This window comes from Entelurus aequoreus, linkage group LG01 (assembly GCF_033978785.1).
Source record: "Entelurus aequoreus isolate RoL-2023_Sb linkage group LG01, RoL_Eaeq_v1.1, whole genome shotgun sequence".
NCBI lineage: Eukaryota > Metazoa > Chordata > Actinopteri > Syngnathiformes > Syngnathidae > Entelurus > Entelurus aequoreus.
In genome coordinates, this window is record NC_084731.1 from 93,394,874 (window position 1) to 93,466,962 (window position 72,089).

The following is a 72,089-nucleotide window of genomic DNA, read 5'->3' on the forward strand; positions in this document are numbered from 1 at the left end:
TTTTGTGAAGTTCAAGTTGAACAGACGTGTAATTAAAATACTTCAATTACATCCGCACATGTTTGAATTTCCGCAAAGTAGGAATCCTTAATTATAAATCAAATATTTCCATAGCGAGAACATATATAAAACTGATAATTCACTACCTTCTAAATGTGTTTTTCAATATTGTGAGAGCCCTCTAGACATTATTTATCACCCTTTTACACTGTCTGAGGCTGTAAAATAATCAAATGTAAACAATCAAATGCAGATACTTTTTCTTATGCCTTCTGATCTCTCTCTCTCTCTCTCTCTCTCTCTGTCTCTCTCTCTCTCTCTCTCTCTCTCTCTCTTTATGTCCACTACTTGCTGTCCATATCCTACCCCCCCCCCTCCCTCCACACCCCTGATTGTAAATAATGTAAATAATTCAATGTGATTATCTTGTGTGATGACTGTATTATGATGATAGTATATATCTGTATCATGAATCAATTTAAGGGGACAAGTTGAATTTAAGTTAAACAAGTTGAAAAACTTATTCGGGTGTTACCATTTAGTGGTCAATTGTACGGAATATGTACTTCACTGTGCAACCTACTAATAAAAGTCTCAATCAATCAATCAATCAATGAGCCAATCAGTGGCCACGATACTGAACAGCGCGCTCTGATTGGTTTGGTCTCTTCCAGTGGCCAAAACTATTGTAGTAATGATAGTTTTAGTTTATTTAGTCATTTATACGCTTGGAACTTTAGGACCAAAACATTTTTGAATATGCTGTAAAAAAAATCTGCGACGTGGTAAGGCTGCAATATTTGAACCGTGGTGTGGCAAGGGATGATTGTTTATAAAGTGAATGTTAGTTAAGTAATACACCCCAAAACAAGAAATACAATTGTCATCAATTTTGCAGCAATAGAGAACATAGAAAACGTGCAAAAGGCGACTTTTGTAATATTCATCCTCATAATTACTGTGATTCTTGAATGCAACCTCGCTCACCATCATTAGCCACGTGTACATGGGCAACATTTATTTAATCTGATCATAATTTGGATTAGAATGTTCCTGAATATATATACTCTGAAAAAAAATTATCTGATTATGACGTGCATTTTTATGCATCACACCTTAAATCGGAATACTTTACCTTCACATGCACAGCGCCATACCATAAACGTAAAGATGCGTTATTGCTTGTGCTATGGCGCCATCTCTAGGACGAGTTTGCTCACTACAGGTGCTAAAAAAGCGGTGACTCGCTGTAAACAAACATGGCTTTGTTGCATTTCTGCTTGTCCGAAGCTGTCGCTGTAATTTTTCCTTGTGTTCACTGTTTTTGTTTTTGCTAGTCCCGTTTTTAGGGCAACGAACTCAACAGTATATAACGCCTCCTGTGTACGTGTTGAATGGCGGGAGCATACTTGCCAACCTTGAGACCTCCTAATTCGGGAGATGGGGGGGCGGGATAGAGGGGGGCGGGGTTTGGTGGTAGCGGGGGTGTATATTGTAGCGTCTTAGAAGAGTTAGTGCTGCGAGGGGTTCTGGGTATTTGTTCTGTTGTGTTTATGTTGTGTTACGGTGCGGATGTTCTCCCGAAATGTTTGTCATTCTTGTTCGGTGTGGGTTCACAGTGTGGCGCAAATTTGTAACAGTGTTAAAGTTGTTTATACGTCCACCCTAAGTGTGACCTGTATGGCTGTTGATCAAGTATGCTTTGCATTCACTTATGTGTGTGTAAAAGCCGCATATATTATGTGACTGGGCTGGAACGCTGTTTGTATGGAGCAAAAGCGGACATGACGACAGGTTGTAGAGGACGCTAAAGGCAGTGCCTTTAAGGCACGCCCCCAATATTGTTGTCCGGGTGGAAATCGGGAGAAATTTGGGAGAATGGTTGCCCCGGGAAATTTTCGGGATGGGCACTGAAATTTGGGAGTTTCCCGGGAAAATCGGGAGGGTTGGCAAGTATGGGCTGGAGGCAGCAGCAAGACAATTGCTTCATTCCGATACTATTTAATTTAGTTCCCCATCCACCACCAAAGTATAGCGGACCTCAAAAACATGCGGAGTAAGGATAGTTTTAACACGAATTTCGGAAGATGTGTTTTCATGCGCTACAATCTGAATGACTATTGGCATAAACCACCCGTCTCGATCGGAATTAAATTTTGATGGGAATGTGTGTGTGATGGGGTCAGAATATTCTGAATGGCATGTTTACATGAAGCATTTTTATTCCGGTTAGGCTTTTAATCGGATTATATGTTTCCATGTGCACAAAGCTACCGTATTTTCCGCACTATAAGGCGCACCGGATTATAAGGCGCACCTTCAATGAATGGCCTATTTTAAAACTTTGTTCATATATAAGGCGCACCGCATTATAAGGCGCATAGAATAGACGCTACAGTAGAGGCTGGTGTTACGTTATGCATCCCGTAGTTGCGAGACCTGTTGTGGCTCAATATTGGTCCATATATAAGGCGCACCGGATTATAAGGCGCACTGTCAGCTTTTGAGAAAATTGGAGGTTTTTAGGTGCGCCTTATAGTGCGGAAAATACGGTACTGATTTCAATGCAAAGTGAGGAAGTGGTGTTGTGGTGGCTACTGGCTAGCTTTGCACTGCTATAAGGCGTTATGAGGGCTGCTGTTGGTGTGTTAAGGTTGGCAATAAAGTTTAAAAAGAGCTGTGTGCTTCTTTCGGTACGTTAAATTACTTAAAAGACGTTACGTTACATTGTATGTAACGTAACCATGTAACCAGACCACTCGTAAACGTTTTTGTGTGTCTGTATGCGGAGTAAAACTATGGAACAAACTGGACTTGCAACACAAGCAATGCCAAACTATTAATCGATTTAAACTATTATACAAACATGGGGTCTGGTTCAAATATAGAGATGAGGGTCTTTAATTTGACCTGCTGTTGTACTCTGTCTCAAAGTGTTAACATGTGCTCAATGTTTCCTTACCATTATTGCTATGTTGTCTATTACCATTATTGCTATGTTGTCTATTACCATTGTTGGTATATTCATTATTCCTACATTGTTATCGTTACCTGTGGTAATGCCACTATGATACAACATCTGTATTATAATCCTTGAACAAAGTAAGAGTGAAACTCATGTGAATAATCACTGAATGGAGAACTGGGGGTGGGATTAAATAAATTATCTTCTTCCCACTCCCTTTCAGGCAAAACTGGACAATCATGCATTACATACTATACACTACCTTTTGCACTATATTAATTTATATTATGTGTTGTCAACTTTGTACTTCTTTATGTCATTGCCTGAAATAAATAAATGAAAAAAAAGAAAAATGAATGTCATCGCCAAGCACTTGTTTTAGTTTGCTGCAATTGCATTCATTTTGCACCGAAATTAAGCACCCACAGCTTCTTTTTTCAGTCTGGGTACTACCGCTTACGCTGGCACCAGTGCTATTATGTAACTGGGTTTCAGTGCCCAGCCCTACATTCAAATAAACTAAACTTCTTGTGTGCGTCAGACTGTGGGTTGAATGTCCACAAGCAGTGCTCCAAAGTGGTGCCCAACGACTGCCAGCCGGACCTGCGGCACGTTAAGAAAGTGTACAGCTGCGATCTGACCACGCTAGTCAAAGCGCACAATACCAAGAGGCCCATGGTGGTCGACATGTGCATCCAGGAAATTGAAGCCAGAGGTGAGCGGCGCCGAGAGCTGACTGAAGCAGAGCCTGTTTGTGATCACTTTTTGTGGTTTTAACGGTGGCCTCCTCCTGCTCTCCAGGTCTCCATTCGGAGGGTTTGTACAGAATATCGGGTTTCAGTGAGCTGGTTGAAGATGTCAAGCTGGCGTTTGATAGAGGTGAGAGAAGCGGGAAGTAAACTGGCAAGCCCCTCCCTGTCACTGTATTGTGTCGACAGATGGCGAGAAGGCGGATATCTCATCAAACGCCTACGAGGACATCAACATCATCACAGGAGCGCTCAAGCTCTACTTTCGAGAGCTACCCATTCCCCTTATCACATACGACGCCTACCCGCACGTCATAGAGTCCGCAAGTAGGCCCTCACCACTTCACAGGACACGTTTTAAGGACTTTATTTATGTTCTTCCTTTTCTCTCTGCAGAGAACACGGATGCAGAAAAGCGCCTGGAATCTCTTCATGAGGCCTTGAAGCTGCTGCCGCCAGCTCACTGCGAGTCACTGCGGTACCTCATGGCGCACCTCAAAAGGTTACCTTAATTCAGTTGAAATCATCATAGCACTGTTCCCAACAGTAAACCCAGATTATATGTAAGTTTGTACCGCAGGATGATTAAGTGGGACGGTAAACAGGTTTTGATTTACTGTAAAAAGGAAAAAAAAGTGAATTGCAGTGAATTAAAACAATACTGACCAGTGTTTCCCACACATTCATTTATTTGTGGCGGCCCGCCACGAAAGAATTACGTCCGCCACAAATAAAAAATAAAAATAATTTTTTTAAATTTTTTTTAATTTTTTATTTTTTTGTCCTGTCCAGCTTCTCAGGCAAATCATATAGTTGATGTAGATGCCCATATAGGCTGTTCCGATTTACTTTACAAAAGAGAAGTGTAGGATACTTCTCTTGTTGCCTTATTTGTATTTGACCACTACTGTTTTCTGTTTATTTGTTACTGACTGTGGCAGGACACCTCTGCCTCTGTTTCACTTTATGTTGCTGGTAAATAATATGGTTGTAGTAGTAGGCTAAAGTTAAATTATTTAGTATGCACTAATTAAAGGGGCAGAGCTTTAAGAGACATTTTAGCTTTTATATTTTATAAGATATATTTTTTGTAAGAACCACAATTAATAAATATATTTCAGTGAATAACTTATTGTTCAAATCTGTATATAAATATGTACATAAAGTGTTGTAATTATATTGTAAAATGGATGGATATATGGATGGATGGACGTTTAAAACAAAACTGTTATTATTAATTAGTAAGTATACATTTTTTGAGCCTTTTTAGAGAAAATCATATTGTACTAAATTATGCAAATTACTTGATGATGTCATGGTGACCACGCCCATAGCCACGCCCCCACCGCCACAGGTATCTTGGCAGTTTATGGGAAACACTGCTGACAATGCTAAGACTTGCATTTATTGTATTTTTCGGAGTATAAGTCGCTCCGGAGTATAAGTCGCACCAGCCGAAAATGCATAATAAAGAAGGAAAAAACATATATAAGTCGCACTGGAGTATAAGTCGCATTTTTGGGGGAAATTTATTTGATAAAACCCAACACCAAGAATAGACATTTGAAAGGCAATTTAAAATAAATACAGAATAGTGAACAACAGGCTGAATAAGTGTACGTTATATGAGGCCTAAATAACCAACTGAGAACGTGCCTGGTATGTTAATCTAACATATTATGGTAAGAGTCATTCAAATAACTATAACATATAGAACATGCTATACGTTTACCAAACAATCTGTCACTCCTAATCGCTAAATCCCATGAAATCTTATACGTCTAGTCTCTTACGTGAATGAGATAAATAATATTATTTGATATTTTACGGTAATGTGTTAATCATTTCACACATAAGTCGCTCCTGAGTATAAGTCGCACCCCCAGGCCAAACTATGAAAAGAACTGCGACTTATAGTCCGAAAAATACGGTATTACTGCAAGCATTACCCCCAATAAAAGGCTGCTAAATGTAACTGAACTATGTCATCAAAACTTTTTTCCTTGCGTCAAAAAATAACTCTCCGTGCGCGGACTCATTTTACACTTTCGCAGCCTTTCTGTGAGTGCGCACGGCATCTTTTTTTCTCGAGTGCGGACTCTGTTTGCCCTTTTTTGCCCATTGGACCTCCCCTCCTTTCTGATTGGTCACTTTAACCGCATACTGTCTCCTGGTCCGAGACAATCTAAGGGAGCCTGTTGTGTGGCCCTTCTAAAGATGATTACCGTATTTTTTGGACTATAAGTCGCAGTTTTTTTCATAGTTTGGAATTTTCGGGGGTGCGACTTGTACTCAGGAGCGACTTATGTGTGAAATTATTAACACATTACCATAAAATATCAAATAATATTATTTAGCTCATTCACGTAAGAGACTAGACGTATAAGATTTCATGGGATTTAGCGATTAGGAGTGACAGATTGTTTGGTAAACGTATAGCATGTTCTATATGTTATAGTTATTTGAATGACTCTTACCATAATATGTTAGATTAACATACCAGGCACGTTCTCAGTTGGTTATTTATGCCTCATATAACGTACACTTATTCAGCCTGTTGTTCACTATTCTTTATTTATTTTAAATTGCCTTTTAAATGCCTATTCTTGGTGTTAGGTTTTATCAAATACATTTCCCCCAAAAATGTGACTTGTACTCCAGTGCGACTTGTGTTTTTTTCCTTCTTTATTATGCATTTTCGGCCGGTGCGACTTATACTCCGGAGCGATTTATAGTCAGAAAAATACGGTAATCTTTAGACAAAACTGGCTAATATTAGTGTATTTTGTCTTTTTGTTACACATGTTTTACGCTACAACCCATTAAAACCACAGATGTCCCAGGGGCCAGATCTGGCCCCTTTCACTTAATTTTATATGCTCACGAAAGCCTGGAAATAATGTCAATAAAGTACTCCTTCTATTTATCTCTATTTTGACATAAAATTACATATACTGCATGCAACTGCATATATTTTAAGGCAATAAATATTATAATAGCACAGATTCCAAACATTTTGTTGTTAAAACTAAAAGAAATACTTCAAATATCTGGCTGATTTATGATTACAAAGCAAGTCATTCATCAAATTGTACACTGTAAAAAGTACAAAAGATTTAACAATATAAAAAAACAAAAAACAGCATTTGCCAGAATTTTACTGAGGAAAAAACAGTGGTACCTTTTTTTAAAAACAACCGTAGATTTTTAAGCCAGCAGCTCAGTCGCCAGAATTTTACCGTAAAAAACAGTGGCACCATTTTTCTATTTAGAAATAGTATTAGTAACGTGCTGTAAAAATTACCGTACATTTTACGGTATCATTCTGGTGACTCAGCTGCCAGTTATTTATTTTTTTTACCACAAAATCTGCATTTATTTATTTGATATTTTTAGTGTCCGTAAACAATAATAATCAAATGCATAGGCAATTGTGTAACAATATCGTGAGGCGATCCTAATACATTTATATTCATTTACGAGAAGGACAAGCGATAGAAGATAGATGGATGGATATTGTATTGTGTTCTGCAGGGATTCTCAAACTGTGGTTTTCTCGGCCGCATTGAGTGGTACACAAACGAATCACTTGATTGAAGTACAGTGTTTTATTTTTCTACAGTATATTCAAACACAATATAAACTTCGTTTAATGTTTCAGTAAATATTAAATATACTTGTTCATTAAAATCTCTGCCTTGTTTTTAATTAATACTTAGGCCCGCTACGCTACTGTATTTTAATGTTGGTCATTATGGTAATACTTGGAGAGGCAAGTATTACTTGGTTTGAGAACCACTGGTATACTGTATTAAACGATGACTTTAACAATAATAATGTCATGTGAACATGACATTATTATCATAACACAGTCAAACATTTCACAGAGTCATGCACAGCCAGTTATCTGGAGATCAATGCCAATAAAACTAAATAAATATGGTTCAACCCCCCCTTACCTCAGCACCCCATCATCATAAACACACAAACAGTTAAAACAGCTGACACTTTTAAATACCTGGGTGTAACCTTGCACAATAAACTCACCTTTGATCAGCACACCACGGACATTCAAAAAAGAAGTCAACAAAGACTGTCAGCCATCTGTAAACTTAAAGGACTATATGTTGCACCTCACCTCCTGTTATTACTTTACCAAAGCATTGTTCAATCATACTTACAGGTATGTACTGTTCCTCATGTTTTTTCACTATGCTTTCTGTAACCAACCGGACCAAACTCACACGCATTACAAACATAGCAGCTAAAATCATCGGCCTACCCACACCCAACATTTCAGATTTAAACCAGAGGTCCATCATTCGACTGGCAAACACGATAGTCCAGGATATCACTCACCTACTACACCAATACATCACCCCACTACCATCAGGGCGCCGGTACAGAACCATCAAATTCCGGAGGGCCTGCTTCAGGAAAAGCCTTATCTTCCTGCAGCTATAGCCGCCCTTAACAGCAGGCCCGGCCGACCTGTCTGACAAGCCTGTAAATGTGTTGGTCATGTATGATGTCTTTTTGTTATTTTTGTTTCGTGATGTGTAATGTCTATTGTTTAAATGTATGGCAGTAAAAATGAATTTCCCCAACAGGGACCAATAAATCTAAATCTAATCTAATGTCAAAAATTGCTATATTTAACAACTTATTTGAAATAACATCTTCAAAGACATTAACAAAATATTTTCATAAATGTGGCATTATTTGCATTTTGATGTATTCATATGATAAAAGTTAGCTCAATTATTGATGTTCTGATGTCATAGGGCCAGAATTGCGAGTGTGACAATATGATCAAACTTGTGTGTTGTATTATTAATTTAAAATGAGTCTGTGCTAACGTTCGTATTTAAAAAAAAATATATATATATATATACACTACCGTTCAAAAGTTTGGGGTCACCCAAACAATTTTGTGGAATAGCCTTCATTTCTAAGAACAAGAATAGACTGTCGAGTTTCAGATGAAAGTTCTCTTTTTCTGGCCATTTTGAGCGTTTAATTGACCCCACAAATGTGATGCTCCAGAAACTCAATCTGCTCAAAGGAAGGTCAGTTTTGTAGCTTCTGTAACAAGCTAAACTGTTTTCAGATGTGTGAACATGATTGCACAAGGGTTTCCTAATCATCAATTAGCCTTCTGAGCCAATGAGCAAACACATTGTACCATTAGAACACTGGAGTGATAGTTGCTGGAAATGGGCCTCTATACACCTATGTAGATAATGCACCAAAAACCAGACATTTGCAGCTAGAATAGTCATTTACCACATTAGCAATGTATAGAGTGTATTTCTTTAAAGTTAAGACTAGTTTAAAGTTATCTTCATTGAAAAGTACAGTGCTTTTCCTTCAAAAATAAGGACATTTCAATGTGACCCCAAACTTTTGAACGGTAGTGTATGTATATATATATATATATATATATATATATATATATATATATATATATATATATATATATATATATATATATATATATATATATATATATATATATATATATATATATATATATATATATATATATATATATATATATTTATATATATATATATATATATATTTTTTTTTTATGGCTCTTCTTTTACCATTTTTGATCCCTCTTGTCTCTCCCCTCAGGGTGACCCAGTGCGAGAAGGAGAACCTCATGTCCAGCGAGAACCTGGGGATCGTGTTTGGTCCCACGCTGATGAGAGCGCCTGGGCTGGACGCCATGACGGCACTCAATGACATCCGCTACCAGAGGCTGGTGGTGGAAACGCTCATTACCAACGAGGACGTGTTGTTCTGAAGAGGCGTCAGAGCAAGCAGGGGAGGGACAAAGGCGAGTGACCAACGAAGTGCATCTCGTTCAACACGACAGCCTGTCTTGTCGGGAACACCTGCAGGAAGCTACATAGAAATTTTAGAAGGAAGATATTTCAAAAAGTGCAAACACTGAGCCACATTGTGTTCGAGCCGTCAAGAGGATGCTGTATCTGCCTTCTTGTTGGGTTCAACTTTCTTCCAATTCAACCTGGAGCTTGCTATCTTGAGCCACAATTAATCGATGTATTGCAGTAAGGTATCCATGGCAACCACAGTAGTAGCAACTCCCTCTTGTTTTTTGGAAATAAAAATGTGATTGTATCTCGCTAAAGCGTAACGTAATGCCACAGAGCAGTGTTAACTCTAACTTGAAGAATTGTGTTGCAATGTTCATTTTCTTCGATACAGTAGTGTCGTTTGACAAAAGGCCAAGTGCAGTCAAGATGCGTTTTGCTTGCCTGTGCACACAAAATATGTGATTTCCACCCCATTTTTGTCGGGGCAAGTGGACATTGATTTAACTGTTAGTTGCAAGGCTTTTCATGAAAAAATTTAAGGTGGTTAAAAAAACACCTTACTGCTGGACTGTTGTAACAAATGAAAGTGCATTTTTCTATTATATTTCGTGTCTGTCATGTGATTTTTAAAAACGATATATACTGTAAAAACTGTTTGATTTCCTCATGTGCTAACCACCACCAACATTGATGAGCTGAACCTGATGACCACTAATAACCCTTTTATGATCCGTGACACATCATAAGAATGTTACTTTGTCATTGCTGTACACTATTTTTTTCTATATTTTCTGCATGAGGGAATTAAATTATTAAACATGCTGTTAACTATGAAGTGTGTTTATTTTACAGCACTCATCTCACTATGTTGTCATTTCCATAATTTTGATATTTCTTAATTGAAGATTTTAAAAAGTCAGCTTTGATTTTTTTGTTTTACTTTAATTTCAGGTTAAGTATTACTAGTTCTGTTTTGATCATTTATTTGGGTGTGTTCAAGAATATGCAGTTTAAAAATGACAAGCTAAATAAATAATACAATTCAGTGACGCTGCGTGTCGTCCTCGTCTGTGATTGGTTACATGTTGAATTATGCCAACGAAGCCGGAAATAGCCGGCCCAATATAAATATCATTCATTTATTCATTCAGTTAATATAAGTTATTAATCCAATCATTTATACAGCGCATGTTCTCATATTGACTTTTAATTACAATAAATTGTTATATTATATTGCTAACGCTAGAAAGTCTGTACAGTCAAACAAAAAAATAAATTCACTTTTTGTAGTAATCCAATGCAATCCACTTTATTTATATAGCACATTTAAACAACAAAATGTTTCCAAAGTGCTGCACAACAATATTAAAAACAATATTCAAATATTAGCCTTAGCTCCACCAAAATAAATACATATAAAACCAATATATAAAAATAATAATAACAAAAAACAACAAAAAAAAACAATATAAAATGAATATGACTAAAAATGATTAGTGTAACTATACCTTACTATAGTAAACACACACCAGTGAAAACGTGGAAAGTTGAATAATACTCACCGCTATCCCTATTAGCGGCATAACAATTAAATAATATGTACGTTGCACTGTCAAAAAAGTACAAAATGTTGTTTTTGTTTAGATGGCGATGAGCCAAAAACAACCGCCTTTTCTTGTGAGGCAGCGGAATGTCTTCATCGTCCGTGATTGGTTCAATCTTGGACTATGCTAATAAAGCCTGAAGAAACTGGGTGCTATATATCATTGAATATTATATATTATTCATGCTGAATAATATATTGCAGAAAGTTGGACAGAGGCGGGTCCGATTGAGTTGAGTGAAGAAGGAGAATGTTGGTATAAGCGACGATGATTGGTCATATCACCCAAATGTTAAACATTTTGGAAGTTTAGTGTATATTGTAACTCGTAACTAAAGCAGTTTCAAACGTGAATTCAGAAATAAAATATCAACGTATTTAACATATACTCAATGACATAATGCAAAGTGTTACACAGATGCATCAGGCCTCGTTGGCGCAGTAGGCAGCGCGTCAGTCTCATAATCTGAAGGTCGTGAGTTCGAGCCTCACACGGGGCAGAATTTTTTTCTGTTTTTTGCAAACCCTGTCGTCAACATTCCATTTTTGCATTTACAAGTTTTATATAATTGCTAATATTAGAGTTTCACTTGTTATTTGCTCGGAATTGTTAAGAGGAAATACTGTAATTCATAGTGTTTTCCTTTGTGGTTTATTGAGTACAATTGCCGGTGTTTAGGCGTATCCAAAAACCCTCTCATGCTTTCATTCCTTTAATAAACTTTTACATAATTGCCTTTTTGATTTTGTTATACATCAGTCGTAATGAAGCCAATTTCAGTATCGGGTCATACTACTATCGTGATGAAAATTATATATTTTTCAGTTCTCTTTTGTGTGTTTTTTTTTTTTTACAAATACTGTAGCTCTGGTTTTTGTTGTGTTGTTCAGACTGTTATGTTGCATTTACACGTATATATATTTTGCAAGTATTACTTGGTGTATTGTTACTCTGTCTTGTGTTAATGTATTGTTTAAATTGTTCAAAAACGAGTTTATTCATTTTTCAGTTCTCTTTTATTTATTTTTTTACAAATACTGTAGCTCTGGTTTTGTTGTGTTGTTCAGACTGTTATATTATTGATAATGTTACATTTACATGTATATATATTTTGCAAGTATTACTTGGTGTATTGTTACTCTGTCTTGTTAAATTGTTCAAAAAACGAGTTTATTTAATTTATTTAAAAAGTCTAAAATATTTCTCCAGTGATTTGTTATGATTAGACTTAGACTTAGACAAACTTTAATGATCCATAAGGGAAATTGTTCCACACAGTAGCTCAGTTACAATGATGGAAAGGACAATGCAGGTATAAATAGACTAAATATAGCGATAAAAAATATAACATACACTACCGTTCAAAAGTTTGGGGTCACATTGAAATGTCCTTATTTTTGAAGGAAAAGCACTGTACTTTTCAATGAAGATAACTTTAAACTAGTCTTAACTTTAAAGAAATACACTCTATACATTGCTAATGTGGTAAATGACTATTCTAGCTGCAAATGTCTGGTTTTTGGTGCAATATCTACATAGGTGTATAGAGGCCCATTTCCAGCAACTATCACTCCAGTGTTCTAATGGTACAATGTGTTTGCTCATTGGCTCAGAAGGCTAATTGATGATTAGAAAACCCTTGTGCAATCATGTTCACACATCTGAAAACAGTTTAGCTCGTTACAGAAGCTACAAAACTGACCTTCCTTTGAGCAGATTGAGTTTCTGGAGCATCACATTTGTGGGGTCAATTAAACGCTCAAAATGGCCAGAAAAAGAGAACTTTCATCTGAAACTCGACAGTTTATTCTTGTTCTTAGAAATGAAGGCTATTCCACAAAATTGTTTGGGTGACTCCAAACTTTTGAACGGTAGTGTATATACGTAACATTTACATAATATATGTACAGTATATTATATATACTGATATATTATATTATGTCTATATATAACAATTACCATGTACAATATTACAGTACATGTGACAGCAGCAGCATAAAATAGAGAGTAAATCCAGCAGAAGATAGAAAATAGACATTAAAAACAAAGAGAAGTAGCTAACATAGAAGGTTTATTCATGATTCATCATTATTCATGATTATAAAATTCGAGGAAAATCACAAAATCGGTCAATAAACGTCAACATTTCCAAGTAAAAAATGTCTGTATTAGCATCGGTCCTGTATTTACTTGGTATCAGGTCGATACCGAAATTTACAGTATCCTCCGACCACGAGCAACAGTACCTTCGTAAACAGGGAAGCTATGCGCATGCGCAACTTGAGTGTTTGGATTCCTCCTCCCCTCGGAGTCTGACAGCCCCGTTAGCTGCCGCTGCTCACCGGCAATGATACAGCAAACACGGTCTCGTTAAGGGCACACGGCCGCCCGATTTTGACACGAAAAGACCGACATTAGTCCCGACGACACTGTCAGTTGATTGTAGATGACGTGCGATAGTCGCCAAGTTTGTTTCGGGGGGAAAGAAGAGGACGTCAGCCAGAGGAATGGACGCAGCGACTGGTTTCATGCGACATAGGTCGACGACCACCTGACCGCCGCAAAAGAAGTGTTTATACGGCGGAAAAAAGCCTTCGCTTTGCTTGGCTGTGACGCGACCATTTGAGCTGTACAACATTTGCAAGGTACGACAAGATCCGGAGGAGCGGAGCTAATCACTTTCTGTTGACCTAACAGGGCTTTTAAGCTAACTGTCTAGCCGAATTTTTTTGAATGAATTATTCCTTTTTATTCACCTCTGCTTTTATGTAAGGCACATTAGTGTGTTTAGTCGCTGAAGTCCGCGTATTAAGTCCAATTCCCGTCGTTAATGGAATGAAATAAGTCATTTGACATTTCACTGATGGGGCTTTAGCATCACAGGCGAGCTAGCCGCCAGGCCTTTTTCCAAGGAACGCAACCAACTTGAGCCTGTCTTGAGCGAGTATGCACCACCAGGACTTTTCTGGAGACCCGCCCGCTGCTGGTAGTAGCAGGAAGACTGTGTATCATTACCGCCGAGGCAGCAGCGGGGCCCCTGCCTCTTCCACTGGCTCTGGAGTCGTCATGATTGAAGACAGTCCGGCCCCGGCTGGAACGTCCTCCCCAGGACCTCACCAGCAGCCCGCGTCCCAGTTGGCCGGAGCCCAGATGAAGAAGAAAAGCGGTTTCCAGATAACGAGCGTCACTTCTGCCCAGGTCAACGTAAGCGGCAGTAACAGCCTGGCCGATGACACCGAGAGCTATGACGACCTGGATGAATCACACACCGAGGACCTCTCCTCCTCTGATATGCTGGATGCTTCGGTGTCCCGGGCCACGGACACGGGCGTGCCGGAGAGAAGTTCGTCGGATGAGACGTTAAACAGTCTCCACGGGGTCGACACGCCAGGCCTCGTGTCGCCGAACGAGCCTTCGTATCCACATTCCATCCAGGGATCCCAGAAGCAAACTTCCATGGTAAATGGAACCGTGCAGCATTATTACCCTCTGCCCAATCCGCATCACCCAGACAACTTGGGGGGAGGTGAACCATCGTTGCCAGTTCTTCCCAATGCTAGCACCAGCCCAGGTGTGGTTTTCAAAACAGGGGTTACCCAGTCCCAGAAGCCACCACTGTTGGATAGCACCAAACCCGCAGGTGGGGTAGCTCAACCATCAGCCCCTACTGCTGGTAGAGCCAGTGATGCACATTCACAAGGCAATGGGAATTTTCCAAATGTCTCTACTGTCAATCCAGTTCACCCATCTGGGCAACAAGGTTTTGACAACAGCGGTGTGAGTGCGCCAACATCTTCCACTGGTGGAGGAACAGGCCCGCCTGCTGCTGCCTCTAGCACTCAAACCCAGACGACGACCAGCTCTCGTTTCAGGGTGGTCAAACTGGACACTAACTCTGAGCCGTTCCGCAAAGGGAGATGGACGTGTACGGAATATTATGAGAAAGAGATTCCACCCGCAGCGATATCGGAGGCACCTAAAGGTGCAGAGGCTTCTGTAGAGACTGAGCCTGGTAATGCTGGAGTAAGTCCCGTACTTCCAGCTGTCCAGCCACCTCACAATTTGCAACCTTATCAGCTGCCCAGCCAGGACTTCACCAGTCCACATTCAATTCAAAGCCCACCACAAGCACCGGTGCAAACTACCCCACTCAACTATGTGTCACCCCAGGAAATAGTTGGTGCCGCTCACATGCAGAAGCCAGGCACTCCCGGTGCTCTCCCGGCAACTATGCAGCAGGTGAGCGGGCAGGCTGCTATAAACCAATCCCCTCAGCAGTTACCCTACGCTGTGGACTGGCACCAGGCACAAGCCCAGGGGGGATATGTTTCACCTCTTCTTAATACCGGAATCCTAGCCGGAGGAAGCGGTCGGCAGCCAGACTTCATTCAACCCACTGCTCCATTTCAAACCCAGGTTCAGCCTCCACTGACACACATTGTAGCATCCATATCAGCAGGATCAGGGGTCGCCGCACATCCACCAGGCAACATCGCTCAACACTTACCCCATCTTGGTCATCTGTCTCCAGCTGTTGGGGAAACCAGACAGCAACCTTCTCATTCTCTACAGCCAGTCTCCACCCCCACTGTACCACCAGCGCATGGAACCCCATACACGCCTTTGACTGCACTTCAAGCTGACCTTCAACCCCTTCTGACTCCAGGCACGACTCTTTACCCCGGCCCAGTGTCAGGAGGAAGCTCCCTCAAATCCTCCCAGCTGGAAGATGCGCATAAGTTTTTATTTCAGCACCAAGGCCTTCTGGGACTGCCCAGGCTGGGCACTGCCACGGGTGGAGTTGCCCTGGACGCCGGCATCGCTGTCGGAAGCTTGGCCCACATGGGGATGTCAGCTGAGGCCAGCGCCTTCGTGGCTGCTGCTGCTGCTGGCCTGAGGACTCACCCTGCTGAAGGAGAGGAGGACAGGTGAGGCCATAGTTTGTTGTTTTAGTGTAAACTGGGTATTACACAAAGGCATCCTCAATGTACTCAAACAATGTTTTGACTGACTAGCAGCATATAATATAAAACAATAAAATAAGTAAATTGCAAAAGCAATGCAAATCTAGTATGACACAAATAATAGAACTAATGGTAAAAAAGTAAAAGTGTCTTCACTGGTTAGATTGTATCATCTAAATGCCGTAAGTGGTAGTAATAGTAGTCAGAGAAAATAATTATGTGCATGTTCCTGTGGTGTGATTATTACTCATCAACAGCAAACTGTAAAACTTGCATTGCGTTTGTACCCTTGAAGGAATCATACCCGTCTCTAAAACACCTGACTATACCTTCCTTCGTCCTTCATTCTCCTTCTCCTCTGACGTGAACACCTTTTATTATCTAGCTGCGCTGTTGATTCCCCCGGGGCGAACACGTGCATCTGATTTAAATGTGCACATGCATACTTGTCAAGGGGTCAAGGGTTGCACCTTGCCATGGTCTGAGTCATGTTTAGCTACATACAAACATGGTGGCTGTGGTCCAAAATAGCTTAGTATGCTTTTCTTTAAGTGGCCTTTTCCATGAAATAGTCTTTGTTGCAGGTTGCAGCAACAACAGACAGTCTTTGGCACAATTAAACATGACACTGTTCATTTTTTTCCTTTCCTAAAATATACCTCTCTTTCCTTCTTACATGAACTGTTACCTCTTGAGGCAGCAGTGTCGTGCTTTTCTTTGTTTAGTTTTTTTTTCCATGTTCACATTTAAGGGTGAGCAGGAGAGACAGACAACATAGTAATTGTTTGATATTTTAGACATGTTAAAGTTGCCCACTTAAGAGACATTTGTTATGATATAAATGTGTATTTCAAAGAAACATAATTGCTTTTGCTGGTAAAGTTTTAATTTTCTTTGAGTATAGGCTGTGTGCCTTGACCAGAATTTATCTCAGCTTTTTGCTTATAAATTGAAAGAGTGTTTGCTTCATTTTATTCTTGAGGAGTAGCCCAGCGTGTCTTGTGACCACGTTAAGTTCCGGGGCTTTTCACAAGCAGTAGATCAGGCATGTAAGGGCGTGTCAAGTAGCCACCTGTTGATAATAGGGTTTGGTGGGTCTCCTGTGGAGTCCTCAAACATTGTAAGTGGGGATTTGGGCCTGCGGGAGTTTGTGTAGTTTGACTTTTGTAAAGCTTCAGCATCCGTTCAATACAGAGAAAACATACTTAAGCAACACTCATAAAAACCAGTGGTTCTTAACCTTGTTGGAGGTACCGAACCCCACCAGTTTCATATGCGCATTCACCGAACCCTTCTTTAGTGAAAAATAAAATTGATTTTTTTTTTTCAAATTCAAGACAAAGTTATATGTTTTTGGTAACACTTTAGTATGGGGAAAATATTCTAAGTAACAAAGACTTAATTTAGAGTTATTTGGTTAGGGTTAGGGTTAGAGGGTTAGGGCCAGGGTTAGGGTTATAATAAGGCCATGCCGAATAAGGCATTAATAAGTACTTAATAATGACTAGTTAAGAGCCAATATGTTACTAATTTGCATGTTAATAAGCAACTAATTAATGGTGAATATGTTCCCCATACTAAAGTGTTACCATGTTTTTTTACTGGTGCACAAAATGAACCGTGCATGAACATCACCTTGTTCAAAGAACAAAACCGACACAGTGCATAAACTCACAACAAATTACACACCTGCAAATCAGTGTGACTTCTGCTGTTGCCGTATCCGTAATACACCGATAGGGAGAAGTTTTTATTTACACGATGAGTCGGGTGTGTTTTGACCTCCGCCGAACCCCTGAGCCCGACTCACCGATTCCCTAGGGTTCGATCGACCCCAGGTTAAGAACCACTGACCTACCACAATGTGCATTTCATTAACTGATCATCCTAATGTACACAATGTGTTTTACAAGATGTCATGGACCTGCATGAACAGTCAAACTGTGTAAGCACTTTTTAATAAAAGTCCTCACGGTAAAAATCAGTTTGCCCATAAACACAGGAAACCTCAATTTCTGTTCCTGCACTCATCATTATGGTCATGATTGGAAAACATGATCATGCCAATTCAGTTGGGTGGGACAATGATTGCCAATGTGCATTAGTCATAGTAAGATGCCTTTCAAAGACTAATCTTCCGAGCTTCAGTTTGTGAGTTATGCGTCTTGACATGGACACACCTGTTCAAACACCGTCATTAAAACAGAATGTTTATGCCGTCAGTGGGAACGAACAAGCTCAAAAGGCATTTTCTAATGCTATAATTTGAAAAAATGCTATACTGCAATGCTCACAGAAATATGTATCTGTTGTGAATTATGCAGAACATTCATCACCTGTTGGGTTGGTCCTCCTTTGCGTCTTCATGAGACTTTAGTTGTATCTATGTGTGTGTCTTTTTAGCAATCGTGTCTGGTAATGAGAAATGAAAAAATATAACCTTTGTGCTTTGCTTCCTTGTGATGTGGTACCGTAATTTGCCACATAGGGGCAGTGTATGCCCTTCAATTCCTTGGGTCTGGGCCCCAAGTGCTTTATATAATTTTAACGTGCTTTGAGAGTCACTGACCTAAATGTGCTTTTCTCACAAGTGAGGAAAAGACCTTTCTGCACGCAACGACCGAATGAATGAACTGACGATTAGGCAGTTTCGAAACTGCTCCCAGCTTACTGATTGATTTAACATCCAGCATGGGGTTGTTACAAACGGAATGATCACTTGTTCCGACAGAAAAAAACATCTTTAAATGTGTAAAATCATATTTGCATCCTTGTGATGACACTGGTTTGGTCATGCTGCCATCTTGCAGATTAAACCTTGACAGATTTAGCATTGGTCTTTTATGATGTGGGAAGGGAAGTGGTTGGCTTCTGCTACTCATTTTTTTTCTTAGCCGTTGTGGACCTTATGCACTAAAAAGCAACATACATATTTGTAGTGTTGATAAGAGTTAGACAGGATATAAATACATGTGATAAGAGGCAATGTTTACACTGGGAAGTCATGTTGTGCATTAAACGTCAGGTTGCAGCAGCTCTGGTCTTTCTAATCAATAGATTTTCCAAAAGTGTGTGTTATAGCAGCTCTTCAATGTGTTTTGGCTATCATCAACCATATTTTCAAAAACACAAGTATGTGCTTTACTTAAGTCTGTACAAACGAAAGCTTGTAGGTTCAATGATGTGCACAATTGAATAGCTTAGTTACTCAGACAGCAATGTGTTTATATAAGTTTAGATTGGGGTATATTATAATGGGAAAAGCCGTTAATGTCTCTTGTTTTAATTTTAGCATTTAAGCTGGCGAGCTGGCGCCAGTCAGTCTGTGAGTCCATCAAAGTGCAGTTATCAATCATGGTTTTTGAATGATTTTTATTTAAAACGGTAATCCTATCCGTCGGGAGTTTTACCACAGTTACTGACATTGTTACTTCCCTAAATTATTTATATATATACACGTGTACGTGTGTGTGTGTGTATACAGTCGTGGTCAAAAGTTTACATGCACTAGTGAAGGACATAATGTCATGGCTGTCTTGAGTTTCCAATAATTTCTACAACTCTTATTTTTTCGTGATAGAGTGATTGGAGCACATACTTGTTTGTCACAAAAAAAAGTGAAGTTTGGTTCTTTTAGGAATTTTTTTATGGGTCTACTGAAAATGTGGCCAAATCTGCTGGGTCAAAAGTATACATACAGCACTGTTAATATTTGGTTACATGTCCCTTGGCAGGTTTCCCTGCAATAAGGCGCTTTTGGTAGCCATCCACAAGCTTCTGGTTCAATTTTTGACCACTCCTTGACAAAATTGGTGAAGTTCAGCTAAATTTGTTGGTTTTCTGACATGGACTTGTTTCTTCAGCATTGTCCACATGTTCTCAATGGGGTTTAAGTCAGGACTTTGGGAAGGCCATTCTAAAACCTTAATTATTGCATGATTTAGCCATTCCTTTACCACTTTTGACGTGTGTCTGGGGTCATTGTCCTGTTGGAACACCCAACTGTGCCCAAGACACAACCTCCGGGTTGATGATTTTAGGTTGTCCTGAAGAATTTGGAGGTAATCCTCTTTATTCATTGTCCCATTTACTCTGTGTAAAGCACCTGTTCCATTGGCAGAAAAACAGGCCCAAAGCCTAATACTCATACCAAAGACTAAAAAAATGGGACCCATTACGTCCCTGCTTGGCACTCAGCATCAAGGGTTGGAATTGGGGGTTAAAACACCAAAAATGATTCCTGGGCGCGGCCACCGCTGCTGCCCACTGCTCCCCTCACCTCCCAGGGGGTGAAAAAGGGGATGGGTCAAATGCAGAGGACAAATTTCACCACACCTAGTGTGTGTGTGACAATCATTGGTACTTTAATACTACCCCCACCATGCTTGACGGTAGGAATGGCGTTCCTGGGATTAAAAGCCTCACCTTTTCTCCTCCAAACATATTGCTGGGTATTGTGGCCAAACAGCTAAATGTTTGTATCATCTGACCACAGAACTTTCCTCCAGAAGGTCTTATCTTTGTCCATGTCCACACACACACACATGTATATGTATATGTATGTATATACATATACTGTTTACTGGGATGCTCGCTTGTCCTTTATTTAGCTGCTAACTTTTTTTAAACAAATATTTAAAAAAATACAATCATGTATTTAAAAAATTTTTATTTAAAAAAAAATACAATCATGTGTGCTTACGGACTGTATCCCTGCAGACTGTATTGATCTATATTGATATATAATGTAGGAACCACAAATATTAATAACATAAAGAAACAACCCTTTTGTGCGAATGAGTGTAAATGGGGGAGGGAGTTTTTCTGGGTTGGTGCACTAATTGTAAGTGTATCTTGTGTTTTTTATGTTGATTTAATAAAAAATAAAAAATAATTATTTATATATATATACTGTGTATATATATATATATATATATATATATATATATATATATATATATATATATATATATATATATATATATATATATATATATATTTATTTATTTATTTATTTATATATTTATATATTTATATATATATATATATATATATATATATATATATATATATATATATATATATATATATATATATATATATATATATATATATATATATATATATAATTTTTTTTTTTTTAATTTCTTGTGCGGCCCGGTACCAATCAAACCATGGACCGGTACCGGGCCGCGGCCCGGTGGTTGGGGACCACTGATGTACATGATAATTACATTACTTCATTAAACTACTGTAGTTTCCAGTACATTATATTCTTTCTCTATATGATTTGTTATCCAGAAATGTTTTCTTGTTGAAAAGATACGAGTATTTTGGGTTACGAATTCCGTTACAGAGTGACCTAAACTTGTAAGACGAGGCACCACTGTACTTGTGAGAGCCCATTTACTATCCATTCATCCATTTTCTTTACCGCCTGTCCTCATTAGGGATGCGGAACGCGCAAGTAAACTGGAGCCTATCCCAGCTGACTTCAGGCGAGATGCAGGGCACACACTGGACTAGACTTGCCCCATTTACCAATATACTATTTATCTAAACGAGCTAAAATGACCAAAATCATGTGTTTTCTTTATTTTCATGACTATAATATAATTTATAATATATTATAATAATATTGTAGATCGTCACTGAAGTCATCAAAACTATGACAGTGTTTCCCATAAACTGCCAAGATACCTGTGGCGGTGGGGGCGTGGCTATGGGCGTGGTCACCATGACATCGAGTAATTTGCATAATTTACTACAATGATATGACTTTCTCTAGAAAGGCTCAAAAATTGTATACTTACTAATTTGTGGAGTTATGTACTTAACAAAAAAAGGTGAAATAACTGAAAACATGTTTCATATTCTACTTTCTTCAAAATTTGTTTGATTACTGTTTTGCACATTCTCTGCATTTATTTATATATATATATTTTTGAATTGTTTAATGAGTTTATTAATTAAACCAACAAAACAATACACAACAATACCATTACAATGCAATCCAATTCCAAAACCAAACCCGACCCAGCAACACTCAGAATAGCAATAAACAGCAATTGAGAGGACACACAAACATGACACGGAACAATCTAAAAGTAGTGAAACAAAAATGAATATTATCAACAACAGTATCAATATTAGTAACAATTTCAAAATAGCAGTGATTAAAAAACCCTCATTGATATTATCATTAAAAACATTAAGAAAAATAAATAAAAAATGAACAATAGTGTCACAGTGGCTTACACTTGCATCGCATCTCATAAACTTGACAACACACTGTGTCCAATAAATTCCACAAATATATAATAAGTCATATTTTGGTTCATTTAATAGTTAAAACAAATTTAAATAATGGATCCCATATTCCGATATATGACTCATTATTATCTAAACTAAATGCAGCATTTTCTTGATGAGCTTCAAGAGGTAGTCACCTGAAAGGGTTTTCACTTCACAGGTGTCATAGTTTTGATGCCTTCAGTGACAATCTACAATGTAAATAGTCATGAAAATAAAGACAAAGCATTGAAATGAGTGTGTCCAAAACTTTTGGCCTGTACTGCATATATGATGTCACTTTGCATGCAGTTGGCTTTCGACCCTCAACCTAATTTTTTTTGGCCCAATGCGGCCAACAACTCAATGTTTGGACACCCCTGATGTAAACGCAGGGAGTGAAACAAAAGTGCTCTACTGTGATCGTGTCTGTGCTTTCCTGCTGTTTCTGTGTGGCTTACAGGGAGATGGTCTTGCATGCATTACTGTTTTTAGGGTACCAACATTTTTATGCTTGGTTATGATTTGCTAGACAGCCAACAAAACGTGAATCCACATTTGTTCATAATCATCTAATATGTCCCAGACTTCCTCCTATCTGGTGTGGTTCAAAATGCTTTTTGCTCTTGAAATGCATGAATAATTTATCAAGAATTGTGAGCAGGAAATGCAGCAGTGCAATGCAATTTTCTGTTATTTTAGTCTCTGTGCAAATCAAACGTCTGCGGGAAGCTTAAAGCTCATCCTTGCAGTGTCACTAAACAAGCAGAGATGTTGTTCTTATTGCTCATTTTTCTCGCATGAACCATATGGCAACGGGTTGGTTATGTAAGCCATTGCATGCCGAGCTGAGGACGATTGGCTTACGCTCTAGAGGAGCTGCTGCTGGGAGAGCTGTTTTGAGTTTTGGGGCGTTGCTTATCTCTTGTTTAGTCTGTGTCTCGGAAAAAATTGTGGACTTCATCCTCAATTTCAAACAAATAGAAGGTTCTTCTTCATTGCCACTTTTGGTCTCCATTCCTTCACTTAAATGTTCTTTATTGCTGGTCAAAATACCAAAAATAAATAGTTTATTTTGCATTTGTGCAACAAAAACAACCTTGTAAGTCACAGTGCTCATAATAATAGGCAAACCAGATTTGGCTAGTCTTCAAATACAGTATACACACACCAATCACACGTTAGTGCATGTCTCCCAACTGGCTGAGGACAAGTGATGTGGATTAAGGCAGGCAAATCACAGCACACTAGGGGTGTAACGGTACGCAAAAATGTCGGTTCGGTACGTACCTCGGTTTAGAGATCACGGTTCGGTTCATTTTCGATACAGTAAGAAAACAACAAAATATACATTTTTGGGTTATTTATTTACCAAATTTGCAAAATCTTCCACCAAAAATATTTTTCTTGGTGGAATATTTGATGTGAAGTAATCGGAACCTTGGATAGGTCAATGATTCATAATAACATTGATTTTGATTCAATATTATTTTTTGAGCAATGACAGTTCAAAAGAAAAAAAAACAGCTTTGTTTTATTAGTCAACATTGCAACTTTTTCTAAATTACATTTCACATTTAAGCTTTTTTATTTCACTTTTGTTATGTTTTTGTTTATTTTAATAGTATTTTTAGAATGTGCCGTGGGCCTTTGAGTTTGAGTTTATTTCGAACATGCAAGCATACAACATGATTAGGGCTGCAACTAACGATTAATTTGATAATCGATTAATCTGTTGATTATTACTTCGATTAATCGAGTAATAATCGGATAAAAGAGACAAACTACATTTCTATCCTATCCAGTATTTTATTGGAAAAAAACAGCATTCTGGCACCATACTTATTTTGATTATTGTTTCTCAGCTGTTTGTAAATGTTGCAGTTTATAAATAAAAGTTTATTTAAATAAAAAAATAAAAAAAATTATTAAAAATAAAAAAAAATAAAAAGCATAGATCCAACGAATCAATGACTAAATTAATCGGCAACTATTTTAATAATCGATTTAATCGATTAGTTGTTGCAGCCCTAAACATGATACATCACAATTTCCAGTTTCTCTTTTCAACATGTTCGAAAAGGAGTAGGAAGAGGCAGAGCTTATTTAATCCTACCCCTTTTCTTTTACATAACAGTTGCTAAAACTTTTGTTCACTTCCTGTTCTCAATTTATTCACAATATACTCCATAAGTAATCACAATAAAAATAAATAATAATTGGTGAAGTAAGTTACATTTCATTTGGTGAGATAAGTAAGATTATTTTGAGAGTGAAAGAATGGAGGAATTAAATAAATTCAGAATGTTTATCATGGTTCTTCTTCTTTAAAACATTAGCTGTGGGCCGCAAATGGCCTCCGGGGCACACTTTTGACATCCCTGCTATAGATAATAAAAAATAAAATCTGATAAATCTATGGATAAAAAGCAGAGCCTGGCGTCGCATGCGCGTTTATCATAACTCTCTCGCTCTCTCTGTCTCTGCCCCTCCCTCACCAATGCTGCTGCGCGCACAATTTGTTTTGTTTTTAACCCCTTCTTAACCCTGAACGTACATTGAAAATACACGCAACCCTAACTCAAAATGCCGGACATTTGAGGCATTTAAGAAACTTCGCCCTGACAGCTCCGCAAAAGATGACATGCCAGGTGAAAAGAGGTCGTATGGTCAGTCTATCGTAGCCCGTTAGCTGCTAGCATGCCGTGTGTTGTGCCTCGGTGTGCATTGTTTACACAACGTGCGTTACGCTACTTAATATGTCCGTGTGGAAACTCGTTCGGTACACCTCCGAACCGAACCGGAACCCCCGTGCCGAAACGGTTCAATACAAATACACGTACCGTTACACCCCTACAGCACACCATGCACAAAAAGAGGGATGACTGTAAAGGAGCAAATTACATCCAAAGTGTCCTACTTACATCACTGTGGTGTATGTAAATATTACTTAAACCGAAATTGTAAAAAAAAAAAAAAAGAATAGGGACGAAATGGCTACTCCTAGTCCTAACTATACTAGTAACTACTCTCTGGGACTAGCTCAACTGGTCAAGGAGTGACAGCTGTTTTTAGAGAGGTGGAAGATAAGATGGTGGACATATGCGGGGAAGAAAGTGAGCCGCAACACCAGGTGGCGCATTAAGGGCCACCATTGTGATCTCCCATAGTGTCCACTGTTTACGGTGGGCTTGAGCCATATATGGGTCAGCCCTTTGTTGAGCTTGGAAAGATGGACGGACCTGGACACACACTGAATAAAAGCATCCCGTACGGGCGTCCTCTGACGTAGCAAACGCCATGGTCTCAGGGTATTGGCTGAAGCGACACGCCTCTAACAGTGATTGGCTGGAAATACCGGTTAGATCTTTCTTACAGTGAGATCTCCGTGTAAATAGCTTCTAGCCTTTTGTTCTGAGCAGTTGTGCTCACGTGGACTGCCCACCCACCGTGCGAGTACATGATGTACATAAACGTAGTCAATAGAACATTTACAGTCAACCACTTGATGGCATTGCCACTTTGGCAAATGGCGTTCTAAGCACTCCAGTACGCCTCCTGTTTCTGGCCCTTTCAGTGACACGTATATAAGACTTAATGAGGTGAATCGTGCGCTTCTGTGTTTTTTCTCTGCTCTACGATCCAATTTTTGTTTGCATTAAAACAGGAAAATGAGCGGCTTCAGATCATTCGAATGGTATTTGTTCGCCGACTGTACTGTAACCTGTGTGTGCGAGCGTGGAGGTACACGTGAGGCCAGTAGAGCCCCATGCTGTGCATGTGTATGTCCAGCATGCATGCACTAATGCAGAGTGACAGCACTGCCAATGGCGCTCCTCCTACAACTTAAACATTTTCTCTCCCCGCGTGGGGAGACACAAGGGCGACAAGGTGGACGTTATCATGTTTTGGGTGCAAGGATGCGGGACGGTCAGTCGAATTCCACCAAGAACTTTGTGGCGGGGGATGCGATATACAGTTTTATTCCAACCGCCAGATCTGGGCGGGACCTCTTGGTGATGATACTCGTGCTAACGGGGTATGTGGTCAAGATTGGCTCATCCAATTGGATGGATTGCTCTAATCTCTGCTGACAGTTTACATAACAACTGAAGGGGAGGCGACATGACTCCTAATGCAGTGACGTCACAGCCCACCCTCTTAGTGCTGCTCGCCAACCACGCAAGCTTCAATTCAAGCACAGGGGTGGCGGGCGCAGGGGGCACCACAGCACCGTCGTCCACACGCACTCCCGCTCCCTTCCCCGTCCTCCTCCGCTCCGTCCAGGGTCTATGTTGTCGGTCCAACTCCCCTGATGCGAAGCACTGAGGGGGACAGGGGTAAGGGTCAAAGGGCAGAGGTTTGGAGAACAGAGGAGGAACAGTGGTGGTGTTTGTTTTGGGTGGCAGGTGGGAACGTGTTGTGTGGACCGTGTGGTTTTTAACCTGAGCATCAATGAGAGAAAAGGGGCTAGCCGAGGCCGAAAGAGTGCCGGGCCAGGAAGCCATGGCCGTGAAGCTTTTCTTCTGGGAGCTGGAGAAACATCTAAAGAGGTAATGATGGAGGCCATTTTGTGTTAGTGTAGCATCTGTACTGTTGTGGTGATGTTAGTCTGGAATTCTGTAGATTTGCGTCTTCTACCCACCGTGGGCATGTGCAGACCCTCGATCCACCCGCGGACACAATGTTTTTGCCTTTTGCACATGCACGCTTTGTATCGGTTGGCTGACTGACGTTCATCTCCTGGACCAATAGGTCGCCATCTTGGCTTGCTGACTGGCTGAGCAGCACATCATGTTCCAGCTCTCATGTTAGCGTCCTCATTTCTCAGCCTACTTATGGGCTTCAGTGGCCCAACAGAGCAAGTCAACACACAGTTTATGGTTAAGCTTACAGAAGCACCTTAATAACCTCAACTTTAGACGTCAAATGGTGGTTCTCTGGAAACTCCGGAGAGGAATATAATGAAATAAGCACCTTTTAGGTTTGACAGATGGGAGAAGAGATGCATGCAAGCAACTTTGACTTTTCTGCCAATCAGAACAAGGTGCTGTTGGGCAGCAACAACAGGTCCACGTATCAGCCTGATGAGAATTAAAGTGTGCATGTGTGAGACAACACAGGCACCAAAGCCACACCTTTGTCTGCAATGTGGGTGAACATTGGTTCCTCTGATTATTCTGCACCCTCCCACGAGTCAGTGCACTTCTTCTTTGTGTGCTGGTTATCAGAGTTGTTGAAAACATCAGCCTTACTAACCAGTGATTGATTAGAAGCAACTGATTGACCTCAGTGTTAGGTGATCTCGTCAGTTCTTGCTTAATCTTCATTGCAAACCAATCACTGCATCTTTGGGCTGATTGTTTAGGATACATTCCGTCCTTATTTGTTTTTGACTGCTATATTTTATACTTTCGTTTTTAAATTTGTTTTGATACACTACATGTTTATTTTCTCCTCCAGAATTGAATTTGCAAATACAATTTGCCTTTTACACCCCAGGTTATTTGCTTAATAGCGATTCAGTAATTAGGGATGTGAATCTTACAACTGACGATATGATTATGAAACAATCCTCGATTCAACATGATTCTCAATTCAAACCGACTTTTGCAATATATTATGTGGTATTAAAAGTATAACATTTTCAACATTTTCAAAACCGGTTACAGAGGCTCCTCTTAACGAATACGCACAGCAAATAAGCTTTTACCTGTCCTTTCTGGCCACATGGGGGAAAATATTGTTATCTATATGCCCGTATCTGCTGTATAGATTTACTTTATAGAGGAGAAGTGTGGGATACTTCTCTTGTAGCAGTATTTATGTTCAACTTTAGTAAATTCGACAATTTTAAGGTTTTGGTACAAACATTTCTTCGAAAGAAGAAAATAGAAGTCAGAGGAGGGACAAGACAGAGAGAGACAACAACAACAAAGATACACCAGCAGATATAATATCTATATAAAAATTGTAGCAGTATTAATAAAATACAATTAGTGAAGCAAAATGTAGTATTACCGTACTGACAATGATCATTATTACACTATAATTACAATAATATTATTAATAGTAACAACAATATTAACAAATACTATTTACCTCTCTAGCACAATACTATAAACTTAAATGCAAAAGCAACATTATTACCAATAATATTTACTTATATTATCACCATTACTATCAATTGGGATGCAGAAATATAAATATTGTCAAATAATACATATTTACCTCTATTATTTTTTATTATTTGCAAAGAATAAATATTTACCTCTCTTACCACCATTACTATCAATTGAAATGTAGCAATGTAAATATTGACAAAGAATACATATTTACCTCTCTTATCACCATTACTATCAATTGAAATGTAGCAATGTAAATATTGACAAAGAATACATATTTACCTCTCTTATCACCATTACTATCAACTGAGATGTAGCAATATAAATATTGTCAAATAATACATATTTACCTCTATTATCACCATTACTATCAATTGAAATGTAGCAATGTAATTATTGACAAATAATAAATACTTACCTCTCTTATCACCATTACTATCAATTGAGATGTAGCAATATAAAAATTGTCAAATAATACATATTTATTTACCTCTATTATCAATTGAATTGTAGCAATGTAAATATTGACAAAGAATAAATATTTATCCATATTATCACCATTACTATCAAATGAAATGTAGCAATGTAAACATTGACAAAGAATACATATTTACCTCTCATCACCATCACTATCAATTGAAATGTAGCAATGTAAATATTGACAAAGAATAAATATTTACCTCTCTTATCACCATTACTATCAACTGAGATGTAGCAATATAAATATTTTCAAATAATACATATTTACCTCTATTATCACCAATACTATCAATTGAAATGTAGCAATGTAAATATTGGCAAATAATACATATTTACCTCTATTATCACCATTGCTATCAATTGAGATGGAGCAATATAAATATTGTCAAATAATACATATTTACCTCTATTATCAATTGAAATGTGGCAATGTAAATATTGACAAAGAATAAATATTTACCTCTCTTATCACCATTACTATCAATTGAGATGTAGCAGTATAAATATAGTCAAATAATACATATTTACCCCTATTATCAATTGAAATGTAGCAATGTAAATATTGACAAAGAATAAATATTTACCTCTCTTATCACCATTACTATCAACTGAGATGTAGCAATATAAATATTTTCAAATAATACATATTTACCTCTATTATCACCAATACTATCAATTGAAATGTAGCAATGTAAATATTGGCAAATAATACATATTTACCTCTATTATCACCATTGCTATCAATTGAGATGGAGCAATATAAATATTGTCAAATAATACATATTTACCTCTATTATCAATTGAAATGTGGCAATGTAAATATTGACAAAGAATAAATATTTACCTCTCTTATCACCATTACTATCAATTGAGATGTAGCAGTATAAATATAGTCAAATAATACATATTTACCCCTATTATCAATTGAAATGTAGCAATGTAAATATTGACAAAGAATAAATATTTACCTCTCTTATCACCATTACTATCAACTGAGATGTAGCAATATAAATATTTTCAAATAATACATATCTACCTCTATTATCACCATTACTATCAATTGAAATGTAGCAATGTAAATATTGACAAAGAATAATTATTTACCTCTCATCACCATTACTATCAATTGAGATGTAGCAATATAAATATTGTCAAATAATACATATTTACCTGTATTATCAATTGAAATGTGGCAATGTTGAAGGGTGGACTAGCAAAGTAAGATTTTCACTGTACGGCAAACTGTCTGTTTTAACTGTGCATATGACAACAAACAATCTTGAATGTAAATATTGACAAAGAATAAATATTTACTAGGGATGTCCGATAATGGCTTTTTGCCGATATCCGATATTGTCCAACTCTTTAATTACCGATACCGACATCAACCGATACCGATATCAACCGATACATGCAGTCGTGGAATTAACACATTATTATGCCTAATTTGGACAACCAAGTATGGTGAAGATAAGGTACTTTAAAAAAAAATAAAAATAAATAAGATAACTAAATTAAAAACATTTTCTTGAATAAAAAAGAAAGTAAAACAATATAAAAACAGTTACATAGAAACTAGTAATTAATGAAAATGAGTAACATTAACTGTTAAAGGTTAGTACTATTAGTGGACCAGCAGCACGCACAATCATGTGTGCTTACAGACTGTATCCCTTGCAGACTGTATTGATATATATTGATATATGTAGGAACCAGAATATTGATAACAGAAAGAAATGGGGGGAGGGAGGTTTTTTGGGTTGGTGCACTAATTGTAAGTGTATCTTGTGTTTTTTATGTTGATTTAATAAAAAAATGAAAAAAAACAACAACAAAAAACGATACAGGTAATAAAAAAACCGATACCGATCATTTCTGATATTACATTTTAACGCATTTATCGGCCGATAATATCGGCAGGCCGATATCGGACATCCCTAATATTTACCTCTATTATCACCATTACTATCCACTCAAATGTAGAAATAAACACATTAGATACACAATTATATTATAAGAGAAAGAAAGAGAATAAGATAAAAATATATAAATGTATATTACACCTTTTTTTCACGACACACTTTCTATCAATATTCAATATTAAACCTGTCCTTGTGCTCCAAATGACCGGTAGGTGGGGACATTGTCCACTAAAACATCTTCCTTACATGCATGCTTATAAATATAATACGATTTAAAATATATATTTTCACATTTGTCCAAGAGTCAAAAATATTGATGTTACTGTGTTCAAGGGGAAGTCGCTACACTGATTGTTTCCGTCCAATCTCTGCATGTCATTATGCAAATGAGCCTCGCCGCCGACCAATGGGGTGGCCTTTGGTTATGTTTTCGTCCAATCTGTAACCGCCGTCCTTGCATATCATTATGCAAATGAGCCCCGCCGCCGACCAATCGGGAGGCCTTTCGGTCCTCTCCGCCGCATTCATCACCCAGAGACGCAAGCCTCCGCCTTCAGTGTTTGGCACGCAGCGCTGGCAACCGCCGAGCCCCCAGAATGCGCTCCTTTTGCCGCTTCTTTACCAGCGGACAGCCGCTTTGCCGTGCCGAGGAGGCGCACCGGGGCGTGTCGACGCGCGGACTAGCATGACTTCCCAGTGTTACACGGTGGCGATGGACCTTGGCGTGTGCCAACTGCGGAATTTCTCCATATCGTTTCTGTCCTCCGTGCTCGGCAAGGAGAGCGCGTCGGTGCGGCTCGACAAGAGGTGACGTTTTTGTGTCCCCAAAACCCCCACACTTCATTTTTTATGTCCACTTATTGTCTTGTCGCCATGTTGCAGCCGCGTTACTGTTACTGTTACTGTTACTGCACCTGCCTCAACATCCATCGCCTCTTGCATCATACTATTCTAACTGATGGTGGCGTTCCATTGTGTGTCTTTCAGCTCCTCGGGTGCGAGTGTGGTGGCCATCGACAACAAGATCGAGCAAGCCATGGTAAGTTGTGGTCCTGGTGCACACCAGCAGATGTGTTACGTAATGCCGCACGTTTGACACAAACGTGCAACGGTTCTAGGCAATTTATTTTGACTCATACCATTTTTTTAGAAGCAAAACACCAATGTCCACTGCAGAGGACATGCATATGTTCATACCCATAATTTACATTTACATTACAAGGTCAGAAAATATTTTCAGGCAGGTGAACGTGATAGAAGCGACTAAAGTCTCCCTTGCACCGTCACGATTTTGTGTGGGCCAAGCTGAGGTTCACACGCTATCCCTCCCCTCCCCTCCCATTGTCCCCATCATCTTCCTCCTCAGGAGCATGTTGCTAGGCAGGCAGCAGCCTCCCCTCCTCTCAGTATAAATAACTCAGCCCGCCATTGGCTCCTCCCACTCGGCGCAAGGACATTTTGTTCAGTGGCTGCAGAGGAGGGGGATGCTCTTGATTATTACACTTTTTTTGGGGGGTGTCCAAACTTTTCCCATCAAGGGTGATAAACTGAAAAGTCATTTTTTTTAATGTTTTATTATTCTGTAAAAAAAAATAAAAATGCTGGAACCAGAAATTATATACGTATACCATATTTTTCGGAGTATAAATCGCTCCGGAGTATAAGTCGCACCGGCCGAAAATGCATAATAAAGAAGGAAAAAAACATACACTACCGTTCAAAAGTTTGGGGCCACCCAAACAATTTTGTGGAATAGCCTTCATTTCTAAGAACAAGAATAGACTGTCGAGTTTCAGATGAAAGTTCTCTTTTTCTGGCCATTTTGAGCGTTTAATTGACCCCACAAATGTGATGCTCCAGAAACTCAATCTGCTCAAAGGAAGGTCAGTTTTGTAGCTTCTGTAACGAGCTAAACTGTTTTCAGATGTGTGAACATGATTGCACAAGGGCTTTCTAATCATCAATTAGCCTTCTGAGCCAATGAGCAAACACATTGTACCATTAGAACACTGGACTGATAGTTGCTGGAAATGGGCCTCTATACACCTATGTAGATATTGCACCAAAAACCAGACATTTGCAGCTAGAATAGTCATTTACCACATTAGCAATGTATAGAGTGTATTTCTTTAAAGTTAAGACGAGTTTAAAGTTATCTTCATTGAAAAGTACAGTGCTTTTCCTTCAAAAATAAGGACATTTCAATGTGACCCCAAACTTTTGAACGGTAGTGTATATAAGTCGCACTTATTTGATAAAACCCAACCACAAGAATAGACATTTGAAAGGCAATTTAAAATAAATAAAGAATAGTGAACAACAGGCTGAATAAGTGTACGTTATATGAGGCATAAATAACCAACTGAGAATGTGCCTGGTATGTTAACGTAACATATTATGGTAAGAGTCATTCAAATAACTATAGCATATAGAACATGTACCGTATTTTTCGGACTATAGGTCGCAGTTTTTTTCATAGTTTGGCCGGGGGTGCGACTTATACTCAGGAGCGACTTATGTGTGAAATTATTAACACGTTAGCATAAAATATCAAATAATATTATTTAGCTCATTCACGTAAGAGACTAGACGTATAAGATTTCATGAGATTTAGCGATTAGGAGTGACAGATTGTTTGGTAAACGTATAGCATGTTCTATATGTTATAGTTATTTGAATGACTCTTACCATAATATGTTACGTTAACATACCAGGCACGTTCTCAGTTGGTTAGGTATTTATGCCTCATATAACGTACACTTATTCAGCCTGTTGTTCACTATTCTTTATTTATTTTAAATTGCCTTTCAAATGTCTATTCTTGGTGTTGGCTTTTATCAAAAAAAATTCCCCAAAAAATGCGACTCCAGTGCGACATTGGTTCTTAACCTTGTTGGAGGTACCGAACCCCACCAGTTTCATATGCGCATTCACCGAACCTTTATTTAGTGACAATAAAATGTTTTTTTTTCAAATTCAAGACAAAGTTATATGTTTTTGGTAACACTTTAGTATGGGGAACATATTTATTCTAAGTAACAAATACTTAATTTAGAGTTTTTGGACACTAGGGGAACATATTCTAAGTAACAAAGACTTAATTTAGAGTTTTTTGGACACTAGGGGAACATATTCTAAGTAACAAAGACTTAATTTAGAGTTATTTGGTGAGGGTTAGGGCCAGGGTTAGAGGGTTAGGGTTATAATAAGGCCATGCCGAATAAGGCATTAATAAGTAATGACTAGTTAAGAGCCAATATGTTACTAATTTGCATGTTAATAAGCAAATAATTAATGGTGAATATGTTCCCCATACTAAAGTGTTACCATGTTTTTTTACTGGTGCACAAAATGAACCGTGCATGAACATCACCTTGTTCAAACAACAAAAGCAACACAGTGCATAAACTCACAACAAATTACACACCTGCAAATCAGTCTGACTTCTGCTGTTGCCGTATCCGTAATACGCCGATTGGGAGAAGTTTGTATTTACACGATGAGTCGGGTGTGTTTTGACCTCCGCCGAACCCCTGAGCCCGACTCACCGAACCCCTAGGGTTCGATCGAACCCAGGTTAAGAACCACTTGACTTATATATGTTTTTTTTCCTTCTTTATTATGCATTTTCGGCCAGTGCGACTTATACTCCGGAGCGACTTATACTCCGAAGAATACGGTATATGTTATACATATATAACATTGTTTACCAAACAATCTGTCACTCCTAATCGCTAAATCCCATGAAATCTTATACGTCTAGTCTCTTACGTGAATGAGCTAAACAAATTAAGGCCCGGGGGCCACATGTGACCCATTAATCTTTTCAATCTGGCCCGCTGGACATTCCCAAACATTTTTTTTTAGATCTTTAAGATGGAAAGTGTAGCTGCCATTATGATGTGCAGTTTTGTTTTCAAATGACCGTAAGTCTTCAACTATGCAAAGTATTTCAATGGTTGGAATCTGCGCTTTTGCATGATATACTAGTTACTATGGTCATCTAATTAGTTACTATGGTAATCTAAGTCACAGCAACTCAGAAGAGGCACCAAGCAGTGTGGGTGGGGAGCGTTTCCACAGAGTGTTTCCAGAGAGGCCAGCCTGAAATGCCTGTGTAAGGGACAGACGCGGAAGGAGATTTTTACAAGAAAGTTCTAAAGCTCAGTGATATATCAGATCGTAGGTGTTTTTATTTTATTTACCTTTCACTTTCATATTTTGCTGTGTTTGTTGCATTTCTGTTGCTCACTTGATTGTAAATATGTCGATCGAGCAGGGGGTGTGACGTTCAAATGTTGTCAATATTCAGTGTTTTATCGGTCATAGTTAATATTGTAAATACCACATTCTTTATTTTCATGTACATTCTGGGTGTCTCATTTAGTAAAAAAAAAAAAAAAAATTCAGTTTTTTAAGGCGGTCTGTCATAACGTTTTTAGCCTTCAATCAGACATTATTGTGAGGTTTTGTATTAGTGTTCCTAAAAATCAGATATACTGGCCCCCAGACACATTTTTCTCTAAATTTGGCCCCCCGAGTCAAAATAATTGCCCAGGCCTGAGCTAAATAATATTATTTGATATTTTACGGTAATGTGTTAATCATTTCACACATAAGTCGCTCCTGAGTATAAGTCGCACCCCCGGCCAGACTATGAAAAAAAACTGCGACATATAGTCAGAAAAATACGGTAGTTATTAGTAGGGATGATGTTCGAAACCGGTTCTCCTGGTTGTTCGATAAGAAAAGAACCGATTCCATGGACTTGAATCCCTTTTTGAGGACCGGTTCCCGTTATCGAGACCACTATAGTAAAGAAAAAGAGTTGGTTCTTTATTCGAAAACCTGGGAACGAATCCCTTCCCACAGGAAGTGCCCTGTGGAACGGCAATGTTATGCCCATTTGGTTGTAGACTCTTACTGACACCTTGTGGCGATATGAAAATACTACGCGTCATTAGTTTGGGCACTTCCGGGTTGACGACGTCTGTTCAGTTCATGAGACAATTGAGAAGTAGACAAGTTGTGTTAGCTCTTACAAGCGTTGGAAAAGATAAGTCTGTAAGTAAACTGTTTAACTTGTTCATGTAACTCAATATTAAGGTGGAAAGTGATTACATTTGATACGAAGATGTTTATTGAAAAACGATTTTTGTGCACTGTTTCAATGGATGTTTTGAGGACTTAAAATGGCTGCCAGTCGTGTATTTCCACCATCGAAATAGTTTCAACACTCAGAAGTATTTGTTTGATGCTAGTACTGTATATTTGTGTGAAGCTAATATTTACATATTGTGTAATACATTTCAGTATGTTAATTGAATCACATAGCTTGCACATTTGTCATTGTGTATATTTCAGTTTAAAAAAATAAAAAATAACAGTCCAGTGCAAGACAAAAGTAAAGATAGGAAAACACAAAGCCAGATCAACAACAATAAAGAACCTGAATGGATTCATCTGCTTTGGAATTTTATTAGACGTCTTGGATTGTTTGTTAGCTGTCTGCCTGTGTGTGTGGTTAGTATGTTCCAATAGCAGCAGAAGTGCACTTTTTGGAGAGCTGTATTATTTTCAGTTTTGTGCCCAAGGGACTGATTTTATTTAACACTATATTATTATTTATACACCTATAGTGATCACAGAGACAGGTTGTTTTTGTGTTACTGTATATATTTGTTTTTCTGAAAAATCCCACTTAATATACTTTGGGTAAAAACAGTCAATATTTTATTATTTTATTCTTTTAGGGGGGTAACAGTCAATATTTATTTATTTATTTCATTTTATTTTTTTCTTATAAAATAAAAGTGAGCTTTTGTTAAACCAAATATTGTGTTTTTTTAGGGATGTCCCATAATGGCTTTTTGCCGATATCCGATATGGTCCAACTCTTTAATTACCGATACCAATATCAACTGATACCGATATCAACCGATATATACAGTCGTGGAATTAACACATTATTATGCCTAATTTGGACAACCAGGTATGGTGAAGATAAGGTACTTTTTAAAAAAATGAATCAAATAAAATAAGATAAATAAATTCAAAACATTTTCTTGAATAAAAAAGAAAGTAAAACAATACAAAAACAGTTACATTGAAACTAGTAATTAATGAAAATTTGTAAAATTAACTGTTAAAGGTTAGTACTATTAGTGGACCAGCAGCACGCACAATCATGTGTGCTTACGGACTGTATCCCTTGCAGACTGTATTGATATATATTGATATATAATGTAGGAACCACAATATTAATAACAGAAGGAAACAACCCTTTTGTGTGAGTGTAAATGGGGGAGGGAGGTTTTTTGGGTTGGTGCACTAATTGTAAGTGTATCTTGTGTTTTTTATGTGGATTTAATAAAAAATAAAAATAAAAACGATACTGTAAATAAAACAAACGATACCGATAATTTCCGATATTACATTTTAACGCATTTATCGGCCGATAATATCGGCAGACCGATATTATCGGACATCTCTAGTTTTTTTCCATATACAACAACCTAACTGGATTCGATAAGAGAATCGATAAGGAATCGGTTCGATAAGAGGATTCGATAATGGGCTTGAACTCGATCATTTCTTATCAAACATCATCCCTACTTATTAGTGTCAACATTTGAGCTTTTATTTATTATTATTGTTGTGTTTTTTTGTTTGATTTTATTTCAACACTATGCACATTTTGGACACCCCTGGTCTACATCCGCCATTGCCTGAAAAACACTATACTAAAGCTGACCCCCACCCTCCCTGTCACCTCCTCAGGACCTGGTGAAGAGTCACCTGATGTACGCTGTGCGCGAGGAGGTGGAGGTGCTGAAGGAGCAGATCAAGGAGCTGATCGAGCGCAACACCCAGCTGGAGCAGGAGAACAACCTGCTAAAGACCCTGGCCAGCCCAGAGCAGATGGCCCAGTTCCAAGCCCAGGTCCAGACCGGCGGCTCCCCCACCGGCGCCGCCCAGCCCGTGGTCCAGGCCTCGGCGGGGACGACGCAAGTCCTCCCTTCCGCACAAAACTCTGGCGCATCCGCGTAAAAAAATAAAAAAATCCCCAGCTGTGAGGGGTTAGCGAATGGGAACAGAGGAGCCATAATATAACCCCTCCTCCTCCTCCTCCTCCTCCCCCTTCCTCAACACTATGAGGATTTCCTACGGTTTTTGTTGCACATTTTGTTCATGGTGTACGTCTGCCTTGACTTTGACCTGCTTCGAACAATCGCTGTTGTCATGGTGACGGGGGACACACACACCAAGATTATGTGAATTGATCTGTGGAAAGTGTGCCATTGCCCCCCCACCCCCCACGCACCCCCACTCAATCAGCACACATTCCTTTTATTTTTGTTTCTTTTTGTCAGTGCATCTTCTCCACTTGCACATGTCGCTGCTACCAATGGACAAACTTTTTAACCGAGGACTCCCCCATCTGGAATGGGACGATATTGGTGGCGCCATCACTGTTCACTTCGGCATCTTCTCTAGTGTCACGTGACCCCCCTCGACACACCCAACCCTCTCGGATGGGGACCTAAATATTTATGCAGGGAATCAATGTTCTTTTTTTTGTTTTTTTTTTTAGAGAGAAAGGTTTTTTTTTGTCGGTTGAGGTAATTTATGTCCAAGTGATGTGCAACAGTTAAAAATAACGGCGAGGTGTTGGATAGGACGAACCACAACATTGCCAATTCAGCCAAGTGCCTGGTGTGTAACCATAGATACATATATAATCTCTTTTTCAATTATTTTATATGTACATATACGTGTGTGTGTATATATATATATATATATATATATCTATGGTTTGCCAGGTTGAGAAGTACCTGCTAGATCAGCACTTGTGGTGAGAACAGACGACGATTATTTACCTCGGACGCTCAAAACAATAACGGACTGTTTCTTGTTTGAGAATGTTTCACTTGAGTTGTTTTAAGCGAGTGAGGACGTTTCACTTTTCTTTTCAGTCTTTTTGTACAGCCGGGTGGTGTGGGCAAACAAGGAAATGCCTGGCGAGGAGGTACGTGAGTGTTTTTGTGCATGTTCCTCAGCCCGACACAAATGTGACGTTACGATTTGCACTAGACAGTTGCACCTCAAATAAAAGTGAAAACAGAGAAAAAGAGACCTGTTTTTTGTTTGGTTTTGTTCGGGTACTTGCATTATGTTATGCTTGTAATGAGGAACTGGGATTCAAACCTTTAACTCATTAATATTGTTTTCAAATGTATAACTAAAATATTTATGATTGCAAGAAGTTAAAGGCCTACTGAAATGAATTTTTTTTATTTAAACGGGAATAGCAGATCCATTCTATGTGTCATACTTGATCATTTCGCGATATTGCCATATTTTTGCTGAAAGGATTTAGTAGAGAAAATCGACGATAAAGTTCGCAACTTTTGCTCGCTGATAAAAAAAAACTTGCCTCTACCGGAAGTAGCGTGACGTCACAGGAGGTAATATTCCTCACAATTTTCCTTTGTTTACAATGGAGCGAGAGAGATTCGGAGCGACAAAGTGACGATTACCCCATTAATTTGAGCGAGGATGAAAGATTCGTAGATGAGGAACGTTACAGTGAAGGACTTGAGAGGCAGTGATGGACGTATCTTTTTTCGCTCTGACCGTAACTTAGGTACAAGCTGGCTCATTGGATTCCACACTCTCTCCTTTTTCTATTGTGGATCACGGATTGTATTTTAAACCACCTCGGATACTATATCCTCTTGAAAATGAGAGTCGAGCACGCGAAATGGACATTTAAAGGGACTTTTATCTCCAAGACAATACATCGGTGACACACTTAGCTACTGAGCTAACGTGATAGCATCGTTCTCAAATGAAGATAGAAACAAAATACATAAACCCCTGACTGGAAGGATAGACAGAAGATCAACAATACTATTAAACCATGTACATGTAACTACACGGTTAAAAAATTCTCAGCCTGGTAAGGCTTAACAATGCTGTTGCTAACGACGCTAAGGCTAATTTAGCAACTTAGCAACCGGCGTTGTGCCTGAAACCTCACAGAACTATGATAAAAACATTAGTGCTCCACCTACGCCAGCCAGCCCTCATCTTCCCATCAACAGCCGAGCTCACCTGCGTTCCAGCGATCGACGGCGCGACGAAGGACTTCATCCGTGGGTTTGGCGGCAAGCATCGGCTAGGCGTAGTAAGTAGTCCTTGTTGTGTTGCTGTAAGTATTGTACTTAGCCGATCGATCCCACCTACAACGTTCTTCTTTGCAGCCTCCATTGTTCATTAAACAAATTGCAAAAGATTCACCAACACAGATGTCCAGAATACTGTGGAATTTTGTCGAAGAAAACAGAGGTTTCTGTATCGGGTCCGACGGGTTCCAGCCACTTCCGTGGATTTTGTGACGTCACGCGCATAAATCATATCCAAAGGAGTTTTTCAACCGGAAGTGTGGCGGGAATTTTTTAAATGTCACTTTATAAGTTAACCCGGCCGTATTGGCATGTGTTGCAATGTTAAGATTTCATCATTGATATATAAACTATCAGACTGCGTGGTCGCTAGTAGTGGCTTTCGGTAGGCCTTTAATAGTATCTTTTGATATTACCAGGGAAGTGTGTTGTTTATATTTTAACTGACACTGAACCAGATGTAGATAGAGTGCTTAAATGAGTCTGGAAAACATAAAATTTATGTTAAAAAAATAAATTAAAAAACTTAGTCATTTTGTGACATTTACAGTTGTGCTCATAAGTTTACATACCCCGGGAGAATTTATGATTTTCTTGGCCATTCTTCAGAGAATATGAAAGATAACACAAAAAAATCACTCCAAGTTACTTTGTTCTAGAAGTTTTGAGGCTGGTCTCTGTGCTGTTTGGCGTAATGTAAGCGGGATACTTTGTGACATTTGCGCAAAAATGGCTTTCTTCGGGCGACTCGACCATGCAGCCCATTTTTCGTCAAGCGCCTCCTTATTGTGCATCTTGAAACAGCCACACCACAATTTTCCCAGAGAGTCCTGTATTTCAGCCGAAGTTATTTGTGGATTTTTCTTTGCATCTCGAACAATTTTCCTGGCAGTTGTGGCTGAAATCTTTGCTGGTCTACCTGAATCCCTCATTTTCCACTTCTTAATCAGCGTTTGAACACTGCTGATTGGCATTCTCAATTCTTTGGATATCTTTTTATACCCCTTTTCCTGTTTTATGCAGTTCAATTACCTTTTCTCTCAGATCCTTTGACAATTCTTTTGTCTTCCCCATGACTCAGAATCCAGAAACATGTGGTGCAGAACTGGATGAAAGATGCAATGGTCTGTCAGAAGCCCAGAAACTCACTGACCTTTTATACACACACATTCATTACAAACAAACATGTCACAGGTGAGGATTGGAACCTCGATTAGCCATTCAAACCTGTTTGTGTCAACTTTTGTGCATGTTATCAGATCAAAGTCACTGGGGTATGTAAACTTTTGATCAGGGTCATTTGGGTACTTTCTTTGTCATTTTGATTTAAAAAGAGTAAACACAGTTGTTTGCCAATAAATAGCTTCACACAACCATTAAGCATGAGTGGAAAAAAGGTTTTTGTATTATCATTCATATTCTCTGAAGAATGGCCAAGAAATCATAAATTCTCCCAGGGTATGTAAACTTATGAGCACAACTGTATTGCACAGACTAATAATTGGAATACTTTAATTGTATACGATAAATGATAACTAAGTAATGCAGTAAAAATAAATAAAATACACAACAAAATGTCATAATTATTGCATTAACACAGAAATTGCAAAAAGCAACTTTTGTAATATTGAAACTCTTAATTCCAAGGGTTCTTGACTGCAACTTAGCTTGTTGTAACTGTGCGGAAGTGCTGTGTTGTTTGATTGAGACTTGTATTAGTAGATTGCACAGTACAGTACATATTCCGTACAATTGACCACTAAATGGTAACACCCCAATAAGTTTTTCAACTTGTTTAAGTCGGGGTCCACGTTAATCAATTCATGGTATACAATGAGGGCGTGTGTTGGCGCGTTAAGGGCAGTAATAAGTTGAAAAAGAGTGTCAGACTGTGTGCTTGAACGCAGTAATTGGATTTACTTTATTTCTTACGGGGTAAATGTATTCAGTCTTCGTGTCACCTTTTGGAACAAAGACAGGTAACAGAATGCGCGCCCACTCCCCAATTGTTTACTTAAAACCCTCAATAACTAATTTCACAATATACATGTGCATATAGCTGTAGTGTAGGTTAAAAAAAGATTTTTTTTTCATATTAATATATTGTTTTCTATACCTTAGCCGTGTGTTTTTCAAACCTTTTCTGAGCCAAGGCACATTTTTTTCATTGATAAAATCCCGAGGCACACCACCAGCAGAAATCATAAAAAAATGAAACTCAGCGGCCGATATTGACAGTAGAAAGTCGTTCTCGCAATTGTTGGATATGAATTCAAACCATAACCAAGCATGCATCACTATAGCTCTTGTCTCAAAGTAGGTGTACTGTCACCACCCGTCACATCACCCCGTGACTTAGATTCTTTTGGGTTATAAGATTTCATGGGATTTAGCGATTAGGAGTAACAGATTGTTTGGTAACGTATAGCATGTTCTATATTTTATAGTTATTTGAATTACTCTTACCATAATATGTTACGTTAACATACCAGGCACGTTCTCAGTTGGTTATTCATGCCTCATATAACGTACACTTATTCAGCCTGTTGTTCGCTATTCTTTATGTATTTTAAATTGCCTTTCAAATGTCTATTCTTGGTGTTGGGTTTTATCAAATACATTTCCCCAAAAAATGCGACTTATACTCTAGTGCGACTTATATATGTTTTTTTCCTTCTTTATTATGCATTTTCGGCCGGTGCGACTTATACTCCGGAGCAATTTATACTCCGAAAAATACGGTAGCTGTTTAATTATTCATAAATTGTAGAGACGTTTCTTTGCTGCTAGTCTGACATTGTCGTTTATTAGATACAGCCGTGTTAGCTAGCTTGTTCAATGAGTGATTTCAAAATAAACAACATTCTCAAGATGGTTAATGTAATTTCTGAAAGTAGATTAGCTGTTTTTAATAATTCATAAATTGTAGTAAATTGTCGTGAAGTATGTTTGCTGCTAGTCTGACAACAATGTTTAGTAGCTACAGCCGTGTTAGCTAGCTTGTTCGATGAGTAATTTAAAAAAACTAAACATTCTCAACATGGTTAATGTAAAATCTTAAAGGAAATTAGCTGTTTAATCATTCATAAATTGTAGTAAATTGTCGTGAAGTACATTAGCTGCAAGTCTGACATCGTAGTCTAGTAGCTACACAGTTAGCTAGCTTGTTTGATGAGTGGTTTTAAAATCAAAATAATATTCAGAAACATGGCAATATTTATGCCAGGTAGCTCAGCATTGAATACCTGATAAAATGTGAGTGTCATTTAAAAAAATATTTTTAACCCAATTAGGTGAAATTACATAATCTCTCACGGCACACCAGTGGTTGAAAAACACTGCCTTAGCCAACTAGTCAAAGTTCTGATTGCTTGTAGACATTTTTTTAGTTCAAACCTATTCCACATCATTGTTTTGGTTTTTTTGCACTAATTGTGTGTAAAGTGGTCTTGTTAAGGGCTTTTTTTTTGTAGATAGAATGCCCAATTTTTGTCCCTGCCAATGTTTTCAAGCTAAATGTCTTCCCCACAACCTCCTTTAATCAATAGGACCCGTTGCGCATGCGCACGAGAGGACCTTGACCTACACATTCACGCTATGGAGCCCTGCCATTGGCTGCACAGGAACAACGCCTCCCTGAGCAGTCATTGGTTGGCCCCGCCCCCTTGCTCCCGCACACGCTGAATTCCCCCGGCGGGAGCGCGCTTTAATCCCCAGGTGACGTCATAGTCGAGTGTATTGTTGCCCGCAATGGCGCTGACATGTTTGTGCACAAAATATCAATACAAGGGGATAAATAGCCGTGCATTTGTGCACATTTAAAAGGAAAATGATCATTTTGTGATATATTATTATTCATTATTAAAATGAACATGCAAGTATTGAATATGGGTTGAACCACAAAACAACAGTTTGCAGACAAAAACAACATGGAGTCACGTCGTTTACGTTATGACGTGTTTATGTCTGACCTACTGTACCCAGACACTGTACAAATGTACACCCCCCAAATCCTCTTTACATCCATGGACCCCCTGCTGTGCTGTTGATGTGGCTGAGAAAGCAGGTGTCCTGCTGGTTAAAGCCCAGTTGTCCAGACTGCTGGGACCAAAACCCAGGATTATCCTGTCCCGGGTCAGCGCATCAGGAACTTGCTCCACATTTGCACACACGGGAAGGTGCGTGTAAGCACATTTTGCATTGTGTGTGTACATTACAGTTATTTGCATGACAAAAACAGTAATTAAAACAGGGGTGTCCAAACTTGTTTGGGCGGTCCTTCACATTTAAAATAACAGAGTGGAAAAACAAGTGTCCTCTCTATTGAAGATATTATATTTCTGATTTATGACACCAGAAGACTGACAAAGTTTGTGTTATCCATCCATGTTCTTCCGCTTATCCGAGGTCGGGTCGCGGGGGCAGCAGCCTAAGCAGGGAAGCCCAGACTTCCCTCTCCCTAGCCACTTCGTCCAGCTCTTCCCGGGGGATCCAGAGGCGTTCCCAGGCCAGCCGGGAGACATAGTCTTCCTAACGTGTCGTGGGTCTTCCCTGTGGCCTCCTACCGGTTGGAAGTGCCCTAAACACCTCCCGAGGGAGGCGTTCGGGTGGCATCCTGACCAGATGCCCGAACCACCTCATGTGGCTCCTCTCGATGTGGAGGAGCAGCGGCTTTACTCTGAGTTCCTCCCGGATGACAGAGCTTCTCACCCTATCTCTAAGGGAGAGACGGCGGAGGAAACTCATTTGGGCCGCTTGTACCCGTGATCTTGTCCTTTCGGTCATAACCCAAAGCTCATGACCATAGGTGAGGATGGGAACGTAGATCGACCGGTAAATTGAGAGCTTTGCCTTCCGGCTCAGCTCCTTCTTCACCACAACGGATCGATACAGCGTCCGCATTACTGAAGACGCCGCACCGATCCGCCTGTCGATCTCACGATCCACTCTTCCGTCACTCGTGAACAAGACTCCGAGGTACTTGAACTCCTCCACTTGGGGCAGGATCTCCTCTCCAACCCGGAGATGGCACTCCACCCTTTTCCGGGCGAGAACCATGGACCCGGACTTGGAGGTGCTGATTCTCATCCCGGTCGCTTCACACTCGGCTGCGAACCGATCCAGTGAGAGCTGAAGATCCTGGCCAGATGAAGCCATCAGGACCACATCATCTGCAAATAGCAGAGACCTAATCCTGCATCCACCAAATCGGATCCCCTCAACGCCTTGACTGCGCCTAGAAATTCTGTCCATAAAAGTTATGAACAGAATCGGTGACAAAGGGCAGCCTTGGCGGAGTCCAACCCTCACTGGGAACGTGTCCGACTTACTGCCGGCAATGCGGACCAAGCTCTGACACTGATCGTACAGGGAGCGGACCGCCACAATCAGACAGTCCGATACCCCATACTCTCTGAGCACTCCCCACAGGACTTCCCGAGGGACACGGTCGAATGCCTTCTTCAAGTCCACAAAGTTTGTGTTAGATATGATCAAATTAGTGTAAATCTCACAGAGATTCCTCAGCCTTTTCGAGACTTTTTAACTTGTGTGATGACTGTATTATGCTGATAGTATATATTTGTACCATGAATTGATTAATGTGGACCCCGACTTAAACAAGTTGAAAAACTTATTCGGGTGCTACCATTTAGTGGTCAATTATACGGAATATGTGCAATCTAATGTGGAGAATGCATATGTTTAAGAGTTATTTCTTTATTCATAGTCATGTTTAAAGCAGCTAGTGTTTTTCCGTTTGTCCGCAAGTAAACTGTGTGTGTTACCTTGAAGGCTTGCAATGTAGGAGTTGGAGTACTCCCTTATATCGTATCTGTAGTAGAACAATGAGCCTGTGTTCCTTTCTGGAGAGGGTGGGGGCTGTTTGCGTATTCAAGAAGTTGTCTTTTCCTGTTTGAATGTTAGACCATCCCTAGATGACGGTATTACTGCATTGATGTGGGCTGGTCTCCTGAAGCTTCAGTAAAACATGATAATATTCCTATTCTGTCTTGATGGTCCTTCTTACTCTGCATATATGTCATCTGAAAGAACTTGGGATTGACCAGTGACTTTAATTCCCTGAGAGGTAGACTGGTCAGACGCAACACTACTAATAAAAGTTTCAATCAATCAATCAATCAAAGATAATGAGCAAACCACAGATCCCTTCCCGACTAACCACAATGCTAATCATGCAAACTTTGTGAGAGACAACAATGATTACTTTCGAAAAAATATGTTTTAGAAGCCCAGTGCAGAACGGATGCAGCTTATTGTAACACTATAGCAACATGTAGCAGTATTGCTAAGTACCAAACAAAGAAATACAAACTACGAATGTAATAAAACAGTCACTTACTCTACAATATCTGCTCTCACTGAGTTGTTGACTGATGGGATGTTTTCATTTCCTGTTTAGATGAACAATGAATCATAATCCACACAAAGGAACAAAAAATGACTGCAGACGGTGGTCTTTGGTAGAGATGTCCGATGATATCGGACTGCCGATATTATCGGCCGATAAATGCTTTAAAATGTAATATCGGAAATTATCGGTATCGGTTTCAAAATTATCGGTATCGGTTTCAAAAAGTAAAATTTATGACTTTTTAAAACGCCGCTGTGTACACGGACGTAGGAAGAAGTTCAGAGCGCCAATAAACCTTAAAGGCACTGCCGGCCCAGTCACATAATATCTACGGCTTTTCACACACACAAGTGAATGCAAAGCTTACTTGGTCAACAGCCATACAGGTCACACTGAGGGTGGCCGTATAAACAACTTTAACACTGTTACAAATATGCGGCACACTGTGAACCCACACCAAACAAGAATGACAAAACACATTTCGGGAGAACATCCGCACCGTAACACAACATAAACACAACAAAACAAATACCCAGAACCCCTTGCAGCACTAACTCTTCCGGGACGCTACAATATACACCCCCGCTACCCAAAACCCTGCCCCCCCAACCCCGCCTACCTCAACCTCCTCATGCTCTATCGGGGAGAGCATGTCCCAAATTCCAAGCTGCTGTTTTGAGGCATGTAAAAAAAAAAAATGCACTTTGTGACTTCAATAATAAATATGGCAGTGCCATGTTGGCATTTTTTTTTTCCATAACTTGAATTGATTTATTTTGGAAAACCTTGTTACATTGTTTCATGCATCCAGGGGGGCATCACAACAAAATTAGGCATAATAATGTGTTAATTCCACGACTGTATGTATCAGTATCGGTAATTAATAGTTGGACAATATCGGAATATCGGATATCGGCAAAAAAGCCATTATCAGACATCTCTCATTGTTTTATTTTTGATACTAAGAATATAGTTTTATTTTAACTTTCTCAGGGAATATAAATTTACAAATGACCTAGTATCTGTCATTTTAACCTCGGGTCATTTGGTCAAAGTCCCTCGGAGGAAATTGTGGAAGTGCGAGGCCTGTTTTTGGCCTAAAAATAGACAACAGAAACCAAGCACTTGCTACATGATGGAACGTTTAACATGTTTAGCATTGAAATATGTGTTAAGTTTCTCCCTGTGTGCTTGTTTTGCCCGGAACGTGTGTGCAAAAAAAATGCAGGCAAAATAAGGTTATCTTCACTTCAGGATCTTAACTTTCACTCAAACTGCAATGCACGCAGCTCCATTTTGCTCGCAGAACGTTTGAAGGACTTTAAAGAAACGCTGAGTCTGGCTGACACGTGAAATACTGCACATAATTTCTGGCTGCATAACAACGCTGTAAAAGTGGCTAAAAAAACAAATTAAAGTTACGTCTATTCTCTGTTGTGTTCGATATTTTGAGCCCACCGTTTAGAGGTGACTTGGTAACTGGGCACACGCATGACACCAAATATGTGCTGGGTTGCCACTGTGTTACGATGCCTTACACCAGGGGTGTCCAAAGTGCGGCCCGGGGACCATTTGCGGCCCGCAGGTCATTTTTTAACGGCCCCACGGCACATTTTAAAAATACGATTGGAAAAAATTAAAAACATAAAAAATGGTATAAAAGAGCAAACCGGTGAAATGTAACAAGAAAATGTTGCAATGTTTACTCTAATAACACAAAGCTGCCTTGCAGGCTGTTTCTTTCTTTAAAAAATAATAATTAATCAAAATCAATGTCATTATGAATTATTGACCTATTCAAGGCTCCAATTACGTCACATTAAATATTCCACTTTGAGATATTTTTGGGGGAAAATGTTGCATATTTTTTGTTTGCCATATAAAAAACTGAGCTGTTTTTTTAAAAGAAGGGCCTCAAACGAACAAACAAAAAACATAAACAACAATAAAATTTATAATCGGCGGATAGATCTGAAGTTGAGATTATTGAGATTATTGTGTTAAAAGTAAACAGTAAAAAAAAATTATAATTTATTTTTTAACACTTTAATGAGTAGGACCCTTTTGGATCCCCGATAATGTTAGTGTGATTTGTTTTTAAGTGTCATTGCTCAAAAAATAATAATGAATCAATGGTGTTATGAGTTATTGACCTTTTTAAGGCTCCAATTATATAATGTCAAATATTCCACTTAAAAATTTTATTGGGTGAAAATATTGCATATTTTGTGTTTTTTCCATTAAAAAATGGGTTTTCTTTGACAAAAAGAGCATACAACTTAAATCTTTAAAAACGTTATATTGACAGATAGACCTAATGTTTATCTAGAGATTTAAAACTTGAATAATAATACAAATAATACTGAATAATGACACAGTTTTTATATTTTTTGGACCAAAACCCTTTGGGGTACCCGGGATCAAGCTTGAGTGGAGGGCTAAATGTATATTTTTTATACATATATTGTATTGGTTTTTTATTGGGACGGTATAGCTCGGTTGGTAGAGCGGCCGTGCCAGCAACTTGAGGGTTGCAGGTTCGATCCCCGCTTCCGCCACCCTAGTCACTGCCGTTGTGTCCTTGGGCAAGACACTTTACCCACCTGCTCCCAGTGCAGGTGGGTAAAGTTACACTGGTTTAAATGTAACTTAGATATTGGGTTTCACAATGTAAAGCGCTTTGAGTCACTTGAGAAAAAGCGCTATATAAATGTAATTCACTTCACTTCACTTCACTAAATAAAAAATATCAAAATGGCCCCTGCTTGCTTTGATTTTTCAGTGTGCGGCCCTCAGTGGAAAAAGTTTGGACACACCTGCCTTACACGCTTCAAAAATGTCCTTCCTCAGTGTCCTAACGCACGTAAAGGAAGGTCTTGACCTCGCCACTTTGAAAATAGCCTGACACTACCCAGCCCCGCAGCAGCCGTCTCGCCGGAACTGATTCCCCAAAAAAGCTCAAAAGAAATCAAAATAATCGCTATGATAATTTTTTGGGATGTTCGTCTTGTTATACGCAGGTACAATATCAGTGTTTTTCACAAAAAATGTCCGCCTCAAATTTGGAATTTAGTCCCCTCAGAATTGCACTGGCCTTTTGTGGGATCAATGTTTGTTGCAATAAAGTTGCGGCTCAAAGTAAAAATTGCAACCAGGTTTGTAATAAGCCTAGACTGTATGTGGCTGCATGAGGGCCGTTCCATCGAATCGATATCATACAGTCGTGGTCAAAAGTTTACATACACTTGTAAAGAACATAATGTCTTGAGTTTCCAATAATTTCTACAACTCTTATTTTTTGTGATAGAGTGATTGGAGCACATACTTGTTGGTCACAAATAACATTCTTGTTGGTTCTTATATGAATTTATTATGGGTCTACTGAAAATGTGACCAAATCTGCTGGGTCAAAAGTATACATACAGCAATGTTAATATTTGGTTACATGTCCCTTGGCAAGTTTCACTGCAATAAGGCGCTTTTGGTAGCCATCCACAAGCTTCTGCTTGAATTTTTGACCACTCCTCTTGACAAAATTGGTGCAGTTCAGCTAAATTTGTTGGTTTTCTGACATAGACTTGTTTCTTCAGCATTGTCCACACGTTTAAGTCAGAACTTTGGGAAGGCCATTCTAAAACCTTAATTCTAGCCTGATTTAGCCATTCCTTTACCACTTTTGACGTGTGTTTGGGGTCATTGTCCTGTTGGAACACCCTACTGCGCCCAAGACCCAACCTCCGGGTTGTCCTGAAGAATTTGGAGGTAATCCTCCTTTTCCATTGTCCCATTTACTCTCTGTAAAGCACCAGTTCCATTGGCAGCAAAACAGGCCCAGAGCATAATACTACCACCGCCATGCTTGACGTGTTCCTGGGATTAAAGGCCTCACCTTTTCTCCTCCTAACATATTGCTGGGTATTGTGGCCAAACAGCTCAAGTTTTGTTTCATCTGACATCACATGGACAAAGATAAGACCTTCTGGAGGAAAGTTCTGTGGTCAGATGAAACAAAAATTGAGCTGTGTTAAAAATGTTTTCGTCTGGACCAGAGTATGTGCAAACACAACCTAGAAACTCATTGTGAGGGGGCGTGGCCTGCGGACCTGCAGCGAGGCGGGGTGTGCCGGGGCAGCGACAGGTGCGTAGATGGCCCACCTGGGCGCGTTTATCTGATCACCTGTCACTCTATAAAAGGGCAGCAGCCGGGAAGGAAGAGGTGGGAGAAGTTGGAGATGTTGATGGTGAAGAGAAAACCCGAGCACGAGCACGAGCGAGAGGGAGACGGAAACGGAGACGAGAGCGGATGGCTGAAAAGCAACCCGAAGAGCGAGACTGTCACGAGGGGCGATTGCTGAAAAGCAGAGCGATAAGTTTATTGCAAAATAAACCAAATCACAAAACCGTCAAGCCTGTCATGTCCCTCCTTGGTGGTCCGAAGAACCCGGATGTGCAAGACCTCCACACTCATGTTTGACTGGCTCTGACTTTCTCATCTCCCTCATTCTGCTTGTATGTTTTGCAGTTGAAAAGTGCTTGTCAAACTTTCATTTATGTTCCAACAAATTTCACATAGTTTATGAAAAACATTGGAGAGCTGTTGACTGTGATTTTTTTTCTTTAAATCAGCGATATTATCAAATATGTCTGTCTCCCCATAAACGTAAAAAGGGAAATCAAAACGTGAAATTAAAGAATAGGGACGCATTTCAACTGGCTTACGCGTTTGAGTGCTATTCAGGGACAAGTCAAGTGTGACTTGACAAGACTTGACTATTCAGGGACACATTTGGTGGCCAAAAAGGACGACGGTTGGCCAAAAGCTGCGGCGATGCAACATGGAGCGTGAAAGGCACGGTCATCTGGATGACATCTGTCTGCTTGTGGCGTGTGACACATCCACAAGAACTTGCAAAGTCCCTTGCAGAAACGTACAAAGCAACCTGCTCCTTGTTTGCCGTAAGGGAGAGGGAGTTTTCTCTCTAGGAAGATAATTTGAAACAGACAAGTTAAACAAACTCTCCCCAAAAGCATACATGCTCTGCCATCATTAACAAAAAAACTAACTAAGCCTACAGACAGTCTGGCGTATTATTATCATGACTCTCTTACTGTTGCTGGGTGATACTCACCACTCAACATTTCTGGGCTTCAAAACTACCGTAATCCTGCATATCATCGGATCCTTCCTTTTCTTATTCCATCTGTAAGTTCCACACTAAACTTGGTCTTCATGAGGTCACCGTTTGTTGCTTCTGCTGCACCTCAGCTTCCTGTTTGTTCTCTATTCTTGAGTCAGGAAAATAAATCAGCAGATTTTTCTGTCCTTGCTGCCGAATCCTTCAATTTTTCTAAAAGCGACCGTCAGTAGAAAAAGTGAATATAAGCGGCACACGTGGTTCACACGGGACTGACAATGTGGAGTTAAAGGCCTACTGAAATGACATTTTTTAATTTAAACGGGGATAGCAGATCCATTCTATGTGTCATACTTGATCATTTCGCGATATTGCCATATTTTTGCTGAAAGGATTTAGTAGAGAACATCGGCGATAAAGTTCGCAACTTTTGGTCGCTGATAAAAAAAAGCCTTGCCTGTACCGGAAGTAGCGTGACGTCGCAGGTTGAAGGGCTCCTCACATTTCCCCATTGTTTACACCAGCAGCCAGAGCGATTCGGACCGAGAATGCGACGATTACCCCATTAATTTGAGCGAGGATGAATGATTCGTGGATGAGGAACGTGAGAGTGAAGGACTAGAGTGCAGTGCAGGAAGTATCTTTTTTCACTCTGATCGTAACTTAGGTAAAAGGACTCATTGGATTCCACACTTTCTCCTTTTTCTATTGTGGATCACGGATTTGTATTTTAAACCACCTCGGATACTATATCCTCTTGAAAATGGGAGTCGAGAACGCGAAATGGACATTCACAGTGACTTTTATCTCCACGACAATACATCGGTGAAGCACTTTAGCTACGGAGTTAACGTGATAGCATCGTGCTTAAATGCAGATAGAAACTAAATAAATAAGCCCCTGACTGGAAGGATAGACAGAAAATCAACAATACTACTATCAGGAGACACAAAACCAAACACTGGACCTGTAAACACACGGTTAATGCTGTGCCGCCTGTCGAAGCCTAGCAATGCTGTTGCTAACGACGCCATTGAAGCTAACTTAGCTACGGGACCTCACAGAGCTATGATAAAAACATTAGCGCTCCACCTACGCCAGCCCTCATCTGCTCATCAACACCCGTGTTTACCTGCGTTCCAGCGATCGACGGCGCGACGAAGGACTTCACCCGATCATCGATGCGGTCGGCGGCTAGCATTGGATAGCGCGTCTGCTATCCAACTCAAAGTCCTCCTGGTTGTGTTGCTGCAGCCGGCCGCTAATACACCGATCCCACCTACAGCTTTCTTCTTTGCAGTCTCCATTGTTCATTAAACAAATTGCAAAAGATTCACCAACACAGATGTCCAGAATACTGTGGAATTCTGCGATGGAAACAGAGCTGTTTGTATTGTGATACAATGTGTCCGAATACTTCCGTTTCAACCATTGACGTCACGCGCATACTTTTGATTGATTGATTGAGATTTTTATTAGTAGGTTGCACAGTGAAGTACATATTCCGTACAATTGACCACTAAATGGTAACACCCGAATAAGTTTTTCAACTTGTTTAAGTCGGGGTCCACTTAAATTGATTCATGATACAGATATATACTATCATATATACTATCATCATAATACAGTCATCACACAAGATAATCACATTGAATTATTTACATTATTTACAATCAGGAGTGTGGAGGGGGGGTGGGGTGGGGGGGGGGGGGGGGGTATGGACATCAAGTAGTGGACATAGAGAGAGAGAGAGAGAGAGAGAGAGAGAGAGAGAGATCAGAAGGCATAAGAAAAAGAATCTGCATTTGATTGTTTACATTTGATTATTAGCAATCCGGGGAGGGTGTTAGTTTAGGGTTGTAGCTGCCTGGAGGTGAACTTTTATAGCGGTTTTGAAGGAGGATAGAGATGCCCTTTCTTTTATACCTGTTGGGAGCGCATTCCACATTGATGTGGCATAGAAAGAGAATGAGTTAAGACCTTTGTTAGTTCGGAATCTGGGTTTAACGTGGTTAGTGGAGCACCCCCTGGTGTTGTGGTTATGGCGGTCATTTACGTTAAGGAAGTAGTTTGACATGTACTTCGGTATCAGGGAGGTGTAGCGGATTTTATAGACTAGGCTCAGTGCAAGTTGTTTAACTCTGTCCTCCACCTTGAGCCAGCCCACTTTAGAGAAGTGGGTAGGAGTGAGGTGGGATCTGGGGTGGAGGTCTAGAAGTAACCTGACTAGCTTGTTCTGAGATGTTTGGAGTTTAGATTTGAGGGTTTTGGAGGTGCTAGGGTACCAGGAGGTGCATGCGTAATCGAAAAAGGGTTGAACGAGAGTTCCCGCCAGAATCCTCAAGGTGCTTTTGTTGACCAGAGAGGAAATTCTGTAGAGAAATCTCGTTCGTTGGTTAACCTTTTTGATTACCTTGGTTGCCATTTTATCACAGGAAAGGTTAGCCTCTAGAATGGAACCTAGGTAGGTGACCTCATCTTTCCTGGTGATGACACTGTCACCTACTTTTATGGTGAAGTGATTGACTCTCTTAAGTTTGATGTGGGACCCAAACAGGATGGATTCTGTTTTACCCAAGTGGATGGATAGCTTGTTGTCAGCGAGCCAGGTGCAAATTCTACAGAGCTCAGCACTGAGGATTTTCTCCACCTGTGACTTGTCCTTGCCGGATACCAGCAGGGCAGAGTCATCCGCAAACAAAAACAATTCACAGTCACATGCCGATGACATGTCGTTTATGTATATTAGGAACAGTAAAGGTCCCAATATACTGCCTTGGGGGACTCCACAGTTCACCGAGAGGGGGGGGACACGGTGCCGTTCACCTCTACCACCTGCTCCCTCCCCTCCAAGTAAGACTGCATCCAGCTCCAAGAGGTTTTGTTAAATCCGATTGCTCTGAGCTTATCCAACAGTATAGCGTGGTTAACGGTGTCAAAGGCCTTCTGAAGGTCCAGCATGACCATGCCGCAGTATTTGCCCGCGTCCACCTCATGTTTGATGTGGTCGGTCAGATAGAGAAGGCATGTGTCAGTGGAGTGGTTAGTTCTGAAGCCGGATTGGAATTTGTACATGAGTTTATTAGTGGCAAGGTAACTATCGACCTGTTCATAAACTATTTTCTCCATTACTTTCGAAATGGAGCTGAGAATAGAAACAGGTCGGTAGTTGCCAGGTTCCAATTTGCTTCCTTTTTTAAAGAGGGGAGTTACTCTTGCTATCTTAAAATCTTTTGGTACTTGGCCTTGTGTAATTGATAGGTTTATTATGTGCGTGATGATCGGGGCAATGATGGAGGCAGAGTCCCTGAGGAATCTGGAGGGAATATTATCAAGACCGGTGGCCTTGTTAGGGTGGAGCGCGCTCAATTTTTTAAACACCTCATCAGCTGTGACCATTTCTAATTTGAAATCATTGTTGGATACTCCTAGCTTTCTGTAGAAGGCTTTAATGTGTTCTACACCAAAGCGACCAGAGTGGTGGGACAGCTTGTTGACAAGAGTTGCAGCTATGCTGGTGAAAAAGGCGTTAAGTCTGCTAGCTACCTCCATTTTGTCTGTAATGAGGGAGTCACCCTCCTTGATGCTGATGTTGGTGAGTCTTGTTTTAAGTTTCTGGCTGCAACCAGGAAGCTGGTTGTTGAGAATTTTCCAGAGCTCACGTGGCTTATTCGTGTTTTCCTCTATTTTGTCGTTAATGTAATTTTTTTTTAAGGATTTAGTCAGGTTGGTTGACTTATTTCTTAATTTATTGCATTGCTTTTTGAGAGTTGAAAGGAGTAATTTGAGGTTGATATTATTGGGTTGTTTATCTACTTCTGTTTTACATTTTTGGTATTCAGAGTATTTCCTGTCTCTGTCTTTTATGGCAGCTAATAGGTCCGGATTCATCCATGGTTCCGAGCGGGCTTTGATCCTGACTGTTTTCACGGGAGCCATGTCATTTAGTATCTTTAGGAACGCCGTTTTGAAGCGATCCCAAGCGACATCGACCAGGTTGCTCGCGAGCACAGGGGACCAGTCCCACTCATCTAATTTTAAATTGAAATTGTCATTGGAGTATTTTTTGAGTGATCTGGATTGGGCTGTTATGTGGCCATTGGCTTTAGGTTTAGCTATTTTACGGGTGCAGAAGGTTAGATAGTGGTCGCTAAGACCACAGATCATGACCCCACTATCCCTATACGTCATCATACATAGACGTTTTCAACCGGAAGTTTCGCGGGAAATTTAAAATTGCACTTTATAAGTTAACCCGGCCGTATTGGCATGTGTTGCAATGTTAAGATTTCATCATTGATATATAAACTATCAGACTGCGTGGTCGGTAGTAGTGGCTTTCAGTAGGCCTTTAAAGTTGGGGTACCAAAGTTATATTCTTTAACTAAAAAATAATAATAATATAAGCATCATACAGTATATCGTAACAGCGTGCACGGTGCAAACTTGTTTGCAGTAAAGCATAGCTGCCGAACACCCACCTGGAAACCCACCTATGCTTGCTGTTACGGTATGTACTGCTAAAACACCCAAAAAGAGGAAATCCGAGGAAGAATAGGAAAAAAGCTGTACTTCTAAAAAAACAAAGAAGAGCCAAAACTCATATAAATATTGGTCCAGTGTATTCAGGATGAAGGGCACTACGGGCCAGTCTTGGACTAAATTTGGACACGCAAGAGGCTGTTTTCCTTCAACACAAGTAATCTAATTAGAGATGTCCGATATCCGATATTGTCCAACTCTTAATTACAGATTCCGATATCAACCGATACCGATATATACAGTCGTGGAATTAACACATTATTATGCCTCATTTTGTTGTGACGCCCCGCTGGATGCATTAAACAATGTAACAAGGTTAACCAAAAAACGCAGATACCACATTTACTGCCGTGAGGTCAGAAATCATGAGCATGAATTTGACAAGTTAGCCAAACAAATTATGAACGTCTTCCCTCCCTCAGCCTGAGGCCACATTTTTATAGTGTCCTCTGGCAAGGAGGCTATGACACGTGAGGAGCTCACATCGGTGCAGATGGAGACAAACAGAGACGATGAGTTCAAACCCCGGCCGAGTCTTACCAAAGACTATAAAAATGGGACCCATTACCTCCCTGCTTGGCACTCAGCATCAAGGGTTGGAATTGGGGGTTAAATCACCAAAAATGATTCCTGGGCGTGGCCACCGCTGCTGCTCACTGCTCCCCTCACCTCCTAGGGGGTGATCAAGAGTGATGGGTCAAATGCAGAGAATAATTTCGCCACACCTAGTGTGTGTGTGAGACAATCATTGGTACTTTAACTTTTAACTTAATATACATATAAATATATGTGTGTGTATATATACATATATACACACACATATATATACACACGTGTACATATATGAAGGAAAAGCACTGTACTTTTCAATGAAGATAACTTTAAACTAGTCTTAACTTTAAAGAAATACACTCTATACATTGCTAATGTGGTAAATGACTATTCTAGCTGCAAATGTCTGGTTTTTGGTGCAATATCTACATAGGTGTATAGAGGCCCCTTTCCAGCAACTATCACTCCAGTGTTCTAATGGTACAATGTGTTTGCTCATTGGCTCAGAAGGCTAATTGATGATTAGAAAACCCTTGTGCAATCATGTTCACACATCTGAAAACAGTTTAGCTCGTTACAGAAGCTACAAAACTGACCTTCCTTTGAGCAGATTGAGTTTCTGGAGCATCACATTTGTGGTGTCAATTAAACGCTCAAAATGGCCAGAAAAAGAGAACTTTCATCTGAAACTCGACAGAAATTAAGGCTATTCCACAAAATTGTTTGGGTGACCCCAAACTTTTACACGTACATACATATGCATATATAATTACAAATAATAGTAATAATTTATTACCATTGAGGCATTTGTTGGCAATGAAGGGCTGTTGTAAAGCCACATACAAACACAAGAGACTAGGATCACTGGCCTGCTGACAGCCACAAACTTGGAACACAACATGACCTTTTGGCTGTAAAGTCTTGAAGGATCAGGCTTCCAATAATAACTGCACTGTGTAGATTGCTCGTAGATAAACACATGCCGAGTTGATATTTAGGTCAACTTCACTGTGGGCGATGCAAAAAGGCAACACCCCCGCCCCCGGCCGGCCCGCTCTGCAGTTTAAATCTGTGAGAAGTACAGGATGTTCCATCACTATCTGGACATACAGCGCACGCACACACTCATCCGACTGGTCCTTGCTGACAAAACAGGTGCAGGCCTGCATGAAATGTGAGCCATGAAAGATGCTATCTGAAGACTTGATTAGCATAATACATAATACAACATATTTTTTCAAGCCAATAACGATATTGCTAATTTCCTGCTTCTCAAGACAGATACCTTATTTATATCTGTTATATTTTATATTTTGATTTACTTGTATTTTATGCACACCTGGCGGTAAGAAATACTCAAACAAAGGTGGATTTGACAAACTATCTGTATATTTGTCTTGACAAAGGCCAGTATCTTCCATGATGGGCTTGTCATCCATCACCCTCAATTCCATTATAAAATCATAGATCGCTTTAGCACTCAGGTCAACTCTGGGAAACCTTTGCAACTTTCAAACTACATGACGATAGGAACACACGGGCCTTTCTGTGCTGCTTTTTTAGAAACAGGCTTTCAAAAGACCGTGGTAGCAATGCTGGCTTTTCAGGTGGCTGATGAGGTTTGTTGTGTAAAAGTTTGTTTCCCCCCTCGTGGAATGTTTGCAGAACATTTGGTACAAATAACACATGAAAAGTCTTGCTTTGAAATAGTGAGAAATTTCCACAGGATTGACACCTTATTTGTTTACAATGACTTCAGGCTTACAGAATGGCACTTACTGTAGGAGAAAACAACGGCTTTATTTGCTAACCCTAACCCATTGGAGCGTTGTTGTAGTTAATTGTTATCTGAACTATTTTTTAATGAGCTCAGATGTATATATGTGACGTCATAGTTCCTCAAATCGATCCGATATTTATCAGGCTATATTTATCATGCGCCCCTACTTATTGCTACATTTATTTGCTGCCCTCAACTTCCAGATTCAATGTCCTTGGCTACGTTCAGACTGCAGATTAATTGCGATATTTTTAGCCCTATTGTAACTAGAGATGTCCGATAATGGCTTTTTTACAGATATCCGATATTCCGATATTGTCCAACTCTTAATTACCGATACCGATATCAACCAATACCGATATATACAGTCGTGGAATTAACACATGATTATTATAGATGTCCGATAATGGCTTTTTTACCGATATTCCGATATTGTCCAACTCTTATTTACCGATACCGATATCAACCGATACCGATATATACAGTCGTGGAATTAACACATTATTATGCCTAATTTTGTTGTGATGCCCCGTTGGATGCATTAAACAATTTAACAAGGTTTTCCAAAATAAGAGAACAACTTCAACTCAAATTATGGAAGAAAATGCCAACATGGCACTGCCATATTTATTATTGAAGTCACAAAGTGCATTATTTTTTTTAACATGCCTCAAAACAGCAGCTTGGAATTTGGGACATGCATGAGGAGGTTGAGGTGGGGGGGGGGGGGGGTATACTGTAGCGTCCCGTAAAGAGTTAGTGCTGCAAGGGGTTCTGGGTATTTGTTCTGTTGTGTTTATGTTGTGTTACGGTGCGGATGTTCTCCCGAAATGTGTTTGTCGTTCTTGTTTGTTGTGGGTTCACAGTGTGGCGCATATTTGTAACAGTGTTAAAGTTGTTTATACGGCCACCCTCAGTGTGACCTGTATGGCTGTTGACCAAGTATGCCTTGCATTCACTTGTGGGTGTGAAAAGCCGTAGATATTATGTGACTGGGCCGGCACGCAAAGGCAGTGCCTTAAAGGTTTATTGGCGCTCTGTACCTCTCCCTGCGTCCGTGTACACAGCGGCGTTTTAAAAAGTCACACATTTTACTTTTAGAAACCGATACCGATAATTATGATACCGATAATTTCCGATATTACATTTTAAAGTATTTATCGGCCGATAATATCGGCAGTCCGATATTTCGGACATCTCTAATTGTAACCTGTATCAGATTTTTACAAATCTGACACAGGCCTCTTTTGTATGTGGTCATACACTACCGTTCAAAAGTTTGGGGTCACCCAAACAATTTTGTGGAATAGCCTTCATTTCTAAGAACAAGAATAGACTGTCGAGTTTCAGTTGAAAGTTCTTTTTTTCTGGCCATTTTGAGCGTTTAATTGACCCCACAAATGTGATGCTCCAGAAACTCAATCTGCTCAAAGGAAGGTCAGTTTTGTAGCTTCTGTAACGAGCTAAACTGTTTTCAGATGTGTGAACATGATGGCACAAGGGTTTTCTAATCATCAATTAGCCTTCTGAGCCAATGAGCAAACACATTGTACCAATAGAACACTGGAGTGATAGTTGCTGGAAATGGGCCTCTATACACCTATGTAGATATTGCACCAAAAACCAGACATTTGCAGCTAGAATAGTCATTTACCACATTAGCAATGTATAGAGTGTATTTCTTTAAAGTTAAGACTAGTTTAAAGTTATCTTCATTGAAAAGTACAGTGCTTTTCCTTCAAAAATAAGGACATTTCAATGTGACCCCAAACTTTTGAACAGTAGTGTAAATCCGATATGCATCTAATATGACTGCGGTCTGGATAAGTGGGTTGCCGACAGAAAAGACGAACAAAAGAGCAGAAGACAGTAAATGTCCCACCACTCCTGACTCTTCGCCCACACGCTCCTCGGAACAAATGTTGCAGAAAGTGCCGCAGAAACTGCCATAGCCGAAGTGCTTTCCCTCGGTCTTCTTAATCTCCTTAGCAACGTAATTTGGTTAAAAACATGTTGACTTCTTGTTGCATAAAATCCTTCAAATTGTCACAAATCGTGGCCATGTTTACTTTCGCAAACACCTGTGACACGTTTTGTGCGCATGTTAAAATTTTTTTTGGTAACATGAACCACTGTATAAAAAGTTTGAATTTGAACAAAAAAGCCGAATTGGGCATCATACCCTGCAGCATGACTGTAGCCCTTGTCGAACTGTTCTTAGAAAGAGGGCTGATTGCACAATTTCATAGTATCACAGGGGGTGGTTGTAACGTTAGAAATGTGGGACTCAAAGCTCAAAAGGCAAATTTTTCACACTGTCAGGAGCTCAATAGAGAGAAGTTTAGGGGCGGCAAAGCAGAAGAAGGGTTGGCGTATTGGCTGCAGCTACAACCCCAGCGTGGGCTGCCTGTGGTTAATTCAAAGTGTTTATTTTCACATGCAAAATCCAGACATTTTAAGGTCAACAATGTATGCCGATACATTGTAAAAATATATCAAAAATAATAATAATAAAAAAGGCCATTTTGAGGCAAAAACAATCAAATCTACCCATCCATCCATTTTCTACCGCTTTTCCCTCTCGGTGTAGGCGGGGTGGGGGGGGGACCTCGAGCCTATGCCAGCTGCACTCGGCCAGAAGGCAGTGTATACCCTAAGGCAGGCCTGGGCAATTATTTTGACTCGAGGGCCAAATTTAGAGAAAAAAATGTGTCTGGGGGCCGGTATTATTTTTAGGAACACTAATACAAAACCTCACAATAATGTCTGATTGAATGCTAAAAACGTTATGACAGACCGCCTTAAAAACGGAATGGAATTTCAATTTTTTTTTACTGAATGAGACACCCAGAATGTACATGAAAATAAAGAATGTGAGATTTACAATATTAACTATGAACGATAAAACACTGAATATTGACAACATTTGACCGTCACACCCCCTCTTCATCCACATATACAAACACAGCAAAATATGATTGAAACAAAAAAACACCTACTATCTGATACATCTGATACATCACTAAGCTGTAGAACTTTGTTGTAAAAATCTCCTTCCGCATCTGTCCCTGACACCCACATTTCCGGCTCTGGAAACACTCTGTGGAAACGCTCCCCACCCACACTGCTTGGTGCCTCGTCTGAGCTGCTGTGACTTAGATTACCATAGTAACTAATTAGATTACCATAGTAACTAGTATATCATGCAAAAGTGCAGATTCCAACCATTGAAAGACTTAGTATAGTTCAAGACTTACGGTCATTAGAAAACATCACTGCACATCATAATGGCAGCTACAGTTTCCAGCTTAAAGATCTAAAAAATTGATTTGGGAATGTCCGGCGGGCCAGATTGAACAGCTTAACGGGCCTTAATTTGCCCAGGTCTGCCCTAAGGGTATCCACATCCCACCTCAACCCTAGACTAACACCCTCCCCCCTCCACATCCCACCTCCCTGGATTGTAAATAATCAAATGTATATACTTGTTCTTATGCTTTCTGAACTCACTATGTTCACTGCTCGCTGTACATACCCTACGAAGTCAGACCTACACTGTTTCAATGTCCATTTCTCAGATGATGCAATTGTTGATGACTGAAGTGCTGATATCAACCAAACCTAACCCCCCCACCATTTTTGCTTTGATGACGCCACAGACGGGCAAAATAGACTCAACGTCTACCTCCTTATCAATAAAAGTGCTAAACTTCTTTGCCGTTCTTCAATCCAATGTTTCCCTTTTTCTGGTATCAATAAAATCGATCGATGCCTTTTAAAAACGACCATGTATTGATACCGATTTTCGAAAGGCAAACTTGCCGAGCACAGATCGATATACATGAGGTTTATAAAAACAAATAGATATATGGATCAGTATTACACCCTTAGTTTGTACCATAAGAAATATGGGACAATGTCTCACTTTATTTAACTGAACATTTTTACTTACAAGTGTTGTTTTTTAAGCGCAGTGGCATACACTTTAAAACACACTTGTGTGCTTAAAGAAAATATTCATGATGTTTCCTGGTCTACATGTTAGTGTGTGCCGATTTTAAAGATAATGTACAGGTCATTGTACATATAGTACAACACAAGCCGTATCTGTGTTCAGGTGGACGTGGCCTATTTATCCTCATCACTAACAATGCAGTGTTATCAGTTACACGTACTTATTTGCATGAGATACTTGGCATTTTTCCCCAGGGGTGTGGCAAAGGTGTGCCATTCTGAAGTGGAAACAGCTGTCAGACTGCAGCCTAAACTCACAAGACAAACGCCAGTCAGATTTCTTTGGCTTCATCAAGTTCTGTCATGCAACATTGTATAATAACGTGTAATACTTGTGTTTGGAATTTACCGCATGCGGTATGTAACTCATGTAACTCACTTGAAATAAAATCCACAGTTGATGGAGACGACGCCATTGAAGGTACCACTCTGAAAGCTGCGTCAAAACACTAAGGGCCTGATTTACTATCGGTTAAAGCTGATCTACTATACGTGCGCAAAGTGGATTGCGTTTGTTCAGTGAGCAAAATAAGGCGTGCAAATTAATCCATTGTGTCTCTGTCTTCATTAATATGCAAAATATATGCCGATCATTAAAACACCCACAATCTGGAAGGAGAAAATGCACATATAATTTAGCACGCGCAACGTGATTTACAGTATCAACACTCATCACCGTTTTATTTTGCACACGTGGGACGGAAGTGCAAACTGCACAGACAGACGATGGACAGACGAGAATCTTCCCGTGTGTCTGTCAACATTTTGGACGGTTAAAAATAAAAAAATATTAGCCATATCAACTATTTATAATGTTATAGCTGCTAGAGGACTTAAGGCGCGGATTAAAACAAATGTAATTGATGCGTTTTGGTGTCCTTTAGTATTTTTTAATGCCGCTTTTTTTCCACCTAGGACGGGGGTCAGCAACCCGCAGTTCTCGAGCCACATGCGGCTCTTTAGCGGCGCCCTGGTGGCTCCATGGAGCTTTTTCAAAAATGTATGGAAATGGGAAAAAAATGGGGTGAAAAATGTGTTTTTTGTTGTAATATAGTTTCTGTAAGAGGACAAACACGACACAAACCTTCCTAATTGTTAGAAAGTCCACTGTTTAATATGTTTGTGTTTATGCTTCACTGATGCGCCGTTTTGTCCTACTAATTTCAGCGGCCCTTGAACTCACCGTTGTGTGGACTGTGACTCAACAGTGTGTTAACATGTACAACTTTCTCCGACGCTGCCACAGAAAGATGCCACTACTTCTTTGTCTTATTTTGTCCACCAAACGTTTTATACTGTGCGTGAATGCACAAAGGTGAGCTTTGCTGATGTTATTGACTTGTTAGTGTGCTAATCAGGAATATTTGGTCACTGCATGACTGCAAGCTAATAGATGCTAACATGCTATTAAGGCTAGCTGTATGTACATATTGCAATATTATGCCTCGTTTGTAGGTATATTTGAGCTCATTTAAGTTCCTTTAATTATGTCCTCTGTGTATTTAGTTTATTTTTCCATGTTTCATGACACATTATCTGTATGTAATATTGGCTACATTTCTGATAGTTGTTTGTGTGCCATGTTGTTCCAGACCACAGCAAACATTACCATGTTGTTCCAGACCACAGCAAACGTTACCCAGCTTGCAAAGATTCTAATAAATCCATTAGAAGAAGACAGCCTGCCGTTTCCTTTAACTTGGTCACACACATCTATACCTTTGGCCATTCTAAGACAATCATTTCCAGAAAATATCTCACATTCTGAGAAGTTTTACTAATGTTTTCCAATGTTGAAAAAATGTGTAGAATAAATATTACATTTCAACATTTCTGTCAACAAAGATTTGCGTCAGCCTGCGACACATAGTCATTTTGATAGTAGGCTAATATAACTAATATAGACACTTACATCATGTGTTGCCTTCATCATAAGACTTATATAAGTCTTTTAATTTTTTGCCGCTCCGGACCAATTACTCTTTTGTATTTGTGGTCCAATATGGCTCTTTTAACATTTTGGGTTGCCAACCGCTGACCTAGGATATATATTATTAAAATATTTCTTGTATGAAAAAAACTTTTAAGCATTGTTTTGCACCTTGTAGGTGCGGCCTCTCTCCAATTAGCGCACCTTCGGCTGTAAAAAAGAAAAAGTGGTTTTCAATGTAAAATGCACAGCAGGACTGCTTCTATAATGCCCATACATGTCTGCTGCATGTTTGAATACATAACAAAACCCCCGCAGGTAGGATCATGATAACATGAATGTGCAGCAAATTAGAGTGTCTTCGTGGTGATGCCCCATATTAGTACACGCAAAATCCTCATTTAAATAAGGCGATCTGCACTACTTTTCAATCAATCAATCAATCAATCAATGTTTATTTATATAGCCCTAAATCACAAGTGTCTCAAAGGGCTGTACAAGCCACAACGACATCCTCGGTACAGAGCCCACATACGGGCAAGGAAAAAACTCACCCCAGTGGGACGTCGGTGAATGACTATGAGAAACCTTGGAGAGGACCGCATATGTGGGTAACCCCCCCCCTCTAGGGGAGACCGAAAGCAACGGATGTCGAGTGGGTCTGACATAACATTGTGAAAGTCCAGTCCACAGTGGATCCAACACATCAGCGGGAGTCCAGTCCACAGCGGGGCCAGCAGGAAACCATCCCGAGCGGAGACGGGTCAGCAGCGCAGAGATGTCCCCAACCGATGCACAGGCTAGTGGTCCACCCGGGGTCCCGGCTCTGGACAGCCAGCACTTCATCCATGGCCACCGGACCTATGCAACTCCCCCTCGCAAGGGACAGGGGAGAAGAGGAGAGAAGAAAAGAAACGGCAGATCAACTGGTCTAAAAGAGGGGGGGTCTATTTAAAGGCTAGATTATACAAATGAGTTTTAAGATGGGACTTAAATGCTTCTACTGAGGTAGCATCTCTAACTGTTACCGGGAGGGCATTCCAGAGTACTGGAGCCCGAATAGAAAACGCTCTATAGCCCGCAGACTTTTTTTTGGCTCTGGGAATCACTAATAAGCCGGAGTTCTTTGAACGCAGATTTCTTGTCGGGACATATGGTACAATACAATCGGCGAGATAGGCTGGAGCTAAACCGTGTAATATTTTATACGTAAGTAGTAAAACCTTAAAGTCGCATCTTAAGTGCACAGGAAGCCAGTGCAAGTGAGCCAGTATAGGCGTAATATGATCAAACTTTCTTGTTTTTGTCAAAAGCCTTGCAGCCGCATTTTGTACCAACTGTAATCTTTTAATGCTAGACATAGGGAGGCCCGAAAATAATACGTTACAGTAATCGAGACGAGACGTAACGAACGCATGAATAATGATCTCAGCGTCGCTAGTGGACAAGATGGAACGAATTTTAGCGATATTACGGAGATGAAAGAAGGCCGTTTTAGTAACACTCTTAATGTGTGACTCAAACGAGAGAGTTGGGTCGAAGATAATACCCAGATTCTTTACCGAGTCTCCTTGTTTAATTGTTTGGTTGTCAAATGTTAAGGTGGTATTATTAAATAGATGTTGGTGTCTAGCAGGACCGATAATCAGCATTTCCGTTTTCTTAGCGTTGAGTTGCAAAAAGTTAGCGGACATCCATTGTTTAATTTCATTAAGACACGCCTCCAGCTGACTACAGTCCGGCGTGTTGGTCAGCTTTAGGGGCATGTAGAGTTGAGTGTCATCAGCATAACAGTGAAAGCTAACACCGTACTTGCGTATGATGTCACCCAGCGGCAGCATGTAAATACTAAAGAGTGCAGGGCCAAGAACCGAACCCTGGGGAACTCCGCACGTTACCTTGACATAGTCCGAGGTCACATTGTTATGGGAGACGCACTGCATCCTGTCAGTAAGATAAGAGTTAAACCAAGACAAGGCTAAGTCTGACATACCAATACGTGTTTTGATACGCTCTAATAAAATATTATGATCGACGGTATCGAAAGCGGCGCTAAGATCAAGAAGCAGCAACATAGATGACGCATCAGAATCCATCGTTAGCAATAGATCATTAGTCATTTTTGCGAGGGCTGTCTCCGTAGAGTGATTTGCCCTGAAACCGGATTGAAAAGGTTCACAGAGATTGTTAGTCACTAAGTGTTCATTTAGCTGCTGTGCAACAGTTTTTTCGAGAATTTTGGAAATAAACGGAAGGTGGGAGACCGGTCGGTAGTTTACCATGAGGTCAGGATCGAGGTTAGGTCTTTTGAGCAGAGGATGAATAACCGCTTTTTTGAATGCTAGGGGAACAGTGCCGGAGGAAAGTGATAAGTTTATAATATTTAACACTGATGGACCTAATAATACAAACAGTTCCTTGATAAGTTTCCCAGGAAGTGGGTCAAGTAAACATGTTGTTTGTTTTATCCCACTTACACGCTGTAATAATTCCTCTAATGTTATTTCATCAAAAATAGAGAGACTATTTTGGAGGGCAGTGTCCGTCGTATATACAGTCGTATTTGTGTTAATAGAGCCCAGTTGTAGCTGGGATGCGTTGTCTTTAATCTCCTTTCTAATGAGTTCAATTTTCTTATTAAAGAAATTCATAAAATCATCTGCCGAGTGGGTGGAGCTACTGGGAGGAGTCCCTTGTTGGGTTAGCGATGCTACTGTACTAAACAGAAATTTAGGATCGTTTTTGTTGAGGCGGATAAGATTTGAGTAGTATTTAGCTTTAGCTAAGGTAAGTATGCGTTTATAAGTTATTAAACTATCACTCCATGCTTGATGAAAAACCTCAAGTTTAGTCGCGCGCCATTTGCGTTCCAGTTTTCTACATGATAATTTATGAGCTCTAATTTCTTCTGTAAACCATGGGGTGCGCCTTTTAGGGGCCCTTTTTTGCTTTAGCGGTGCTATACTATCAATAATTTCGCGCAAGGCATCGTCAAAGTTGTTAGTGAGTTTATCAATAGAGCCGACATAATTTGGGAATGGTGCTATTACCGAAGGCAGTAGGTCAGCAAGAGTCATCGTTGTGGCAGCATTAATGTTGCGGCCGCTATAGCAGTTATTATTATTATTAGCTTGTTGACAAAGAGTCAAAACTTCAAATTTTATAAGGTAATGATCGGACATTACTTTAGTATATGGAAGTATCATAACTTTGGAGGTGGTGACACCCCTGACAAGCACTAGATCTATTGTATTACCGTTGCGATGCGTGGGTTCATGTATTATTTGTGTAAGACCACAGCTATCAATTATGGTTTGGAGCGCCACGCACTGAGGGTCCGATGGGGTATTCATATGGATATTAAAGTCCCCCATTATGATTATATTGTCGGCGTGCGTCACTAGATCAGCAACGAACTCTGAGAATTCACTGATAAAGTCCGAATAGGGCCCAGGGGGGCGGTAGATAACAGCCAGGTCGAGAGGTAGCGGTGTGACAGACCTCATAGTAAGCACCTCAAACGATTTATATTTATTATTTAGGTTAGGGGTAAGGTTGAAATTTTCATTGTATATTAGTGCGACACCCCCTCCCCTTTTAAGAGGGCGGGCAACATGCGCATTCGTATAGTTAGGAGGAGATGCCTCATTGAGCGCAAAAAATTTGTCCGGTTTGAGACAGGTTTCGCTAAGACCAATGACGTTAAGATTGTTGTCTCTAATGACCTCATTAACCAATAACGCCTTGGGAGACAATGATCTTATGTTTAAAAAGCCCATATTATAGGTATTGGGCTGTTTTGACGAGTTTTTGTTAAGATTATCCGTAGTGGCAATATTAACAATGTTGCGTTTATTATGCGTAGTGCACTTTAAATAGTTTCGACCATATCTAGGAATTGATATGACGGGAATTTTCCGATTGTTTGCTTGGTGCTGCAGTAGACTGGACATATCATAATTTGCCACCTCAGTAGAATGCATGTCCACCTCTGACACAGACACAACAGAAAAAACATTATGTGAATTGTGTATTATTCTAAGAGAATTGCTATGCGTACATGGATTATCCAGCCTGGCGCTGGCTAGTTCTAGCTTAACTGACTCCTCACCCGGACTAACAGACATTGTAATTGCCTGTGACCGGGCTTGCTCTAGTGTAGTCAGTCAAGTGAGACTTAAATAGTAGTCTATGTTTCTAGACAGGATGATGGCGCCTTCCTGGTTAGGGTGAAGGCCGTCTCTCATCAGCAAGCCTGGTTTGCCCCAGAAAGAGGGCCAGTTATCAATAAACGTTAGTCCCTGCGTCCTACAGTAGCTAGCCAACCACTTGTTAAGCGAGACTAATCTGCTATATCTCTCATCATTGCCTCTCGCAGGCAGGGGGCCAGAGACAATTACTCGATGCCTGGACATCTTTCTGGCGAGATCACAAGTCCTGGCTATGTTTCTCTTTGTAATCTCTGACTGTCTCATTCTAGTGTCATTGGAGCCAACGTGTACAACTATATTCGCATAATTAGTGGTGCGATTAGCCTGTCGTACGTGTTTACTAGGCCTGTTGCGAGTTAGCTCCCTAAGATTAGCTTCAATGTCAGGTGCTCTGGCCCCGGGGATACACTTTATTGTGGCTGGTTTGCTAAGCTTTATGTTTCGGGTGATGGAGTCCCCTATAACTAAGGTGTGGTGCCCGGTAGACTGGGGTGTAGGACTAGCTAAAGAGCTAAATCTATTATGCGTCTCAACCGGTACACCGTAGCTTGTAGGCCGCTTAGGACTGCTACAAGCTGGGCTAGTTAGCTCGCTACAGCTAACGCTAGCAGATGTGTCCGCAACATCTAAAGTTACGACATTACTCTGCTCTAACTGGCGGACACGGCCCTCTAGCAGAGCCAACCTCTCCGTGAGTATGGTGCAAGACGCGCAGGAAGCCATTACTCACAGTGTTTTCTGTCACCGAGTGAAGTTCCTGCTGTCCTCAGGGAAGTGGTCGCGGTCTGTAGGAGTAGCTTCTTACTGACCGGCGCTGCCTTTCTCCGCGCTAGCTTAGCAGCTGGCTAGCTGAGGAAAGGGTGGTGGGACAGAGATCGGGTGATTTGCAAGTTAAATAGTACCACTAAAAATGTTTGAGAAGTGATAAAGAAAGCTGTAGAACAATTAAAAGCACACAGATAGAGCGCTACTTAGCTTTTTCGCAACAGCGAACAGACGGCGAGCAGTCACGCACGGTGACTTTTCAATTGCACACACAGTCTTAGTAGATTGCACGCGACACGCCCACAAATAGTACATGCTATTTTATAGATTGCACACGCTGTTCAGTGTGTGATATTTAGAACTTAGTACATCAGGCCCTGAGTGTGTGACTTCCTGGTTGTCACAAATTAGTACCCTTAAGTCTCAATGCTAGGTGGCGGCATTTCAACTCACCTTATTTCCCATACAAACAAATATATCAAGCTTTTAAGGTCCACTGATTTCATAAATTACAAACATTGAATGTGCCTGAGTTCTCTGAATTTGCACTTGTTTTCCATCCATCCATCCATTTTCTACCGCTTGTCCCTTGTGATTTGCTTTCTCCTGCTGCCAAGTCATGTTATGGCAAAAATAAATGGTGTAGCACTACACCACACATCTGACTCCCATCTAAGTAAACTGTATGAGAGAAACAATGGTGCATATAAAGCTCTAATCCAGTGTTTTTCAACCTTTTCTGAGGCAAGGCACATTTTTTTCATAGAAAAAATCCCAAGGCACACCACCAGCAGAAATCATAAAAAAATGAAACTCAGCGGCCGAGATTGACAGTAGAAAGTCGTTCTCGCAATTGTTGGATATGAATTCAAACCATAACCAACCATGCATCACTATAGCTCTTGTCTCGAAGTAGGTGTACTGTCACGACCCGTCACATTACTCCATGACTTAGATTTTTTTGGGTGTTTTCCTGCGTGTAGTGTTTTAGTTCTTGTCTTGCGCCCCTATTTTGGTGTCGATTGTCATGGCATGTTCGGATGTACTTTGTGGATGCCGTCTGCTCCACACACTGTAAGTCTTTGCTGTCGTCCAGCATTCTGTTTTTCTTTACTTTGCAGCCAGTTCAGTTTTAGCTTTGTTTTGCTTCAACGCCATTCCTTAGCGGCACTCGCCTATTGTTTATTTTCGGTTTAAGCGTTAGATACCTTTTTACCTGCAAACCATCGTCGTCGTTCCCGACATCTACGAAGTAATTATCTACCTGCTGCCACCTACTGATATGGAAGAGTATTACACGGTTACTCTGCCGAGCTCTAGACAGCACCGACACTCAACAATGGCACATTTGCGGATTATAATTACTGGTTTGTAAAAAAATATTTTTAACCCAATTAGGTGAAATTACATAATCTCTGACGGCACACCAGACTGTATCTCACTGCACACTAGTGTGCCGCGGCACAGTGGTTGAAAAACACTGCTCTAATCAACCCCCTTAAGCCAAATGGTTCTCAAGTTGATCGTTTGCTCTTTGTGAGCAAGGCCTGGCTACCTGTATGATGATTTAGAATGGCCATTATTGACAATATGCGGAGAGCTCATTCCAAATTAATACACAACTGCAAGGTCAAAGATCAACATCCAAGAACTGTGTATGGTTAAATGGCACACAACTCAACATTGTTGGTTGTCCGTGGCCATTTGCTAGAAAATAAATACTTGTTCCGTTACTCACTGTGAGGGGAGGTGTAGTCAGCGCTGCTTGCAGGAGGAAAACTCACCGCCGCTGTCCATAGCACTGAGGACTAGCACCATCGGGCAGGGGCGGGGCATGTGCTGACGGCAAGACACAGCTTGCAGGTGATTAGATATCACAGGTGGTACGTGTTATTCTAATCATCTGTTGTCTTTAACAGTGAGCGGCCGGGAGCAGAGGGGGAGAGAGGTACGGACGTGGCTGAAAAGTCACGTTCTGGGAGAAGAAAAGAGTTGATGAAACATATGAGCATTAAAACTTTGTTGAAACCTGCAAGCTTGGATCCTGTGAAGTGTCTGTCAGTGGGACCGCTAGGAAGCGACTTCCACACTAACGTATTATTAAAATGATTTAATGTAAGTGACCCGTGAAAGGCTTGCCAAAGTAGAGACAAACATGCGCCGCAGTCCAACAATTAAAAACAGTGTGTGGTACTGTAGAAGACCAGTGAGGAAACTTTAACCTAATTAGCTCAGCTTGATTTCATGCCAATGTGAGGAACTTTTATGAGGCAGCTAGTAGAAGTATTCAAAAAGAGGTTTGTGTTGCAAAGTGGAAATACCTGATTAATATTCAAGTGTTTTAAGTAACTTCCACAAACAAACACCAACCAGTGAAACACATATGTGCATCTTTAGTGTAATTCTAATGTGATGTGTGTAATTTGAAGTGCCATGTCTACAGCAGCAGTAAAGAGGGCTGTTAGATTTGAGAGCTTTAATTAATGTAAGTGTAGCAGTAGTGCAACACTGCAAAAGTCCCACACCAACAATGCACCTTTAAAAATGGGCCCCTAAACATTTGTGTTTGAGCGAGTTATTGTGAACAGGCCTTTGGTCCACAAATCCAGCACATTTAACCTGCTGAACCTTAAATACACTTACTGGCTACAAC

General features: G+C 40.0%; 3 protein-coding genes and 1 non-coding gene across 18 annotated transcripts in view; 3 read left to right on the forward strand and 1 right to left on the reverse strand.

Moving 5' to 3' along the window:
- LOC133659423 (N-chimaerin-like) overlaps positions 1-10,391 on the forward strand; it is a 24,016-nt gene extending 13,625 nt beyond the window's left edge. For all 9 annotated transcript variants that reach the window (XM_062062202.1, XM_062062200.1, XM_062062201.1 and 6 more), the window contains 5 exons: positions 3,507-3,680; positions 3,767-3,844; positions 3,904-4,041; positions 4,111-4,216; positions 9,355-10,391. In XM_062062202.1, the coding sequence (XP_061918186.1) occupies positions 3,507-3,680; positions 3,767-3,844; positions 3,904-4,041; positions 4,111-4,216; positions 9,355-9,526 (668 nt within the window). In that variant the 3' untranslated portion in view covers positions 9,527-10,391. The remainder of the gene's footprint in view (positions 1-3,506; positions 3,681-3,766; positions 3,845-3,903; positions 4,042-4,110; positions 4,217-9,354) is intronic.
- A 1,199-nt stretch (positions 10,392-11,590) lies between these two features.
- On the forward strand, positions 11,591-11,663 carry trnam-cau (transfer RNA methionine (anticodon CAU)). The gene has a single exon. It is a non-coding gene; the product is annotated as a tRNA-Met (tRNA).
- A 1,793-nt stretch (positions 11,664-13,456) lies between these two features.
- Positions 13,457-39,218, forward strand: LOC133659510 (TSC22 domain family protein 1-like). Of its 3 annotated transcripts, none has more exons than XM_062062205.1 (3): positions 13,457-16,092; positions 31,934-31,985; positions 37,727-39,218. In XM_062062205.1, the coding sequence occupies exons 1-3, from the start codon at positions 14,111-14,113 to the stop codon at positions 37,994-37,996; spliced, it is 2,304 nt and encodes a 767-aa protein (XP_061918189.1). In that variant the 5' UTR covers positions 13,457-14,110; the 3' UTR covers positions 37,997-39,218. The 3 variants fall into 3 exon arrangements, with proteins under 3 accessions (XP_061918189.1, XP_061918191.1, XP_061918190.1); XM_062062207.1 differs by lacking the exon at positions 13,457-16,092 and adding an exon at positions 26,599-26,972 and having other exon boundaries at positions 37,727-39,099; XM_062062206.1 differs by lacking the exon at positions 13,457-16,092 and adding an exon at positions 30,807-31,753 and having other exon boundaries at positions 37,727-39,098.
- Positions 39,219-66,552: 27,334 nt separating this feature from the next.
- The window catches only part of LOC133659546 (myosin-7B-like), an 8,841-nt gene continuing 3,304 nt past the window's right edge, over positions 66,553-72,089 (reverse strand). For 2 of the 5 annotated variants that reach the window (XM_062062209.1, XM_062062208.1), the window contains exon 8: positions 66,556-69,520. The gene's annotated coding sequence lies outside the window, so the exon portion shown is untranslated. Of the gene's footprint in view, positions 69,521-71,174; positions 71,412-72,089 lie in introns of all 5 variants that reach the window. The other 3 variants (XR_009827702.1, XR_009827701.1, XR_009827700.1) reach the window with 3 other exon arrangements.

What these genes read in the sequence shown, in the direction of transcription:
- LOC133659510 (XM_062062205.1), top strand. Translation starts at nt 14,111, where the DNA reads ATGCACCACCAGGACTTTTCTGGAGACCCGCCCGCTGCTGGTAGTAGC. An exon ending in GCTGAAGGAGAGGAGGACAG is followed by an intron (nt 16,093 to 31,933) that starts GTGAGGCCATAG and finishes TGTGTCTTTCAG; the next exon opens with CTCCTCGGGTGCGAGTGTGG. An exon ending in ACAAGATCGAGCAAGCCATG is followed by an intron (nt 31,986 to 37,726) that starts GTAAGTTGTGGT and finishes TCACCTCCTCAG; the next exon opens with GACCTGGTGAAGAGTCACCT.